Source organism: Papaver somniferum, unplaced genomic scaffold, assembly GCF_003573695.1.
Source record: "Papaver somniferum cultivar HN1 unplaced genomic scaffold, ASM357369v1 unplaced-scaffold_150, whole genome shotgun sequence".
Taxonomy (NCBI): domain Eukaryota; kingdom Viridiplantae; phylum Streptophyta; class Magnoliopsida; order Ranunculales; family Papaveraceae; genus Papaver; species Papaver somniferum.
In genome coordinates, this window is record NW_020624377.1 from 1,701,636 (window position 1) to 1,773,724 (window position 72,089).

General features: G+C 36.7%; 3 protein-coding genes and 1 long non-coding RNA gene across 4 annotated transcripts; 2 read left to right on the forward strand and 2 right to left on the reverse strand.

Moving 5' to 3' along the window:
* Positions 1-21,622: 21,622 nt before the first annotated feature.
* On the forward strand, positions 21,623-22,357 carry LOC113335896. The gene has a single exon (XM_026581915.1). The coding sequence runs from the start codon at positions 21,623-21,625 to the stop codon at positions 22,355-22,357; it is 735 nt and encodes a 244-aa protein (XP_026437700.1).
* Positions 22,358-31,250: 8,893 nt separating this feature from the next.
* LOC113335897 (Werner syndrome ATP-dependent helicase-like) lies at positions 31,251-32,006 on the forward strand. The gene has a single exon (XM_026581916.1). The coding sequence runs from the start codon at positions 31,251-31,253 to the stop codon at positions 32,004-32,006; it is 756 nt and encodes a 251-aa protein (XP_026437701.1).
* Positions 32,007-42,402: 10,396 nt separating this feature from the next.
* Positions 42,403-44,007, reverse strand: LOC113335898 (alkane hydroxylase MAH1-like). Its single transcript, XM_026581917.1, has one exon. The coding sequence runs from the start codon at positions 44,005-44,007 to the stop codon at positions 42,403-42,405; it is 1,605 nt and encodes a 534-aa protein (XP_026437702.1).
* Positions 44,008-53,767: 9,760 nt separating this feature from the next.
* LOC113336117 lies at positions 53,768-55,454 on the reverse strand. The gene is made up of 3 exons (XR_003353624.1): positions 55,388-55,454; positions 54,819-54,920; positions 53,768-53,876 (listed from the first exon to the last, which is right to left on the reverse strand). It is a non-coding gene; the product is annotated as an uncharacterized LOC113336117 (long non-coding RNA).
* Between the last annotated feature and the right edge of the window lie 16,635 nt (positions 55,455-72,089).

Genomic DNA, 72,089 nt, shown 5'->3' on the forward strand with positions numbered 1-72,089 from the left:
TCATGCATGTTTTGTTAGATTACATTGCCAAAGCACAAAATCTCGTTCAGCCAAAACATATTGGTAGGTATGTTGTTCTTTACAACATCAAAGTAAATAGTTGCCAAAGAGTTCATGGAATGAGTGGCAGAATTACTAATGCAAATAGGAGAAACAATCCCGCACGGAGAATTAAAGGATTCCAAAGCTTGTAGAAGAGAGATACTACTACCATCTGTACCCGAGTGTCCGAGAATTGTGGATTGCAGATCTAGGGTCTGTAAACAAGAAGAAATAAAACAAAAGTGCTTAGTGTCCTGCATTGTGTACACACCCAAACCTCCATGCTTGAAAGAAAATATACACAATCTCTGCTGAAGAAGTCCGTAGCCAGGATCCAATTAATGGATTAAATTTGAATCAAATTAAAGAAGATGAATAATTTAAAAATAAGTAATATGGTTTTTAAATACCTAATGGGTACCCGAATCCAATGGATATTCGAGCTTTTTACCGAGTTCGGTTCCGGTTAACCAATTTAGGAATCAGATTCAGAACTGTTAGGACCAACCACGACTCTTATAAACGTTTGGATTCCAAGTCCAGTGATACCTGGAAGAAACCTGATTTATTGAAAATCTTGATAAAATGACCTAAGTTAGAAACGCGTGAACATCATATTCGTTAAGGAGTAATAAAGAATCCAAAAAAAGATGAAAAATAATAATTATTTGATGACCTAAAAAATCCAAAAATAATTAAAAAATAATAATGAGTAATTGATTACCTGGAACTTCCTTGTGGCCATTGAGTCAAACCAATAAAAGGAATTATGAGATAACTGGGACAAGTGAGTCAAATTAAAACGAGTAATGCCACTTGACACCCAGAGGACAACTGAACTACTATCCCTTAGAGCAACCACAGTCATGAGACGGACCAAATACCAAAAGCCATACTAAAAGCCAAAAAGATTTGGTATTCTGGGTGTTCAAGCGCAATGGGGGACGACCAAAATTTGGTGAAGCGTGACTTATACGAACGCTTGGTGCAGACGGAACTTATACTCACGTTTCTTGACCGAGCGTTCTTTAAAATATGCGTCTGAATGAAAAAGAGTTATTATGTGCGCCTGATTGAGGCGTAGGTATAGTTCACGCCTAACATGGGACGGCGATGGGAAGTGCGTCTACTGGGACGGAGAAGTTATGTGCGTCTAAGACATACGGAGATAGAAAGTGCGTATGACTCGGGCGGACATAGAAGGTGCGTCTGGGTAGGGCGGATATGGAAGGTGCGTCTGTGTTGGGCGGACATAGAAAGTGCGTCTAGTTCAGGCGTAGATGGATTGTGCGTCTGTGTCGGGCGTTTATTGAAAATCCGTCTGAGTGGGGCGCTTCTAGAAGCAGCGTCTGAGTAGGGCGTTTATAGAAGCAGCGTCTGAGTGGAGCGTGCATAGAATATCCGTCTGAGTGGGGTGTTTTTAGAAAGACCGTCTGGATATATACGTTATTATCTCTTCTCCTTCTCTTTTTACATAACCTATGTTTACAGAAGAAAAAAAAACGACGACGAAACCTAAGTAAAAATCTAGGGCAAATTTTCTTCCTAAATCTCATGTGATGGCCATTAATCTATGTTCTTGTGAAAGAAACGAGTAATCTAATGGATGCAGAAATAAGTTAGTACTATCAAATGCTATATATAGATATACGAAAGAGTCGTTGCAATGTATCAAACGGTCGGAAAATCAGAAAATCAGTTCCAAAATATAACCGTTGGCGCACGTCTGGGTGTACGCCTGGTAACAGACGCTCGTAATACATGCGCCCAAAGCAGGCGTAAATTAAAGTTTTGCCTGCTGACAAACGCTCACAATACGTGCGCCCATTCCAGACGCTCATAATACATGCGCATCACACAGACGCTCATAATACATCCGCCTCACACATGCGCACGTAATACATGCGCCCAAACCAGGCGTTTTTAATAACTGCGCCCCATTGGGACGTACATTCTAATTACGCCTGCTATGGGGCGTATGTTTTATCTCCGTATGGCACGGCGGTGTTTATAAATACGCCTAATTCAAACGCTCTGTATACATCCGCCCCAATATCATACGTTCTTTATACATACGCCCGGTGTGAAGCGCCTACTATACTTCCGTCTCGATTCATACGCTCGTAATAACCCCGTCCCACTATTGATCATTTTAGTCTGGGTTGGCGACCACATTTGGTCACAAACCCTAATTCTTTGGACTAAATATGACTTTACTCCTCACCACTGCGGCACTTTCTGGGACCAAATTTGGGTTTAGTAGCCAAATTTGGTCGTGACTGTGGTTGCTGTTAAGATACATGCCAGACGCAACCAAATGTAAACTTCTGAGTGAGATCAATCCATATAAAAATGACCTCAAAATTAAGATTTGTGTACTTATCAACACAAACAATCCACATTTTGATGTGTTCATTGGCATTGCAGCGGTACTTGTCACACGTAATCCATGTATTATATTTTTGGCATACGAGAATAAATGATCCATCATGCAGAGAGAAACAAAATTGGAAAGTATATCCTCTGTGCTTAAATGTCGCACCACGGTTTATTTATTCACTAGAGAAGATTGAAGACATTAATACATCATCTTTAATATTAGAAAGTTATTCTATGTAAAATGTTGGAGGAAATTGAACCCTTAAAATCCTAGTTTAATTGGGGTCATAATTCTAATTCGGGGCCATGCAATTTTGTTTGCCCCCCAAATTTCTCAGGAGTGTAAAAATCAGAAGATGAATATACTATTTTATCCTTGATTTTTTTTCAAGTAACGACCCTCATTAACAACCCTTCAACGACATTAACGACAGTTTAGGGTCGTCATATACATCATGATCAAAACAATAACGACTCTAAACTGTCATACACTAACGACTCTTTTTAGAGATTAACGACAGTATATAACGACATTTCTAAAACATTAACGACTGTTTAAGTCGTCAAACGCATAACCAAAACAGTAACGACCCTTCCATAGGGTCGTCAGGAAATTGATCATTTTTATGACGACCCAAAACTGTCGTACATTTCCGCCATTAAGGAATCTTCGACAGTTTAGAGTCGTCACTTAAACAGTCTAAACATTAACGACTGTTGAGGATCGTCAATGAAATTTTTTAATACCTTGACGATTTTTCATACTATCTGGGCAAAAAAAAAAGTAAGACTAAAAATTGCAGACAAAAAATCTGGGAAAAAAAAATTAAACTCTAATTAATTAAGATTATCACTAATTAATTAAATTTTAACACTAATCATTTAGGGGTATTTTAGCCATTTAAAAAATATTTTTATAAGGAGTAATCCAAATTAGGTTCTGATGACCTTTTTTGTCCTCTAATATATGGCCCCCAATTAATTCCGATGGCCCCAATTAAACCGGGCTTAAAATATTTAATCTTGGAACCTCTCACAAACACCTGATATTTTTGTACTTATTATAGTAGCGGAATATGATTTGAAGACTAAATATGAACTGAGGACATGAATTTAATTATTTAAGACATTTATTCCTCCGCTTTAGTTTCCAACCTAGTAGATTCTTTTATTTTTCTAATTCCATACTCATTGATTCTTTTTCTTTGTTTAATATGAATGTCAGAGGTATGGTTTTGGTTTTTCAGCATTGGTTAACCTATTAAAAGGATCTGGGACTGCAACTGAGCTTGATTTTTTATTATACTTATCCAAGGAATCAAAAATGTGATCGAGTCTGACTCCTAGTTAGTAAGTTCGCGAATGATTCGCAAATCATTCGCGAATTTTTCCGTATCACGAATTTTACCGTCTTATTCGCGTACGTTTGCAACTCCGAACCCAAGTCGCGTATTATGTGGCATTCCCGGATTATTCGCGAACCGTTCACGAATTTTACGTATTCCGAATGATACGTCCGCTTAATTCGCCATAAATTCTTTAACTTTTACTTTTCAAAGACTCCACTTTTTGGGCTTTACTTCCTTCCGAGCATACATGACCGAATATTAGACGTGTTGTAATTTTTATGAAACAAAAACGACTGAAGAGATTTGAAGGTGAAGGTGAGAGAGATCTCAAACTCACTAACCAAGCATCTAAACCACCATACGACGTCCTCTTGGATAACTAATGTTGTATATATTATTAATATCATCATATTAAGTTTATTTTTTCTTTAAATAACTCACACATATGCATAAAAATTGGTCTATGACCTTATAAATACAAATTATTTGTTATATATAGATACCGAATTTTCAGAACCGAACTCACATTTATAAATCGAATTATACACGTACGTATGCCGTTCCGAATTACTGACGAATCACGTCCCGTTGACCAAATTTTGGACCGAATCTGGATTTTACAAAACCGTATAATACTCGTACGTTTGCCGTTCCGTACGTTTGCCGAATCCCGAATTGCTTACTAGGGTCTGACTCAGTGCTCAAAATTCCGAAAAATAATCACAGAACACTCTCTCAACTTACGACTAACACCAACATTAAAACTAAACGTCGTAGATTAATTTTATATTTAGTACTACTAAATTGGAAAATAATTAAATCATGCAATTGGTAATCTACTTATTAGTTAACCTATTCTCGGTGTCTTCAACAACATTAGTAGCATCAACTTGCATCTTAGCAGTCCGAAGAACTACTCACATGATTCTTTCTCATGTTTCCTACAAAAAAAAAAAAAAAAAAACACTTTCACATGTCCAAAACCTTCCTGCATAGAAGCTGTGAATGACACAATCCATCTTTTATTTCAGACATCCAGGATTTAGCAATGACAGTTAGTTGCTCCTTATATTGTTCTACTGTCGTCACTGATCAAATGGTGCACTGCTGGTTAGTTTTCCTTCAAACGTGAGCTAATCACATTTCTTATTACCTAGTGGTTTGCGCTTCATCAAGGAGCAAAAAAAGTTATAGAGTTGTTGGCTGGGAAGGGACTTAAACAAACGTGATATTCCGAGCACTTACCGTTCCGTGTCAAAATTTCCAAAAGCGACACTTTCGGCGTTTGGCAATGGTTTTATACCGATTAGCTCAGGTACCTGCTATGGATTTTTTCGCAACAGTTTTCTATGGACTTTTAGCAACTGTTTTGTTAAATTGGGTCCAGTTAACTCGTTATGACCAGTTGACTAAATCCATTTACAGTGCTATGATAATTGACCGAGTCCAGTTAACTTGATATGACCAGTTGACTGAGTCAAGTTAACGTGCCATTACCAGGTGACTGAGTCAAGTTAACGTGCTATGACCAGTTGATTGTCCAGAATAGGGTGCACACTTCTCCTGGACACACGAACAAAGTGTTGTTGAGTAGTCAGTATAAGTCCAATTGACGTGTTAATATTTGGATCACACTATTAGTTTATTGTAAAAATTGTTCTTACTGCATTGATCATGCAGTCATGTACTTCACATAGATTGTATTTTTTGGTCGTATTTAACCCTTTTGGTTATACTTCCCTGTTTTGAAATTTATGAGGATTTTGGGAAGAAAAAATTCGCCTCTTTTTAAGATCCTTTGCTGCAAAAATATACATCTAATATATGACAAACGTTAGTGTATACAAAGTGTAAAAAAAAAAAAAATCAGTACAACCTTGTTGAAAAGACTACAATACCGAGCAAAAACTGTATTTCAATCATGTGAAAATTTCTAATCCCCATAAACTTTTGTTACCTTGGAAACCTTCCTATTGCAGTCATGAAAAATAAACTATCGTAGCTTTTTATTGAACTTAATTAATTACCTCATATAATTCTTATTTTCGTTGTTGCACCCTTTTGCATGCACTAGGGCGCTGATAAAAATTGTAATGTGGGAGTATATACTGATCAAACATTTTACGACTTTTTCTTTTATGTGAATGCCTTTGCATGTCGCATATTAATTGTGGTTTGGAAATATAGAATAAATCTAAGACCTGAGATGTTCGAGGAACCTGAGTCGAAGATTGGTGGATTGTTTATCATGCAGTGACTGCTGATATGTTCATCTATTTTAGGTCCCAACTTTAAGGTTCCAATTAAACCATCGGGTTTGCTATCGTATAGATTTTCGTTATATATAACAACTATACGCCTCCAAATTATGTAGTGGTCTTTTCGGAAAGCTTTTGATTACAAACGAACAATGTGCCAATTAAATTGTTAATGTACTTTTCAGCATTTTCGTCCATACAAATTAGGGGATACTACGTAAAAGAAACGGAGACATTTCGAAGCAAAATAAATAACCCCTTATTCATGTGGTTTTTGTAATGCCAAAACTACTCTTAATTAATTGGAGGTTAATAAATTTGATTAGTATAGCTAATACGATTTTAGGACTTCAATTAATTTTTAAGATTAGAGTTAGTTTTCTGGAATTAAACAGATAAATTCGATTTTTTTTCACTTAGGAAACAATGACAAATCCTAAAAATTACCCAAAATCGACACGACATTCGAACATTCGTGCAGACACTCTGTGTAAGAATCATCAATTGGTCAGCACGGTCTTTCTATGCCGACGACATGGAATATTCGACGAAAGCCATGCCGATTAAGATCGTTATCTAAAATGAAGAGTAAAAACTGTCGACATGGCCTATATATATCCATCGAATTGTGCTGACGTTTGTATACTTTTTGACAGACTTGTGCAATAAACCATCACTGCTGGTGTAGTCAAATTATTTTTCCCATGCCGGGCTTGTTTGTTTTTTGCAGAGATTTTAAAGATGGCGACCGACTATTCATTGTAATCTTAATATAACAAGCAAGTTATTCATAAACTAATTAACAATTCAAACGTTCAAAGTCGTTTATAAACTAATAGACTGACATTTATACCCAGTGGCAGAACCAGGAAACTTTGGTCGGGGGATAACATATATACGGAGAAAAATATTATCACCACGCAAAATAGCGGTCGTAGACCGCCTGAAATTTTTAGGCTCATTACATGACTAAAATCACTGGATACATGTCCATAGTATCAGTACGACAACAAATCCTTTATTTTATTTATTTTTTTGTCATCAGATCTAAAATTCTAATCACATAACAACCCAACACTGCACCACATCTAGTCTGCACATTTATTTATCCAAAATACATATTAAGAGCACGACTATTTATGTAGGAATCAAGCAAATAATGGTGATTATATAAAATCTAGGTTGTAAATTATAACTAACCTCGATTTCAAAGATTTAAACATTTATTTGAGATCCTAAAGCATCATCCTATCCCCGCTGATTTTGTCTTTCCCTTTCCAAATGAGAACTCAGCTAACAAAAGGATATAACCTTAGGCTTTTCTTTAATTTTAGATTGACCACGGAGGACAAATCTCCAACTATCTCGAAACCTAAACTGTTATATTTAGTTTCTAAAAAATTAGGGAGGATATCTGTCTTCCCTAGTCCAAGCACAGCTCCGCCACTGTTTATACTTCACTCATTCATCCGTTCCTCCACTGCGAATTCCAGTATATCCTACATTAATTATATTTCCAATTATTTTTATGTGGCAGTTCAATTAAAAACCGCCTTGCAAGAATTAGTTATGAACAGTAGCGGAGCCAGACCTTTTCCTAAGAGTGGAAAATTCATATGGTAAAAGTATATACTGGCTGGTATGCGGTCGAAGGCCACCCCGACTTTTTTTTTTTGGCAATTTAATTGACTTTTTAGTATTAATTAAGTGAAAATCAAATCATAAAATATGTTAATTAAATTAGATATAATAATTTAGATCATTTTTTATTTTTACGTCATACATTTGATGACTTTTATAACTTTATCCTATTAAAAATAAAATTTCAATTTTATAAAATATATTTTCCCCCTCAAAATATGTAAATTACAAAAATCATAAGTCTATACTAGTGGGATTTCAAAATCAAGTGGGGTCGGTGGACCCCATTTATCCCTACGTCCCTGCTTATGAAGCACGAACTTCTATGAAACTGAACAAGTTTCACAACCAAGATGGAAATTCCTCAACTTTCTTCTTCAATCTGGTTTTCATTTCAAACTTTGTTTTCATTCTTTCTCTTTTCTAAAAATAGAGGGAATATTAATTTTGTGCTCTAATCTATGAAATCAAGTTGTAAGTCAAAATACAATAAAAAGCAGTGTTGATATCTTGTCTTTATTCATCAACAATTCTTTTTAATCTTTCAAATATTTGCTCAAACCATCTAAATCCTCAATTGGAATGGATATGGACTTAGGTTTTTATGTTTATGAAATTGATTCTGGTATTATGTTTATCTGAGAGGGGATGACAGAAATGTAACAGGTTAAAAAGAAGAAAGGATAACTTAGTGTTTGGAACATCTCTTAGCATACAACTCTAGATGGGTTTAAAATAAGCATCCCCCAATTGTGCATTTTTGTATATCTCACTAATCCTATGATGAATTTTTAGATTACATGTAGTGATAAAATCATTCAACATGTATTACAAAAATTGAAAGAGAAATAATGACCAAAATATGGTGTAGTGTGTCGTTTTTAATACCTAATGTGACGTGCTTTCCCATGTCACGTTTTGTATTCTGTCGTGCTTATCCGTGTCGTGTTCGTATCTGTGTTGTGTTTTGTTAATGTGTCGATTAATATAGTCCATCACAACACATTAAGCTAATGTGTTGGATTCTGCAAGCAAAGTCGCGTGTTGTTCAAATTTGGACGTGTTGTGTTACGATATAAACGTGCTGGAACAACCCTTGCTACACCTCTAAGTCTCGATATGGACATGTGAATAATATTATCCTAGAGATACATGCGAGATGCGACCGAATTTAGACTTAGGTACCGTCAAAACAAACAATCCCACAATTTGATGTGCCCATTGGCATTGAATCGGTAATTGTCACACACAACCCATGTACTCTATTTTTAATCGAGCATCGGAGCATAAATGATCTATCATGCATGGGAACGTTCAGTGTTTAAATGTGAGACAAGAAAATAGAAAATATCGCATGTACATTTTGTAGTTATTTGTCCCACTACAGTTTATTCCAAACAGGGAAGATTTAAGACATTGATCCGAATAATCTTCACATATTCATATCACCCCAAATATATTTATAATTTTTAATATTAGTTCGTATGTAAAATGTGGAGATTGAATCTTTTAAATATTTAAGTTCCAATCGGATGACCCGTTAATTCCTTGTAATAGGAGAAATACGATTTGAAGACCTGATAATGTTGCTTCATAAAATCCGGATAATGATTCGAAGACATGGATTCCTTTGCAACCATGCCACATTGGTACAAACATTTTACTCCTCATTTTTTAGTTTCCTACTGAGTATATTTTTACGATTTTCTTATTTCTTACTCGTACATTCACTACACCATTTCCATGATTTTGTCACAGGCTATACCTGTTACTAACCGAATTTGTAACGGTTATAAGCGTACTAATTATGCCGTTATTAATAACTGTGATTGTCTTTTGTAACGGTTTTATCTGTGACAAAACGCAGATAAAGCCACATCTGTTAAGCGTTACAATAACTAATAGCCACAATTGGCCTAATTTTATGATAGCGACACGTGTCTTATTTGTCACGGTTATCTTAACGGTTTTAACTGTTACTCTCTATTAACCACAATTCAAAGTATGACACGAGTCTTTAAAAGTCACATTTACAGCAACTCTTATAACTGTTACTGAATCTTTGTAACGATTGCTCTGGCGACACGTGTCCTTTTTTGCAACGCTTATGGTAACATATGTTATTGTTGCAATAATTTGTAACAGTTACTAAGAGGACACCTGTCTTCCTTTTGTCACGTCTTAAGATGACGCGTGTTGTTTTTTCTTCACAATTTGTGACACAATTATAACCGTGACAATTCTTTCTGTTACAATTAAAAGAAAAGGGTAGCCCAGAACATTTTTGTGGACCTGGATTCCAGTTTACAGGCCTGTAATGCAATTAAAACTGAACTTGGAACCCGTGCCTGCAATTTCTTATTTTGTATTCTGCAGTTCATGCATTTCTCAAAGAAGATTCATACATTCATTAGGAATACAAGTACAACAGAATTGTTCCATTCGTTATGAAATTTAACCCAAAACTATTCAAAGCTAACACACTGAGCTGCCATAAAGCTCCTCAAAGTAATGCAGCCCTTTAATGACGCGTAATTTGTCCAGCATGTGCCTCGCCATCAAGCCTTTAATATTTAAAAACCCAAGCTGATAAAAAAATGGTATTCAACAATCAATGACTGACATGATCACTATATGTTGATGCTTCTAGTCCCACCACTGTTTGCTCTACTTCAAGTGTTGTTGATGCTATGGGTAATCAAGAGACTACCGATGGAAAGACTCAATATGTGAACCTACTCAACAAAAAGAAGAAGGTAGCTCCTAAGGGTTACATTATGCAAGGACTGGAGGGAAGAATGTTTCATGGAGAACCCCTTGCAGCAGAAGAGAGGAGAGTGCAGATTGAAACCATCTTGGATGAGACTTGTGTTGTATATGATGCACCGCAGGGGGATGATTACATGACTTTGAAGGACTTTTTAGGTATATCTGGATGGTTAGTATGGCCTTTAAAACGGCTGGAATTTGTGGATGAATGAATATGTTGTGGGTGATGGTATCTTTTTGAGCAGTTTAAGTTACATGCGTAACGATGTGGAGCAAATCACTTTTGGTTTTAGTTCTTGGTTGTTTTGAGAACTTAGTGCAGCTTTCGTTACATGTGTAACTTTTTGGAGCAAGTTGCTTTTTGGTATAGTTTTTTGTTTTGTGAACTTAGTGCTGATGTGCAGCTTCTTTTGATAGTAAGTTCTAAAAATACTTGTATTCCTCTTATAATTACTAAGAAATATAATGTCTTTTTGTTTCTCAAACTGTTCTTCATGTCCTATTACCATCTAATCTTTGTTACGCTCTTATCATATCATTGCTTTTCTTTCATTTCCTTTTTTATGTCTTTCATTTCAGAGGTTGTATTAAAGAGAAAATGAGTCAAGCCAAGGCCAGACTTACAAGAGTTACAAGTATTGATGAGACTGCAGTAAACTTCACAACCAAAGACTGCAGAAAAAAGACTCCAAAACAACCCAAAAGTGAAAACAAAACATTGCCTACGAATTACAGACCAAGTAGGGATGGTGCAAAAGATTTGCAGACCTCAATACACTTGACAAACAAAGGCAAAAAGACATTTCAAAAAATGCAAGATACTACAGAGCAATACACAAATTTGAAAACTCATACATAGATTAGGCACTTGAGAACTCCTCCTGCAGAACACCAAAACTGCAGACAACAAAAAGCTGATTTTTTTTTATAGAAGTTTATGTAGTTTCTGTACATAGACAAGGCAGTTCACATACACCAAACAAAGTCTAATAAAAACTCATACATTTAAGCTCCTAAATTCATCAAAGGACGATTAAAGTATATTACAACGACTGCAAATTTTGAAAATTAGTCAAAGGACGTAACAAAGGGCGTAAATTAGGTTCATCTAACAATAGTTGTTGAAAACTGCCAACTTCGGGTTTCTCCAAATTATCAATTCCCCGCATCATCTTCTGGGGTGAATGGATAACAACCCACCAATCAGCATTTTTTGAATCTTTGGAGTAGAACACTCTACTTGCCTCTTCAGCGAGAATTGCAGGCTCGTCCCTCATATTATCGGAATCCCTCATTCTCTTCAGATTCACCAAAACCAAATCCGAGTCCGGAAAATTTTTGCTTCCACTTCCAGCTTTCACCCAGTCACAGTAAAACACAACTTCAGTAAATTGACCATAGTACAACTCTAAAATTTGATTAACAACCCCATACCACTTGGTCAATACAGTTTTGGGATTTTTATCGCCTTTCTTGCTCCTAAATGTGGTGTTTGCTGTCATGCAAACACCACTGTCTTGACAACCAACTATTTCTTCATGATACCTGGGAGAGAAAACAAACCCATTCACACGGTACATAACAAACTCTTTCGCATCAACAGGACCTCTTACATATCGCCACAACAATGTATCCTTTTTATTTTCTCTTAACAACTATGCAACCAAAAAGAGACACAAGTAGTAAATGTTTCATCAGTTCACCATAATAAACTAGCTAAATAGAAAGTTGTATGCAAAAAAAGTTAGTAGAACTGATGCTTTTAGCTAAATAGAAAGCTGTATGCAAGTCTAAACCAAAAGCTGTATAGTTTCATCAGTTCAAAGCTAACCATCAGTCCAAGCCTAACCATTAGTTCATCAGTACAAGTATATTACTTTTCTAATTACGTTCATTTCATCATAATAAACTAGCTAAATAGAAAGTTGTATGCAAAGAGAGCGCGGTAGCAAAAATATATCAAAAACGTATATTCAGGATTCATGATAGTTCCATGTACCATTAGTCAGTTTTTATGCATACCAGCCAAAAAAATGTATATTTTCAGGTCGAAGATGTAATTCAGTACCTTTTCATACAACCACTCGATGAACTCTGTTTGTTTTTCAACTTCGTCGTCCGGAACCTCCTTTCCAGCATCTCGTGAAATCAACAAAAGGTTTTCACAATAGTAGCTACATAAAGCAAAATCAGATTTGTAAGATAAGCAAAATCATCATTGCTTATGAGTGGGTTAAAATTCACCATGTGTATAATTGAAAGACTAAAGATATTTATACGAAAATACCAATAATAATCAGCAAGACCATCTGGATTTCATCGAAAAAGCACCCACCTCCGTATCTGTATAAATTGCATGGAAGAGAGCATTACTATCGTTCCTTTTTTACCCATAGGACCTACATCACTATACTCTGACTCTTCTCCGAGAAAGGCCTCCCAACTGGCTTGGTGATTGCCATCGCGTGGCTTTGACTTGTACTCCATGACATACGTGACTGCTTCATTTACGAGGTTGTTCTCCTTAATAGACCCTTCAATGTATCTTTTGTTATTGGGAATGTTTTTGAACTCCTTCATTGCCCTGTATCAGTTTGTACATTGCAATTTCATTACAAAATATAGGCCGAATCCAGAAAAACAACATCTTATAAGCAAAACATAAACTCACCTTTCAAAGTGGTACATCCACCGATATCTAACGGGTCCACAGACCAATGCTTCATCAGCCAAATGAACCATGAGGTGAACACTTATATCGAAAAATAAAGCTGGAAAATACTTTTCCAACACACACATTGCCTCGGCAACCATGAATTTAGCCTCTTGCAGTCCACTTTTTCTTAGGACTTTGAAGCAAAGCAATCTGAAATACAAACTGACCTGGTGAAGTGCGCGACGCAGTTCAGGGTGCTTTGGAAAAGCATGCTGAAGACAAACAGGTAGCAAATACTCCATAATGACGTGATAGTCATGGGATTTGAAGTTATTGAAACTTGAATTCTTTGTATTAACATTGTTGCTCAGGTTCGACGCAAAACCAGAAGGGAATTTGAGGTCTTTAAGAATCTTGCAAAATGATTCCTTCTCAACTTTGCTTAAGACAAATATTGGTTTTCCAGAAACTGCGCTCCCAGGTTTACTGGTAGTCCACTGTCCATAATGCAAGCCAAGCTTATTCAATTCATCCCTTGCATTCCACGATTTCATAGACTTATTACCAATATCAAAGATCGTCTCAAGTATATGCTCCATTACATTCTTCTCAGTGTGCATTACATCTACACAATAACGGAAATACAGGATACGATAGGTCTTCAGTTCCCAAAAGATGGACTCCTTATAGAATTCACCGGTAAGTTCTTCGTCAACACCATCGCCATAAGGATCATCATCGGCATCGGGATCATATCTCTTTCTTTTCGGCGCCTTGCTTCTTACTACCAATTTACCAGGTTTGTAAGTCACATTTGCTAGTTTCTCCAACGACTTCTTTCCTGACAGTCGCTTTGGAGCATTTTTAGTTTCATTAGTTTCTAATCCCAAGTTCTCTCCCTTCCTTAAAGGATGATTACCCCTGAGGTATATCCGATAATTAGGGTAAACATTCTTTCTTGCGTATAACAGATACGCACTTCGAGTCTTGTCTACACAATGTACACATGCGAAATAGCCGTGCGTGGTACATCCAGACATATTACCTTGTGCTGGCAAGTCATGAATACCAAATATTAAAGTATCCCTCAGCTGAAACGATTTTTCTTTGTGTGTATCAAAAGCTGATATCCCATTCTCAAACAGATCTTTCAGCTCATCTACTAGCACATGGAGACATACATCAATATCTTGCCCCGGTGCCTTAGGCCCAGGAATCAACATCATCATGATTTGAAACTCAGGGTTCATGCACAAGGAAGGAGGAAGATTGTACACAACCACTATCACAGGCCAACAACTATAATTCAGAGACTGCATACCATGAGGATTAAATCCATCAGTTGCAATTCCAAGCCAAACATTTCTTCCCTCATTTGCGAACTCAGGAAACTTCTTCTTCACTAAATCCCATTGAGATGAATCAACCGGATGACGCATATAATCTGTAGAAACTTATGTTCGATCGTGCCATGTCATTCCACGTGCTATCCAAGGTACCGTATATAATCTCTTGAGCCTTGGCCCAAGGGGAAAATATATCAATACCTTGGAAGGCTCGTTCGATGAAAGCTCTTCCCCAAATTTATCAACCTTAACCTTATATCTTGGTGCGAGGCATTCCGGGCAGCTTGTCAAATCTTCATTCTCTTTGTAATACAAAATACAATGATTCTCACACATATGAATAGACTTTTGTTTCATCCCCAGATCTTTGAGCATCGACTTCATCGCTGTGTATTTTACTGGCAAATTGTTTCCTTTCGGCAACCAACCCTTTATCACACCCAACAAACCATTTACACAGTTAGCTGAAATCTTATATGTTTTCTTCACATTGTGCAGCTCCACAATTGCATCTAGGATGCTAGTATTACAACCAGGATACAACTTGTCTTCAGACAACTGTTTGTACCTGTAATATCGCTTCCCCAAATCTGGTTCAGGAACAAATTCTTCAGTTTCAACTTCTTCATACCACTAACACCATCACCCCGATCAAAAACTCCATAAGCCGCATCGACAAAGGAACCCAAATCTTCTATTACACCTTCTCTAGCTTGCTCATCATTCATTTCAGTTGGTATAAAATTACCACTTGGACGTCTTATCGTACTATCACCCTCTTTTTCTCCATGAAAGAACCAAACAACATAACTCCTATCAATACCCTTCTCAGAAAGATGTTTCCTCACTTCCCACATTTCCAAACGTTTCCCATTTTGACACTTAGAGCATGGGCAAGAACATGTTGTGTCCGAATTACCATATGTAGCTGCATAATTCATAAAAAATTTAACCCCATCTCTATATGTTTTGCTAAATATGTCTGGTTCATTCATCCAAGCTTTATTCACAACAGCCGACATTCTAAAAATATGTCTTAAATCTCAAGCTTTTAAATAACTTCCTTCTTTTAATGAACAGGTCATGTATTCTTCAGTTTCATATAGCCTGACAAATTCAAAAAATATCGAAAGTTAATTGCCATGTTTCTAATTTAGTAATACTAAAAAGGGAAACAGACAACTCTGATTATGGTTTGGATCAGAACTCTCCAAGATGAATCAAACCCATGTCTCAAGCGATTGTTTGGCATTTTCTATACTTACTGAAAGTTCAAAACAAACAACTTTGGGATCAAACACTAAACCTACTGATATTAATGAAAATTGAAGGAAACAACTTTGGATTCTGTAACACAGTTCATCAAACACTTAACCTACTAAAAATTATACATCATCTTAGATTGAGTACGGGGATTCATATGAGCTTCCAACTAGGATAATGGAATACAAATACTAGATACGGTAGGATTAGGGATTACAAACAATGATTACTCTTTCACCCAATTTCATATTACAAAACAAATTATCAATTCATTCCTAAGAAATTTGGAACTCATAATCACTTACCTTGCCGAAGAAATGGAAGAATCAATGAAATTTATCTTCACCAGAATCAAATCTCAGCCATCTTCTTCATCTTCATCGTTCACAATTTAGGTTAAATCAATCGACATGAATACCAGAATATATAACCTAGCTAAAATTGATCGGGTTTAGATTAAAATTCAGATGTTTTTTTGGTGAACGACTAACTTTCATAAAATTTTACAGAGCTCGAGGTACAGCTTGGCCGTGCAAATGAAAAGCTTAAAGAGGCTCAATCTTCCTTAGTGTTTCAGCAGGGACAGACCAAGTACTATGAGGCGTTAGATGAATCCCAGGACGAAGCAGCAAAGGAGGCGCCAAGGAGGTGGGGCGGTTGAAGTCTTCGTTATCCCAATATGAGCTCAAGACCGCTGTTATTGCGCATAAGGCCCCCTGCCAGCTCGCTGAGGAGTTTATAAGACTTTAACCAAGATAGAGAAATCCCTCTTGAAGGAGCATGTCATCGTTAAGAAATACGTTCGTCGTCCTGTGCCCGAGCCATTCACCTACACTTCCGATCCCTCTTCGGGTGGAAGCGTACCTTCGTCTCAGGAGAAGAACGTAGCCGGTCCCGTCGAGCCTTCCCAGGGGAAGTAGGTTTCTAAGATTATCATAGAAATTTGATCTTTGTTGATTACTTGGCTTCGGGCCATTTTTTGTGTATCTTTTGTATTTTTTGTTTAACTCGCAAATCTTGTAATCAACATTCATGGAATGTATCATCGTTTGTTTTTGGTATCTGTAACTCTGATTTGTCTGCATTGTTAGTTAATATAAACTTTTAGATACCAAGCAAATCTAAATATTGAGAAATGAATAAGTAATACAAAGTGTTTGACAACAATAATGAAGGAAGGTACCTTTATCATTGGCTTTGGACCTGTCACCCCATCGGTTAACCCTGGGCCAGAGGATTACCGAACGGTGGGGGTTGATGCAGCGTTCTCGGATATGTGATGCGTTATTGAAATATTTACATGCATCCATTCCGCTGATCCGCTGCTTTATTAATTGGTTGGGTATCTCTTTCTACTGGAATCCTTCCCCATGGTCCTACACTCACAGACGCTGACAGGGGAGTCCCGGGAGATCGTATGTAATTACTTTCCCCAATAGAGTTTTTGTCAAAGATTTGCTTGATTGATACGACGAGGTCTGCTACTCCTCGACCAGAGATAGAAACATGTCAATCGGTTGTGCCATCTTCTTCTTCTTCTGGTACTCTTCATGCAGGTGCATAACTGCATTGCTTCATGGATAGAATGTCTTGAGGTATTCTGCGTTCCAAGGGTGCCTAAGGACTTCTCCTTTCAGATTACGCAGGTAGTGGGATCCGTTACCTGCAATGTCGTGTATTACAAATGGTCCTCCCCAAGTTGGTGCCAATTTACCCCACTTTTTTTCTCGTTGATATTGCGGTATAGTTCTTAGCACATACTGTCCTTCTATAAAATTTCTAAGCTTAACTTTCTTGTTGTACTCTCTTGCCAATCTTCGTTGGTAGTTCTCCATTCTTTGTAACGTTGTCTCCCTTCATTCTTCTAGGTCATCGAGCATTTCCAACATCATGTACGCTGTTAGATTCTTCTCCCATTCTTCAGTTTTTGTAGTTGGCATGATAATTTCTGTCGGAGTGACTTCTTCGGCCCCATAAGTGAGAAGGAACGGAGATTCACCGGTGGCGGACCTGCGCGTGGTTCTGTAAGCCCATAGCACATTGTGCAACTGTTCACACCATCGACCCTTATGTCCATCTAACGATTTCTTGAGGATAAGTGCCAGAGTTTTGTTCGTGGCTTCGGCCTGGCCGTTACTTTGGGGGTAGATGGGAGTCTATTTGTTCTTCCTGATCTTGAAGGTATCAAAGAGCATGTCTATATTCTTTCCTTGCTGCTGCTTACCATTGTCGAAGACGATTTCCGCGGGAATGCCAAATCTGCAAATAATTTTCTGAAAAATGAATGTGAATACGTCCACGCCTCTGATTCTGGCTAGGGATTTGGCCTCCACCCACTTGCTAAAGTAATCCGTGGCTTCGATCAAGAATCGTATTTTCCCTAATCCTTCGATCAGGGGTCCGACGATATCTACTCCTGATGAGGTGTTGGCTTCGTTGCCGGGGCATGGATTCTCTTATCAAAACGCTGACATTCTTCGCATATTCTAGACATCCTGGCTGCATCTTGTATCATTTGTGGCCAGTAATATCCTTGCATCTTAGCTCTGTCAGCTAGTGATCTCATTCCACTGTGGTTTCCTGCGTCTCCATAGTGGATGTCCTTCAGGATACGATGACCTTCTTCTATGTATAAGCATCGTAATAGAGGACCGAAGAAGGACTTTTTTGTAAAGAACTCCTTCATGAAGGTCATACCTCCTTGCTTCTGATTATATTTTTCGAGCTTGCTTCAGGTCTGCAGGCAGCGTTCCTTCTTCAAGGAACAGGTGCACCTCGGTTCTCCAATCTTCTTCGTTTTTGAAGTCTTCGTCCTCGTTTGCTCTTTATAAGATATCATCTTCGACGAAGTCATCGGAAATGTCTTCCCCCACATCATCGTCAACAATGTCCTCCCCTACATCGTCTTCACGATTTGTAGCGAACGCTTGTTGTGGGGGGTAATCGACGGCTCATACACTCTTGTTATCTTGATGTCCTTAGCGCTTTCATCCTTTAACATGGACGATATGTAAGCTAAGGCATCGGCGTGCCTGAGGTCCTTTCTACATAGGTGCCGGAATTTGATGTTGGGTACTTGGGATGCTAAGGTTTGGACCAGAGCCATATATGCTGTGAGGGTCTCGTCATAAACATTATACTCCAAATTTCGATTTGCCGAATAACCAGTTGCGAATCACTTGTTAGGCGTACATCAATTATTCCCATTTCTATTATTAAACGAAGGGTGTGTACTACGGCTTCGTATTCCACGATGTTGTTCGTATGCCCCTTGAATTCTAATCTTAATGCGTGCACGATCCTATCTCCGGTTGGGGTAGTGATCATGATGCCAATACCTGTACCTTCTATATTCCTTGATCCATCCACGAAGACTTCCCAACTTCTTTGGATTGAGGGTTCGAGTACATCAACTGGATCTTTTCCATCCTCTTCTGCTTCTGGTATGTCCTTCACTTCTTCGTCGTTATCCAGGGGTAAGTCCGCCAAAAAATCAGCCAAGAATTTTGACTTTTGGGAAGTTTGGATCTCGTGGATAGTGTTGAATTGATCAAGACGAGTATTCCATTTTTCTATCCTTCATACCTTCCCAGCGCTTTTGAGGACATCTTCCAACGGTGTTTTACATGGGACCCGAACATAATGAGTCAAGAAATAGGTTCTCAACTTTTGGGTTGCCCATACTAATGCTAGTATGAGTTGCTCAATTTTCGTGTAGTTTCTTTCCGCCGGGTTGAGAGTCTTGTTGACTTAGTAGATTGGTTGCTCAACCTTCGTATTGGTTTTGACCAGGACTGCGCTGACTGCATCTTCGGTCGCTGCTATGTACGGGGCCAACACCTCATCGGGATCAGGCTTCTGGAGGATCGGGATTGTGGCCAGGAACTCTTTAATATTCTGGAAGGATTCTTCGCATTCAGCGGTCCATGCAAACTTACTCCCCTTCTTGAGGATGTTGAAGAAGTGCTTGAACTTGTCCGACGATCTGGCAATGAATCTCCCTAGTGCCTCCAGGGATCCGTTAAGCTTTTGAACTTCTTTCAAGTTCTTTGGGGATGGCATTTCTACGATAGCTTGGATTTTAGCAGGATCGACTTCGATGCCCCTCTTCGTTACTAGATATCTGAGGAATTTCCCTGATGTGACGCCGAATGTACACTTTTCTTAATTTCCCTGTTTCTAGCGCCAAATTGTGAACGCAGAAGTAACGATGGTATCTTCGTGTCCACAAACAATATTCGCAATGTAACCAAAGCTTAGCAAATAGCAGAATATAAATAAAACTATGATAAGGGAGACTCAGAGCCTTTGGGCTCGTCCTCGTCATTCATTACAATGGAAACTACGATGAGCATAAATGGTGCATGACAGTTAAGTACGAAGAGTAAAGTGCATAAAGTAAATGAGACAATGATTTATGTGGTTCAGGACTAAGGCCTACGTCCACGGGGGTTGGTGTTTCACTATGCATTAAAGGTTACAAAGATAGTCGAACGACTTTGGGTGAAGAACGAAGCTAAGAGGGATACAATACTCGTACTTACCCTTACAATTTCTTTCTCTTCCAATCTCTTTCCCTCTCAATAAAAAATGGTCGACCCCTCTTCCTTCTTGGGTTGGGGTATTTATAGAATGCTCATGTGGGTCCCTTTCTTCGAGTACAGTTGTCCTTATCGTCTTGGTTACTGCGTCATCCCGATGTTATCTTTGTTCTGACCCAGCGTCTTCCAACGGCATTATGTAGGAACGAAGATGGACATTCTTCTTCTCCACAAAGCGTTTGACACGTACCTTATGTCTAGGGTATCTAATGCGGGTGGTTGGGGCATTCTGCATGCGTCAGACAACTGTCTATGTCTAGGGTATTTAATGCGGGTGGTTGGGGCAGTCCGCATGCGTCAGACAGCTGTCTGATGCCCCTGTCACATCCTTGTTGGCAGGACTCACCCCAATCCTTAATCTTGGATCTTTCTTGGGATGAAGTAAAGCAGGGCTCTTGATCTTCTATGGTGCTTCACTATGTCTTGCTCTTATGGTGCCCCTTGATTCTTCGTCGTTGGATTAATCTGATGATGGGTATATGCAGATGATAGATGCCTTTTGGGTGTTGAGACGTGACATCATATCTTGATGTATCAAGGTTATGTGTCTTCCACGTGTAGTTCCCTCAACACGTGGCAGATGATAAATTATGTGTATACACCGTTTTATCAGTACCTTTTCAATTTCCCCTGCTCCTCCACCCTCAATCCTCGAAAACTGCAAAGTGCAGCGCATCAGCAACGGCCGATTACGATGACCACATTATGCTAGCCCAGACTTATGCCCAATAGACCATATCGGACCTAAGCCAACCAGAATAAGGATCACTAATTTTCAAATTCGGATGAGCAATACCCAAATCTACGAATGTTGCCTGCTGAATATTTTGACAACTCAGTAAAAAGCACCCAATAAAATTTCCGGTACAACTCAGAGTTTTTTTCAAACTACAACATAAATCCAAACTCTACTGGTAGTAAATTTGACTAAAACATGTGAATTTTCACTTCTTGTTTGAGTTGTCGTGGCTCGTGATACAGAGGTAATGTACCTGGCTGTTAAGTCCAGTCAACAGATTTTCAAGTCAAGGTTAGGGTAACATCAATCAATCAAAAGAACACACCCATTTGGCCTAGAACCTGCTATACCGTAACATTTCATATGATCCAAGTAAAGTCGGATCAAATCAACTTTTACGGACGTAAATGTAACAATAAACTGTCCATTCTCTGATTGATTTATTTTTTATCTCAAATCCGTTCTTTATCTCTATAATACCAGACCCCAGCTGTATACCACCATTCCCCATTTGAGTCTCTTATTTCTTCTCTGCAACTCCACCCACAGCAGCAAAGAAAACAAAACCACTCATCCGCCATGACAATCCAGCGAGTTTCAATCCATACTCTTCCAAACTTCTATCCAGACACACAAGATGTTTACACTGTAATTGTCACTGGATTTGAGAGCTACACCCATGGTGCTGAGCAAATCAAAACGGTTGTAACCAAGGATGCTGAAACAGTTGATCACTGGATTGAACAGCTTTACAGTGATTACAAACAGACTATAGATCGTGCTGCCAAAACCGAAAAAGGTTCATGGGATTATCATCGTTTCGTCGTTGCTTTTGATGTGGAATGGAAACCTGCTGCTCATGATAATCAAGCTCCGATTGCAATACTAAAACTCTGTGTTGGTTCATGGTACTCCGCTAGATGTTTGATTTTTCAGATCTCACGTTGTTATCAACTCCCCAAATCTCTTCATAGGTTTCTTGAAGATGATAATCTGAGATTTGTTGGACTTGATATTGAATGTGTTGCTCGTAAACTTGAGAGGGAGTTTGATTTATCTGTTAAGAGAGCTGTTGATCTTAGAGATTTGGTTGCTGAGAACTATCCTCAGAAAAAGAAGGAAGTTAAGACACTTGATTTGATGGGATTGGCTAAAATTGTTCTGCGTTCTAAGGAAATTGAGAGACCTAGAGATGTTATTTTTAGCAATTGGAATCAGAAATACCTTACTCAGCCACAGATTATGTATGCAGTTCTGGATGCTTATGTTACTTTTAATATCGGTGATGAACTCGATTACCTTATTGATGATTGATTGATTGGATTGTTTTTGGGGGGGGGGGGGGGGGGGGTATCTACTCATGAAGAAGGTGTTCTTGGTTAGGGTTTTATTATGATTTTGCTTATTAGAATCTAGATTTTGCATTGGAATACTAGAGGAGAGATCAAAGTTAGGTTCATGATTACTGGTTTGATCTTTCTTTTACAGAGAGGGTCTTTTCTATTTTGTTGATCTTTCTTTTACTCCATTGTTATTAGTACTAGTCTAGTAGTTTTTGATTGAAATTCTGGAGACTAGTGAACAAAATTTCTCTTAGCATTTTAATTTTCTTATTTCTGTTTTGGATGAATTGTTGTTGCAAGTAAATGTTCAACTAATGCTCAAGCAAACAATTGCTGTGACCCTAAAGGGGGTTTTGGTTTTGGTTTCAAATATCGGCAATTTTGAAGATGTCAACAAAATTTACTCCCCTAAACCTAAAGGGGGTTTTGGTTTCAAATACCTCAAGAAAATGAATGAAGTCTTACTGGCTAAAGTACCATGGAGACTTGTCGTCGATCAACGGGCATCTTTAAGATATCGGGGATATAACCACCACAAGGTTCGATCATATGGGGCCGCATTCAAAATCGGTTTTTTTAAGATATCGTTCGGGGATGGGTTTGATACCTTCATTTGGAAAGATCTTTTGATAGCGCTCTTATGCCGGTAAAGCCTTGGGCCAAAGTTAACGAAGCTAACTTTACAAGGTCGACGGTTTCCACCTTTTAATAGAACCTACTGGATGATCCAGTGTATCAATAAGCAAGATAAAATGTGATGCAAAAGTAAAATGTATTTGATCGGCAACACTCCCAGTAACTGAACTATCTCATTTATGGTCTTTTCTTTCCTAGAAAAATGTTTACCATTGGTCTGGCCGATAAATTTTACACTCGACATCACTAATGTTATTACCGGCGTATAGTAGTCTGAAATAGCAGCATAAAAAAAAAGTAGTAGTCTGAAATAAAATACTTGGTCAAGCATTTAAAGGGCAGTATGACGACCTTCTCCTTTTTTTTTTTTTTTTTTACTTTAAGAAAGGCAATATATTAGAAGAAATCAATTCACCACTAAGACTGTGGTAAAATGATTAAGAAAAACAAATGAAAACTCAATTATAGTAGAGTTTTCGGAAAAAAATAAATTACTATTATGACTGCATCCCAATTATTCAAAACAGTGTCCAAAGAAAAACCCTGAAAAATATTTGTGCACACACACCAATTATATAAATAAATTTTTAGACTGTCAATGATAGAGTCCGGGTTTATGTATTTCCCCTTAAACAAACGTGCTTTCTCTCTATCCAAATAGTCCACCATATTGCAAAAGGGTAAATATCCCAAATTCTCTTCCTTATAGCAAGAATAATTTGTCTTCTTTTTCCTCCATTCCCAGATCGTGTTCCTAACCGAAGCTTGAAAAACCCAACTTAGACTATAAAAACTCAGAAAATAATGCCAAACTAACCTTGTAGTTTCACAATGTAAGAAAATGTGGGGATTTGATTCTGCATCCTTCCTGCACATCAAACATCCATTGACCATAATAGTGTTCTTTCATCTATTTGCACACCAATTACAAATAGTTTCTGCAAATGCTTTCATCTTCGGCTGAGGTAAATTTTGGACCCCTAATCTTCTTACTTTTAGTTAATTGATAATTAGATTGAGACATATTAAAAAAACTACACAATACGAGAGTCGATGAAAGAGTTGGATGATGAAAATTTTTTTAGATTTTGACAAATGTGAGAAGTGTGAAGAGTAGAGAAGAGAAGGTGTGAGATAAAATGGAGGTGGAATATGGTATTTATAGGGGGTGGGGGAGATTTATGGCCGTCAAATTAGATTTTGTTGAACGATGAAGACTAGACGACCGGCCGAATGTAAACCGTTGTTGGTTTAAAAAAGCCGGCCGGTGTAAGTCTCGACCGCTAAAAGCTTGACCTGACCTGACTAAGTGGCAAATTTTCCGCTTTACCATGCCCATTATGGGTGTAAAAGTGGTAAAATTGGGGCTTTGCCATGCCCATAAGAACGGGCCTTACAAGCTTAATTTTACTTCTTCACACCCCTAAACATTTTTTTGTACCCCAAATTAAATTTTTATACCCCAATCTAGAAATCTTGGCTCCACCGCTGGCAACACCCAAATCTACATCTACGATTGTTAGAGACTGCATAAAACAGGAATCTTCTTTTTGGATTGGCGAAACTCAATAGTGTTGTTCTTTTTTGTTGACCGCTAAGTATTGGATCTCGAGATTATCAGGGCCACTACAATTTGTGTGTGCGCGCGCTGACGAACATTTCTAATCCCTCTCATTCTCTGAACAAAACATAGTTTTACAATTATAACGGTGTGGCACTGCAATTCCACCACAAAAATTTCCCCAAGACTCCAACATCCCTCTTCCAATCTATTAAGGCTAAGTTCTATGGTTTTCTAATCTAACAGCTAGATTGGCAATCCACGTCAGCTAGGACAACTGTTGGGAAAATATTTTCAAAACATAAATTTATTTCCAATTAATATGTTTTTTATAACCTTTATTGAAAGAAATTATTTTTTGTTATAATTAATTTGACCGTTTCATATTTTTAGTTTTAATGATGTTAACTACACCATTATAACTTTGAGAGTTTCATTTTGTGGTTTTTAATGGTGTTAACTCAACCATAATAACATTTTTCATGAACATTTAATTGTTTTGAAACTCTTGATTATAAATCAGATTTTTGGTTGGAAACATAATAAGAGAGAGATTTTTCTTTTATGTTTTGGTATTAAAAAGAACTTGGAGTGTTGTTGAAATCTTTTTTTAGTGAGAGAGTTTTTTTTTTTATGACTTGAGTTTAGAAAAGAAATGAATTTTTGAGAAAGGAAAATAAGTGTGTGAACATCTCTTATTTTTCTAAATGAGTTTATGAGCAAGAATGAAGTGTAGAAGTTTCACATTCTCTCATCGTGCAAAAGTGATTGTGTAAGAGATTGATCTCAGCTGTTTTATCATGGGGACGACGCGCCATTGAAGAACTGCTTGCACAATCTAGGGCAGAGCCGCGAAACGTCTTAAAGAAAGCGACTTAGTCCGCGACTCAGCCATAACAATGTTTTGTTTGTTTTTTGTGATTGTTTGCAGGCATAATTCAGCAATTGTTCCAACAATTTTAAGACGATTTATTCTTCCTTGGATATAAAAAAAAACAATTGCTCAAACGCGATAAGTGTCATTGTTAAATTTGTTTTATAGAATTATAATCGGTATAATTTTTCTTTGACGATTGAAAATGATGCTTGAGATTTTAGGTAACCTGATACCTAGAATTAATTTTATGCTATGGACTAGGATTATAAAATGGTTGATGTCTTTTCATGAGTTTTTAGCATAGAAAAAATATTGCTGAAGATACACGATTTTTTTTTGGCGGGTTATAGAGGTTTATGCGCATCTCTTTGAAGAAAATGAATTTGGTCTAGAAATTTTATCTGGATATATTAGACATCACGTGGATAACCCACGTCAAATTTCAGAATTTTTGGAGTTCGAATACTATTTTTAAAACATTTTAGAAAACTGCATAACGTATCTGAAAAATTCTGACAGGCAGAAAATTTGTCCTGATTAAATCAACTTTTCCTTATCTTTGTGTAGAAAATTTGAATCCGTGTGTCACACGAAACTTGTAGGTAAGGAACTTATATTCAAATCCCATTTTGAAATTTCCTATTTAGATATTTAGTTTGATAGATTTGGTGATTTCAAAATCGTTATGTATGTTTGTCAAAAATAGTAAACGTGATACTTGAGATTAGAGATGTAAAAAATTACATTAAAAATCATGCTTTTGATTTTATACTTCATACTCTTTTTTTGGTAATGAGAAAATGAAGATTATTGTTAGCAATCAAACTAGTGCTCCACATATGTTTGATAAAATGACTCATAGAAAGTTATAACTATATGTATGATGTTATAAATATATAACTTTGAATATTTGTTTGAAACTTAAGAGAAACTTGAAGTGCTATGTTTCATTTTATTTTCAAGTAATTATGTAAGTGCATACCTTACTTATTTTTTGGTTTGAAATGCTCACGTGTACATGATTGTGACAGGTGAAAATTCACTTACTTGAGCAAGTTTTTATTTTCCAATGAAATAAAAATTACGGGAGATTAATCGATGTGAGGAGCAATGGGGTTGCTGATTTCTTTGTTGTTTGGCAAAGAATGGACAATGGTTTATAACCAATTGAGCTTTAAAAGCAATTGAGGTATGTTTGATGAACTATTTGTAGTTATTGTTGTGATCAAATAATGGCATTCTAAATTGAATAAATTGATTGTTCAATCTTAGAATAAACTTTAGGAAAACAAGATATTGAGAATTATTGTGTATGACAATAAACATGTGACTCATGTAAGTTTGGAACTTATGAGATGGAAATTTGATATGAAACCAAAACCGAAATAATTAGAAACCTAGTCAAAACAAATGTGAATATCAACTCTCACTAAGAAATGAACATAACATTGATTATGAGATTATTTGCTATTCCTGCACGGCATTGCAAGGATATCAAATGTTATTAACAACGCTTTTCAAGCTTAGTTAATGTGAATTGTGGATACAGTGAGAGATTGGTATATATTGGTGTTTTAAACCATGTTTGTTTTGATAGGTTATGGTTCAAAATTTGAACGGAATTTTTGAAAGAAATTGGTGTTGAGATATACTTACATCTCTAGGATTTTAGGTATTGGTATGATCTCAAAGTTTACTTCGGGAAGTACAATTTTATTAAAAATGTTCATACTTCCGAAATGAGAAAGAATCTAGTTTCCCCATATCTTGTTAGTTACAAGATTGAGATTAGAAATTTGTTGAATTTGATCAATGCAATACTACAAATGATATGTTATGGATAAAATGTTTGAGCATAATATTGCAATTTTATCATAACATAAATTGAATTTTGAATATTTGAAATATGATATTTTATCATGCTTTTTAAGAAATCAGTGAGTTAGTAATGAATATGAGCATGTTATATTTTCTTATAAACTTGGTAATTTTTTGAGTAACATGTATGTAATCTTACCCAACTCATAAAAGCATGTACATTTTCAAATCTTACGCAACTTGCAATGATATTGGATGAAATAAAATATTTTAGAATTTTATAAAGATGCTTCGAGTAACTTGTCCTGATATCAAATATGATTTTTGAGTAGTGAATGTTAAGCAATGTTGCTTTCAAGAGAATTGTTTGAATTTTTCTATATATCGTGCAAAACGTTTTGGGTTTAGATCATTGGTTTATTAGTTTTTCACAATTTTTGGGATCTTTGGATATTGTTTTGAAATTCTTGTTTTAGTCAAAAAATAGTGGGGGTTTCATATCCTATGCTTTAACACATTTGATTTAAATTACATGAACTAGAAAAAATGAAGGTGACGAGTAATTCACTAAGAATGAACCTAGAAAAACATATATAGTGAGACCAAATTTTAGTCATGAATACTTTGTTGCTTATAGTTTGAAATATAACTTCTTATAGAGAGTAACTTTGTTCTTCAAACTATTAACTCTTTGGAAAAAAGTTTTTATGAGCCTATTGTTTTTAGACAAGCAAACAGAAAATTGTTGACTCTTACATTCATGTCACTAAATAACTTACATGCTTGCTTTGTTGATATTGTTTCTACAATGTATGATTTGTTATAGTCATAAGTAGAAATATATACTTTTGTGTAAATTAAGGATATGAGTCTATGTAAACCAAGCATGGAAAAATGTGTAGTTTCTACAATAAAAGAAATCATATAAGTTAGATAAGTTATCCTTTATATTATGAAAAACAGTTAAAACAATTTATAAAATAAAAATTGTTTACTTGATTCATTCGAATGGTTTCAGAATTGATGAAAGTGAAATGCACAATACTCTTTGTTTTGTATGCATAAGTGATTTTTTGAATTTTTATTTTAACTTATAGGATGAAAATGAAATTAAGAACGTGCTTAGTTTGCTATTTGACATGAAAGACATGAGTGAAGATGGTGTATATTTTTGAAATGAATTTTTTCTTTCTTTGGATCAATTTTCATTTCAATGAAAATAAAATCTTAAATAGAGATAAATATATATAGCCTGACTGTAAATAAGTTTTTACTCATTTGGTTTAGTGCTAATGCTTTTGAGATTGTGTTTGATAACACTAGACATGAGTATGGTATCTCCATATGTTTCTTTGTTACGTGATTGACTATATATAAGTATTTTTTGTGTAGTGGGAGTTTAATATATTACTTCTGTACTGGGGGTTTTATATTCGGATTTACCAATCCTAGTATGGAAAATTGGTAAAATTTTGAGAAAGTTATGAGGTGTTTCAAACACACCTTATAACTAAAAATACCCTATCTAAATGGTTACCGAAATCCTTTAAGGATATTGCGAAGCTGATTGGACATCCTTTCAGTTGAATCCTTTAAGGGATGAAGCGATTCGATCCTCTAAAACATAGGGGAATATACATATTAATCCAATGTGATAGTACGCGGCTATTGCAAGAATTGAGAATGCATGCAACGACAATTATAATAGTTGATATTATGAGAATGGATTATATAATGTCTGAAAATAGTTTCCATTAGTCCTTTGACGAAAGGATTGATAAAAAGATGTGAATACATCTTAGGGATGAGGTTTATGCCCATTGAGATTGAGTCATTTATGATGGATACCCAACCTAGAAATAGGTTCAAAGGGACTAGACGAAGTCATGGATGATATGGAGATGCGAGAATCATGCTTTTGATGAATTCATCCCACGGCATGACATCCTGAAACGAGTAAAGGTTGAGTTTAATTTTTAATTTTAAAATTTTAAACTCTGAATGATGTTTATATATCTATTTAGAGTGGGGTACATCCAGGAGTACTATTGATAGACTTACCTATATGAATGTGAAGTGTGGCCGCTTTCTATGAGAATATGGGCGGTTCTCTAGATCATTCATTAAACTGGGATACAAGCACAGGGCCGTAATGTGCTGGCTTTAGACTTTACACTAGTATAGTCGTGTGTGTTGAGTAATCTTTTTATCTCCTAGAGTTCAAGACTTATGTTCACTCTATGGTCAGATTTTAAGAGAGCCTATTAACACTACGTAAAGGTTCAAGTCGCGAGACACCTTTGCTTATGCACAACTCTGTACGTTCTTGCTCAATGTTTTAAAAATATAAGTGGGGGATTGTTGGGAACATATTTTCAAAACATAAATTTATTCCCAATCAATATGTTTTTATAGCCTTTATTGAAAGAAATTAATTTTTGTTATAATTAATTTGACCGTTTCATATTTTTAGTTTTAATGGTGTTAACTATACCATTATAACTTTGAGAGTTTCATTTTGTGGTTTTTAATGGTGTTAACTCAACCATAATAACATTTTTCATGAACACTTAATTGTTTTGAAACTCTTGACTATAAATCAGATTTTTGGTTGGAAAAATAATAAGAGAGAGAGATTTTTCTTTTATGTTTTGGTGTTAAAAAGAACTTGGAGAGTTGTTGAAATCTTTTTTTAGTGAGATAGTTTTTCTTTTTTTTATGACTTGAGTTTACAAAAGAAATGAATTTTTGAGAAAGGAAAATAAGTGTGTGAACATCTCTTATTTTTCTAAATGAGTTTCTGAGCAAGAATGAAGTGTAGAAGTTTCACATCCTCTCACCGTGCAAGAGTGATTCTCTAAGAGATTAATCTCGGCTGCTTTATCCTGGGGACGATGCGCCATTGAAGAACTACTTGCACAATCTTGGGCAGAGCCGCGAAATGTCTTAAAGAAAGAGACCTAGTCCGCGACTCATCCATAACAATGTTTTGTTTGTTTTTTGTGATTTTTTGCAGGCATAATTCAGCAATTGTTCCAACAGCAACCTCCCAAGTCCTATGGGATGGCTAATCTAGCAGCTAGATTAGAAGACCACGTCATCTGGGACCACTATACAACGATGTTTGGTTCAGCGCTTTAAATCTCAGCCGTTAGATCAAAAATTTAATCTCCCAGCGCTGAACATTCAGCGTTTGTATCACTTTTTGAACGCTGAATCATTCAGCGTTTCAATCTCGCTGCTAGTTGAACTGCGATCAAATGTTAGGAGAAAGAAGTAGACATAAGTAGTGTTAACTTTTTTCCCCCACTTTTTTTTTGATTTGCAATACTTTTTAGCCATTCTAACAGTTCAATCTAGCCCATAGGGGTTAGCCTAAGTAGTGATTTTACGAGACAAATTCGGTACAATGTATCATTTGGAGATGGGAATGGATAATAGGAAATGACTATATATTATTGGGATTTTGAATGGTGTGATTGGTCTCACCACCCTCTCACACAGTAAAAAACACGGGATAAAAACTCTGGTTCACTAATCATTTTCCTTTGTTGTCTTTGCCCTCGGAAATTTTTTCAAACAACAACATAAATCCAAACACTACTGGCGGTGAATTTTCGTGACTCGTAATACAATCACACAAAGGTAATGTACCTGGCTATTAACCGTGGTCAAAGTCAAGGTTAGGGTAACAATTACCCATCAATCAATCTTTGGCCTGGAGCCTGATATACCTTAACATTCCATAGTCTTATGATCCAAGTAATGTCAGATTACTCAGCTTTTACGGACGTAAATGTAAATATAAACTGTCCTTTTTCTGTTTGATTTATTTTTAATCTGAAATCCGTTCTTGCCCACCACTAATACCAGACCAGCTGTATACCACCACCATTCCCCATTTTGGTTAAATTTCTTCTTCTTCTCTGCAACAAAGAAAAGAAAACCACTCTTCAAAACCACTCATCCGCCATGACAATCCAGCAAGTTTCAATCCGTGCTCTTCCAAACTTCTACCCAGACACACAAGATGTTTACACTGTAACTGTCACAGGATTTGAAAGATACTTCCGTGGTGCTACGAAAATCAAAACCGTTGTAACCAAGGATGCTGCAACAGTTGATCACTGGATTCAACAGATTTACAGTGATTACAAAGACTCTCTAGATTGTTGTGCCAAAAACGAAAATTCATGGGCTCGTCATCGTTTCATCGTTGCTCTTGATGTTGAATGGAAACCTGCTGCTCATGATAATCAAGCTCCGATTGCAATACTAAAACTCTGTGTTGGTTCTAGGTGGTACTCCGCTAGATGTTTGGTTTTTCAGATCTCGCGTTGTTATCAACTCCCCAAATCTCTTCATAGGTTTCTTGAAGATGATAATCTTGGATTTGTTGGACTTGATATTGAATCTGTTGCTCGTAAACTTGAGACAGAGTTTAATCTTGATGTTAAGAGAGCTGTTGATCTTAAAGATTTGGTTGCTGAGAACTATCCTCAGAAGAAGAAGGAAGTTAAGACACTTGATTTGATGGGATTGGCTAAAATGGTTTTCCGTTCTAAAGAAATTGAGAGACCTAGAGATGTTATTGTGAGCAATTGGAATCAGAAATACCTTACTCAACCACAGATTATGTATGCTGTTGTTGATGCTTATGTTACTTTCAAGATTGGTGATGAACTCAATTACACTCATCAATACAGTACTCCCAGTGTTTTGGATTGATTGATTGGATGGGATTGTTGTTGTTGGGGGTATTTACTATGATGAAGGTGTTGTTATTTAGGGTTTTATTATGATTTTGCTTATTAGTAGTCTAGTAGAAGAAGTTGAATCTGGATATGGTTATCAGAGATTTTGCATTGGAGTCCAAGAGAGGAGATCAAAGTTAGGTTCATGATTACTGGTTTGATTTTTGTCTCTGTATTCATTTAGTTGCAGAGGGTCGCTTTTGTTTTGTTGATCTTTCTTTTACTAGCTCCATTGTTATTAGTACTAGTAGTTCTGTCTTTGATTGAAACTATCTTGCATTTTCAGTATCTTTTAATTTTATTTCTTATATCTGTTGTGATTGAATGCAAGTAAAAGACTAAAGCAACAGCTGTGCAGTTGGAATTTGAGAAAGACCATGGATCTGTAATTTCATTGGATTTAGGAATATGTTTTTAGGATGAACCCAACCTTGATACCAATGGGTGCAGCTTCAATTAGAAATTGATTCAAATTATGGTAATCATGGATGACGTTTTTTTCTTTGGAGATAGTATTGCTTTCATGGAGACTGCCGTGTAGCAATTTCCTCTACTCCTCCCTTCACTGTAGTGTCCCCAGCAAATGCATACTGCCGGGTAGCAGCAACGGCCAATTACACCAAGTCACTGAGCCCAAGAGAAAATTCAGTGTAACTGTAGCTGGACGATGGAGCGGGCATTGTGTGCTATAAATAAATATAAGAGTGTTTATTCTCGAAATCCCTGGAGTGCGTGTAGGCTGTGACTTCATTGGTCTGAGGACACCTGACATATCCAACTTAAGTCTGCTGATTCTGCAAAATAAATGACAAGTTTAGGTGATGGTAATGGTAATGGTAATGGAGACAACATGGGCTTGATGCGTTATGAGAGTTTAGTGGACTACCCTGGGTATGGTGCAGCTCTCTATAGTCAGTTGAAGTCTGCGTCAGTCCATATTTCAGCAGCAAATAGTAGTTTTCTTCCATATTATGGATGGCCTGATGGATATCGGCAATTTAGAGGATGTAAGCTACTTGATTGATAGTCCTTTTCGCGATTGTACTAGCTTGTGGAATCACATGATGGATTTAAAACATTCAAACTTCATGTGCTGAGGCAATTGTCTTGGTTGTTAACTATCTGATATCTTGTTTCCCTAAGGCTAAGGGAGGCCTAGGTTTCAGAAACCTCAAGAAAATGAATGAAGCCTTACTGGCTAAATTTGCCTGGAGACTTGTAGTCAATCAAGGGGCATTTTTGAGCAAGAATCATATGTTCCAGATACTGTAGGCATAACCACCCTCTTAAGTTAGGAACTAAGAGTAGACACAGTTCGATCATATGGAGCGGCATTAGGAAAAATCTCAGCAACACCAAGATCGGGTTTTTTAGGATATCGGGGATGGGTTTGATAACTTCAATTGGGAAGATGGACGGTTTCCAGTTTTTGGGAGCGCTCTTACACCACCTTACGCCGCTATCCCCATACTCATTTGTGGATCAACTAATTGATTTTGCCAATTACTCTCGGAATGTGTTCCTAATATCCTTCCTGTTAGAGTGGTACTTAGTACGAGAATCCTTTTAGAGATTTCTACTTTATGTAATCAACAAGAAAAAACTATATTGCATCTACTAAAGAACTTCCCTTTTGCGAGGGCGGTTTTTGGGTTTGATACGTTCGGTGGCCACCAATCTTGACTGGGCCTATGATATAGTGTTGGTTTTAGTCGTGGTTGGAAAATTCAGTGAAATGTGCAGCATCTATGCTAGTGGTTGGTTGGGGGTCGTAATCCATTTCTCCAAATTTTAGGAAATGTGCCTAAAGATATGTACTATCACATGCACAATTGCAGATTTAGACCCACTGATAGTCAAGATATGGGGTGCCAGAATTATGAAGTTATATTATTGTGGAAAGGTAAATGCATCCTCCGCTTTAAAGATTTCAATGGGTACAATACAATTATATACGCATTTATGATCAATCGGATTGAGCTAATAGCCTTATGGATATGCTGTGAATCCAGTGATGCAAATTTTTGTTACATCTTCATGTCACACTGGATTTGTGCCCGTGCTACGCACCGGGCAATTTATTTCTTTTAATTTGGTTTGGGCTGGGCGAAGGAGACACATTTTTGATTCAGTGTGCACGGGGCTTCGCCCCACCGCATGGAGATGTATTTTTAGTTTGGTGGGTGCGGGCTTCGCCCCGCCCCATGTAGATGCATTTTTAATTTGGTATGTGCGGGTCTTCACCCCGCCCGGTGGGGATGCATTTTTAATTTCGTGTGCACAGGGCTTCGCCTCGCCCCGTGACGATGTATTTTTTATTTGGTGTGGCGGACAAACACATTAAATAGGTGGAGAATAAGTGTATATTCTATTTATTTTTTCATTTTATTTTCGCAGAAAATATGTGGATTTTTTCCCGCTTTATATATTAATTTGGAAAAAGGAATTCTTATACGGTAGATACTCGATTTCCAAATTGAATTTGGAATTCCATAAAATTCAAAACACGGTAGGTTAGTTTTTCCTTTTGAGTTTGTAATTTTTAAACTAATCATACGCTGCCGAGTATCCTCGTGAATTCCAAATTGAATCTTGTTTCTTTTTTTATCTTTTCCTATTATTTTCAAACCAATCACACGTTGTCAAGTGTCCTTACCAAAATGCTCGTTTTACAAAACTCAAAAAATGCCTATTTCGACCAATAGAAAGCGACAGCCTCCTCACCATTCAATCTGAAAACTTTATTTGTCTGGGACTTTAAGTCTTTAGATTCCGACCCTACCCTGGAAAATATGTGTAAATATATTATATTGTTACGTAAATTTGAGTTAGAGGGTGGCCCACCATTTTATCTTTAAGGATTACTCGAGTAGATTCGAGTACCTTCCCACCTCATTTGACAAGTCCAATGGATTAACATGTTTAAGTTACTTACTCTTTAAGGATTATCACTATTAATACACACGTATCCTATGACGTGTCTTTATGTAACATTCTTATTTCGGCTATATATAGTCCCTTTGTATCCCTGGACCCTCTTGGTACCGAGAAATAGAGACTTGAGAAATGAAAACTGAGAACTCTCCCTTACTTATTTCACTTGTCTATATGTTATCTATTTAGTTTTATAATTAATTAAGTTAAGTTGTTGTGAGCTAATATGAAATATAAATGAGTCGGGCGACACCGTTTCACAACACGTTATCAGCACGAAATGCTCTGTGCCGACGGCCGATTCGTTACGATCGGAGAGAAGCTGTCTGTTGGAGACAGGAGAAGGGATAATTATGCCAAACAGTCGATGATTCGATTATCAAAAAAAAAATCTTACTTTGCTCTGTGATTTAAAGTTTTAATTAATATACTGATACGTGGATAGTCTGAAACGAACTTTGTTGCTTTGAATGATCAGGACAACATATGATTTTGATCACAGCAAGACGTCAGTTTTCCACAAATTGATAAGTTCTAACACTACGATAAAAGGCTTGGAAGCCTTGGCTTATCCAAGGTTGGCCAATGGAGGTAATGTTTGGCAAGTGTATGGAAAAGTATAACAAGGTGAGTACATAAATGAGAATAAATATCTCAATATTAACTCGCACATACTTTGCGTTTTAATTTCTTACTTTTTACAATTTTATTTTGGTACTAATTGTTTAATACCGATGAAAGGAAAATTATTGCATCCCTCAAAAATGGTGTAGATTTAATTTTTCTTGCTCTAATAATTTCTAGAAATTTTAAAATAATTCCACCAGAAGTTGGAATATGTGCAGCATAATATGGATGCAAAAGTGCGTTCCGCTAGCTGGCTGGTCCCAGAAGTGACCCGTTACAAAGTGCTAGACGGTTTTTATCAGCGGTCCTGAAGCGACCTGCGACTAATATCGAGGCAATTTCTGCCACAAAGACTGTATCCATGTGCATACTTGGAAATTGATATTTCGTCGACCCCAAAGGTGGCGAAAATGGAGATTTGTTGTTTCTATTAGTACCATATATGTCTGTGTTTCCTTTATTTTTAAGTTCTGTTTATTTTACTTGTTATGTAAACAATGGAGAAGCAATCCATAAGATGTTGACGACTCCAGAAGCAGTCCAACACGTAATTTGTGGTTTCCTGTAGTAATTCGTATTAGATTCCAAAAGTGGTCTATGGGTTCCAGGAATAAGCTATAAAATTTTGGGTTCCCGAAGTAGCCCATAATTACCAAATGTTTTTGTTGATGGCTCTGCTATCTTTCTCTCGTCTACCTGTACTAACGTATATGGATTCCTGAAGTAATTTGTCCATATTTAATAGACGATGGAGATATTTGTCTCAAAGACAAGGGAACAACAAACACAAATTTTCGAGCTATTTTTGTAACCTTGTAGAGGTTTTGCGAAATGTAAAATATCATTTCAGGTTCGAATAGTATGAGAGACGTCTGCACAAGGCGTATATCATTTTATCTGGTGGTGTAGTATTTTCCTTATATTCTATCAGGCTCCAGAAGAATCCGTTGAGTCTTAGAATATTTGGTATTACCACCTTGAAACGATAAATGAGCATTTTTGTGGAGTATTTTGTTACTTCATTTGTTTTTTGTACCAGAAGCACGTTGTAAAGAAACGTAAGGCTCTCTATTATGGGGTGTGCCATAAGAGAATTCGAACAGTCGAATTCCACGTTGTCATTAGCCATAAGTTTAATGACCCTTGAATTATTCATGCTTGGGCATGTGTGATTTGGACACCCAAGTTCTACCAAAATGAGTAGAACGATACGAAATGCTCATAGAAATTCTCTATAAAACCAAAAGCTAAGGATGTAAATTGTGTTGTTTGTTCCTTGAGACATTTGGCTATTTAAGTGGCATTAACAGAATCATTATGGTAATTCGTTGAATCACCAACAATCCTGTATAGGATTTATGGTGGCATTTGTAGAACTTATTCACCCTACACTATGGACAAGTTTCAATACTTTGTGGTATTGAAAGACACATCCGTTGGATGGTATCTTGTTATATTAACACGTAATGTTATATTTTGCCAAACTGTTTGTGCAAATCTTGTGGTTGCGTATCCATTTTTGGACTTTCCAGTTAAGTCCATTTATTTTGGTGGTAAATTTATAGGCTTTTGATGCTTTGCCTTCAGTTGGTATTATATCGAGCTTATAACTAGCACATGTGCGCACTCGACATGGTTTAGTTGAGTTCCTTTGTTTAAGCATCTTTAGTTGATTGCTCGACCAACTATTTACCATCAATATTGTTTTGGGAAGCAACCTTACATCTTAAATTTACGTATTTGGTCCATAGTGTCACCTAACTATATATGTTGGTTTCGATTCATAAGACATTTAAAACCCTGAGCTGGTAATGTCTTATTGCAGATGAGACTATATTCCCGCCGTTAGGGGAGGAAGTAAGTCGTTAAAAGGAACGGCGTGAAATGTCTCATCTTCTGTCGAGCTTGCAGCTATTTTTGGGTACTTTTTTGCAGTTGAATTAAACCCCAAAAACTATCATGAGCAGATTTGCCTTCGAAAATCAGGCGATTCTGGAACCAGAAGTGTCCAGAAATGAGATAATAATATTTCCGCCATGATCAGGAAGACTAAGATGCCACCAGAAGTTGGCATGACAACCTGCCACTAGAAGTTGGCGTGAGTAAGGTTGATAACTTTTAAGGTTCTCCCGTTTTAATCAGGGGGGAAAATGTCACCACAAGAAGTTGGTGAGAATTATGTTGATAACTTAAAAAGGTTCTCGCGCCTTAACCATGGGGAGAAAGACTGCCGTCTGAAGATGGCACGTATTATGTCGACAAATTTAAAGGCTTCCCTTTGAAGTCATGGATATGACAGGCATCACCTAAAGGTTGTAGTAAGTTATGTCGACGATCAAATAGGTTATCTGATTAAGCTTTATCCTGATCAAAGAAAGTTTGGCTGCCACTAGAATTGGCGTGAAACATCTCATTTATTTCTCACACCAAGATATTGGATGTAATTGAGGTGTTGGAGATTACTCATGATTAAACAAATAACTGCAGTATCTCTGGGAAAATATTGTTGGTCACTTGCTTGAGGATGCAGACACGGGAAGTTTTCTCAGCAGGTTAAATCATGCATCTCGCAATGACCAAGTCGTGTGTTAAAACACGCTCGAGTCCTGAATAACTGCCTCATATATGCCTCTTAAAAGAGAGTCCAATCACTTTTCTAATATGTAGTGCTCTTGAAGAAAGACTACAGATAGTGCTCGTGGAGACTATTAGAATACGATCCACATTCTCTAATATTGAAACTTCTTATTGAAGATGAGGAGATGATAATGCCCCTGAAGTGGCACTGGTGCCAGTCTATGAAATTTTCATAAATGTGCATGCACTAGAGAATGTGTTAGATTGTATATGATTGTCGATTACTATTTACAATAGTGGTTATGTACCTCTCTGCAAAGGAACATCGACATTGTGATTGATAGACATATAATTTGATCCCCTCAAACTGAGGAAGAGGATGAAATCTCTCGAAAAAGCGCAATGTTAGGATCCGACTCACAATGCAAAATCATGAGGCCTGAATATTACATGTTGGTGTTTGAGATGAAGCGCGGAGAGAGTAATATAATCGCTCAAGGTGCGATTTACGGGTTTTCCTGCTGAACCCCCAGGATTGGTTCTGTAAAACTAAAGGTGTTCTCCTAATATAGATGCACTTTAGCGTGGTAGTCCATGAAGAACTCATATTGCATCTTGTTGGTGATTGTAATGAATCCCTGAAGGATTCGAGGTTCTGACTTAGGCAACCATCTGACTTTGTGAACTATGCCAGGCTTGAAATAAGTCATTATCACCGCATAGGAGAAATTCGTGAGAAATTCTTATATGTGTATTTTACGTTCTTGGTATGAGGTTAAAATCCGTATGAATTGATGATATCATCTCCGGCTTCTTAAAAAGCCTTTTACAGCGCTAAAATCCACGCTTGAATTAAATTTTGAGATCTCGCTGAAATTGAAATATTTGCTCGACCTGAAGTTCGAGGACATGCTAGCATGAAAAAACTTGTCTGTATATACCAGAGTATTTAGTTTTGATACTCTTAAAACTTATTGTGCTACTAAATTAGCACTATTACTGTGTAATTCCCAAAAATGGGAAGTGATCGATTTATCTGATACGTACGTAGAAATAATACTTTATGGTCCAGAAGTACCATGTACGAATATAATTCATGCATTATCTTGTTATGTTCTAACTTTTGTTTTGCAGGTTACACTTTTAGAGGCTGCAATTAATTCTACGATATTTATGAGTTTACAAAAGGCCTTTCATTGTTATGCCTGAAGTTAAAGCGGAAAACTAAATTCGGTGTGCAATAAGTGGAGGATCTAAATGCGAGATGTACATTGTTAGTGGTACACCCGGCGCAAGACCTGCAGTCAATCCTCCATAAACTGCAAATGGTAAAGCAGTTTTCTAAAGGTTATATAATATTTGCACCACCAACCGCTTTAAGATGTCATGCTTCAGGGGGAGTAAACTCGTAGAATCATTGGCTGGACTTAAACGCGTTGTACTCTTTTTCCTTCGCCAAGATTTTGTCCCGATGAGTTTTCCTTGTCAAGGTTTTAACGAGGCAGCATATGCGTGTCCAACACCATTATCGGGCGATGTCCGTTGTACTCTTTTCCTCTAGTCTGGTTTTGTCCCACGAGATTTTTCAGAAGAGGTTTTTAACGAGGCAACCTTTGCATTGACGTCAATATTATTATGAGTTTTTGGCGTTCAGGTTTTGTCCCAAGTGGTTTTCCTGACGCACGCATTTAGGTTTTGTCCCGAGTGGTTTTCCTAATGCAATTTTGACGAAGGAAGTATTTCATAACGGTAACCAACCTCATTATGAGCTCAGGTTTTGTCCCAAGTGGTTTTCCTGATGCAGTTTCAACAACGGGAGAAAATTCGTGAAGACCATCATCACTTTAAAACTCCAAGAGTTGTATTCTTTTTCAGTTTTTATCCTATTCGGATTTTTCTGACAAGGTTTTAACGAGGCAACAGATTTGCTCGGTTTTTATCCCATCGGATTTTACCGGCAAAGCTTTAACAAGACAATGTTTTTTGAATGGTGGTCCAAGGGGAAGTGTGACGTAAATTTGAGTTAGAGGGTGGCCCCAACATTTTATCTTTAAGGATTACTCGAGTAGATTCGAGCACCTTCCCACCTCATTTGACAAGTACAATGGATTAACATGTTTAAGTTACTTACTCTTTAAGAATTATCACTATTGATACACACGTATCCTATGACGTGTCTTTGTGTAACATTCTTATTTCGGCTATATATAGCCCCTTTGTATCCCTGGACCCTCTTGGTACCCAGAAATAGAGACTTGAGAAATGAAAACTGAGAACTCTCCCTTACTTATTTCACTTGTCTATATGTTATCTATTTAGTTTTGTAATTAATTAAGTTAAGTTGCTGTGATCTAATATGTAATGTAAATGAGTCGGGCGACACCGTTTCACAATATATATACTTATTGTCATCTAGCTAGCTTACACTTCATTTCTGTTGGTACCATGATTTTGTATCTTAAATGAAAGTTAATATACGAATCATAAACAACAGAGGAAGAACGCAAAACTTACCAAAAACAATTGATAAAAAAAAAACTTACCCAAAACCTAACCTTAAAAGGACCAAAAGGCATGGTAGGCTTACAGAGACAGCGCATGCTGACACAAATGATATAGCTCAAATAGCAGTATGTCAAAACAAATAAAACTATACACTAATGATAAGCAATACGAAAGAGAAGAGTGCTTAGAAGACTAGGGGTGTAAATTCGGGCAGGCCGGGCCGTCCGGCCAAAAAACTTAGACAGGCCGGGCAGATCATACTTAATATTTATGAGCCCGTAAACAATTTCAGGTCGGGCAGGACGGGTAAAAGTAGATAATTTGCTACCCAAAGACCGCCCAAAGCCCGCTTTTTATACGGGCAGGCCAGATCGGGCCGGACATGCCACTATTTTTTTTTTCAGTTTAAATTTTCAAATGAACGATATTAAATTTATTTACTTTTAATACGATATTCTTTCCTTTCTAACATTGCATACCGTAAGTGACAGTATTATTTTATATTTAAATTACAATGACAAATTTTAAATTTTAGCGTATAATAATTAATTAATTAGAGTACGGTAAATTTTCTATAATAAGAAAATATATTACCATTAATGTTTTGAAAAGGTTAATTATAAGTAAAAACAACTATATACTTTATTTTTCTTGACACAAAATTGACAATTATAAAATTGTAACGTTTAAGTCTTTTTAAGAGGATATTAAATGATTAATGGCACATAGAAGGCTTTCAGGCCGGGTACCAGGCCGGGTATCAGGCCGGGCATCATAATTAATTGCAAAGCCCGGAACCGCCCAATAAATTAATCCAGACCAGGCCGGGTGGTCCATGACGGGCCATAACAGGTTTTGGGCTACTTCGGGTACAGGCGGGTTCGGACGGGTACATGCAGGCTGAGTATTTTCGGGTATTACCACCTTTTTTTTTCAGGTACAGGCGGGCTCTAATAGAAGATGGAGTGCAGTGACGGCAATTTTACCACCTTTTTTTTTCCTTTCTTTGCAAGGTAACGGATTAATTTTGAAAACGTGTGCTTTTTTTTCTTTTTTTTTGCAAGGTAATTAATTTGGAAAAAAGAGTCCAGTAGGTACTCGATTTCCAAAATTCTATAAAATTTGAAATATGATAAGTTAGGTATTTTTTTGAGTTTGTAATTTTTAAACTAATTGTATATTGCCAAATGTCCCCACTTAAATATTGTCACACAATTTCAAATTGAATTTGATTTTTTTTTTGGTATTTTTTTTTTAAACCAATCACACGCTGCAAGTGTCTTCACCAAAACGCTCCTTTCATAAAACTCGAAAAAAACCTATTTCGACCAATAGGAAACGAGGATTTCCTTACCATTCAACGTGGGGGTTTTATTTGTCTAAACCTTTTAAGTCTTTAGATATGTAAAATGCCATCGATATGAAGCTCGACGTTTAAGTCTATAGCATTGTGGTGCATGGCTAAATTGTGGTGGTAAATATTTACGATCAAATTCGAAATTTTGAAAATTTATACGCTGTTATTTTAACAATTGATAGTTTCAAGCAAACAAGAATTTACTAAATAGCATTAACCACAAGCTAGGAAATCCAGAGATCCCATATTATTACACACACAAAAAAGCATAAGTATTGGTTTTACAAGCATGCAGACACGAAACATTATTCAAGTCGCATTTATTTTTATTCCGATCGAAATATATAAAGTGGTGACCTTCTTCCATAACCTATAGTAATGATGCCCTTTTTTTAATTCTTACCTTCATACCATTTTTAGTATGGAGAACCAAAGATGGTTTTGATTTCATAACTTGACCTTCGACCAACTCAACTTTAAAGTTGAACATCATTGATGCGACAACAGCTTTCATCTGTGTAAATGCCATTTCTTTACCAATACAATTTCTTATCCCTGCATTAAAAGTAAAGAGTTTAGTTAATGGTTCAGGACTTAACTTCCCGTTCTCATCGATCCATCTTTCTGGTTTAAACTCATGACAATCTTCACCCCAAACCCATTCCATCCTTGCCATTGCATAATATGATATTAAGATTTTTGTTCCTTGCTTTACAACAGTACCATTTGGGAGCACATCATCATTTACAGCTATTCTTTGATTCATAGGAAGTGGTGGATATAACCTCAGGGCTTCACATAATGCTGCATGCAGATAAACCAAATCTTTCAATTCTTCCGACTTAAAATCCTTTAGTGATGACTTCTGATCTTCAGTATCACCATTTGTATGTTTTGAAGTTAAAACTTCCTTGAGCTCTTGCAAGATCTTTTCTTCCACATGAGGGCTTTTCGATATCGACCAGAAAAACCAAGTGAGGGCGGTACCTGTTGAATCTCTTCCTGCAAAAAGAAATGTCAAAGCAGTATCTCTAAGAAACTTATCGTCAAATGTTAACGACAGCGACTTGGAGGTAATAGGATTTTTGTTAGACGTCATATACGCTGCTAACAGGTCATTTGCTTCAACACCTTTGCTCAATTCATTTCTCTTTGAAGAAATAATTTGATATAGATGTTTGTCGACGATTTTGGCGGCTTCATATAGTTTTTTCTCCTTTCCAAGTTTTAACCACCTTAATAATTTCCACCACTGGCTTGGCGTTACATTACGAAAGAACATTGCTTCTGTTCCATCATCGATAGCTTTCCCCAATTCGTTCTCCGGAAATTCTAAGGATAGATTACTACTGTTTCCTCCAAAGATCACTCTGAAGGTACTATCATAAGTATATCTTAAGAAAACGTCTTCTAAATCCACGACCCATTCATGCTTTGCAATATGTGATAATAATGGCAATAATGCATCTTGCACTATCGCATGGCTTACGCTGGCGACGGTGTTGCGAAATGTATTCGATGTAAACTTTGGATGTGCCATTTTTCTTTGTGCTAGCCATTCATCAAATCCAACATTGAAAATACCCTTTCCAATAAGACTAAAAGTTTCCAAGAACTCGGGACCTTTTTGGTAATTATTGAATTTAGTTTTCACCATGTGCTCAACGTTCTTCGGATCACATGTGAAAAGTACTTCCAAGCTCCCAAAAATTGGTCCTCGACCAACAATGGTGCCACCGACGACGGCTGAGAGCTCAGCAGACCAATCGTGGACACGATGAACATTTTGCAGGAGTGACGGCAGGACATCAACAATGGGCCAACGAATAAAAACTTGAATTTTTTGTTTCTTGAATATGGAGTAGCATCCTAGTGAGAAAAAGCTCAGTAATAGTACAAAACAAAGCTCATTCCATCTTAGAGAGATAAGAGATGTAGATATAAGAGAGCCAAGAAGTGAAAAGAAATGCTCCATGTTTACAACTACAGAAATATTCTTTAGGTTCTATATTATCGTTTGGATGTAGCTTCTTCTTAATATATAAGGCATCTCGAGTGCCGTATGGTTAAGGCAAATAAACAGTCCTTTTTGATCCAGCGGCCAGCAATGGCAGTTTAAAACTGCACTAATGACTGGGTCATTGGGTCTGAAACTTGCGAAGCATATCCAGGATGCATGATATGATTGACATCCATTATTTGGCTTGCAATTTGCTTTGATCATTCGTGGTGGTGGCTTCCTCATCTTTCTATTAAAATGGTTGTGAAAATTAATGACCCTTTTTTCTCCTCTTTCGCTTTCAATTTACATCCAAGAGAGCAGCCGTGGGCCAAAATTAAGGTTACAGCGGGAAACAATAAATAGATCATGAAGTAAGTTTAAAGGTGCAGAAGTGATAATTAAAATCATAAGTTTATACTTAAACAAGCTTTCAAGTCAATTGGCAGGTAAGCATAACTCACCTCTACTGTCCATGCACGGCTCCTCTCCATATCGCATGTACCATGGCTAAATAATTAGCTAGGATGCCTATACCGCACGTAGTCTACAGTATATCATGTCTTTTCCTATGAAGTGCACAGCATCTTGTATTCATCTATGGGTTGGGATTGTTCCAACTTCCAACATATCTTATTTGTGGGATTATTTTCTCTTTATAGTTTAGTGGTGTTTAGTAGGAAGATCAAACAACATGGATCACGTAAAATAAACCACAAAAATACTTACAAATTGTTTAATGGAGTAGCTAAACTGAAACCTTTTTTGGATAGCTAAAAAAGCAAGTATCGCATTTTCGATGGCTAGGTGTCTATCATGCACTTGTTGAACACTTCTTCCATTAGGATTCCCAAACTCTTGCCTATATTTGTTATGCACCTTTGTCCAAAAGGTTTCGGCATCTACCCTTACGGAAGACTGATTTTTGATTCGAGTTTCGGCGTACCATGCTTTGGTGATGGATAGATCCTCATTTGAATCAAATGAAGCCATTGTGGAGGTATGAAATGAGTAGTTGTGGAGTATATGAAGTGAGAGGGAATAAAATGAGCAATTTTGGGCCAAATGGGGTCCAAGGATAAGGTCTCTATATATAGAGAAAGTGCATAACGGCTATTTTTTTTTTGGAAAAAGTGAAATAATCGGTCTTCTCGAAGGTCTGTAAAATTTGATTGTGTTTTTGTGCCACCAGGAATCGGTCTTTCTTGTGACCAATATACACCGATTACAAACATGTACAAAATTTGAATTTTCACAGACACTAATCGGATTATTTAGATGCATATGTGATCCGATTGTGGCTTGAAAAACATATAGGAAAAACAACATTTCTAAGGCATGAAGAATCGGATTATATTTACCCCACACATAAACCGATTTTCTGATGGACCTCAACAATCGGATTATGTGGACTTATCGAGTAGACCTATTGTGGGCATGCATAAACTTGTTTGATACACATAATTATAAATAAAATTTTAAGTGCGTTAAGTTCAACACCATGATCGTCCAAAATGTAAACCTTAACCATCTGAAGTTTAACCAAAAACTTAAAAAACCAAGTCTTAATGAACTTAAACAACCAAAGTCTTAAAAACTTAAACTAAAATCATGGAGCACCAGCATCAGGAACAGCAACACCAGGAGCATTTTCAGCAGCAACATCAGCAGTAGCACCACCATCAGCAGGAGCAACAACACCAGCATCACCACTATCAAGAGCAGCATCTTCTGCTTCAGCCATGGCTTGAAATTGAGCCATTTATTCCCACAAACCTTCCATAAATCCATGGCGATCCCTCTCAGCTGAAATCATGTTTCTCCTCATCCTAGTGAACCTCATGACCTCATAAAGCTCCTTCAGTGCAAGCTTGTCAATCAATGCGAGGGCTTGTTCAAGACAGGTCTCACCCCCATAAGCAAACTTATAGAGGCTTCTTTCTGGCACTCGTTGTGGTTCCCTAAGAATATCCTCCAAGGTGAGCTCTTGAGTGTAAAACGCTAGGTGTCCGAAGTCCATATCTACATAAAAAAAAAATGAAGTTAACAATCAGTACATAACCAAACATATCTACTCCGATTCTCCTCAACAAAACACACATGAATGTCTAACACAAACAATCGGTTTATGTGATACATATATAAAAACCGATTGTGGAATGGAATCTGAAGAGACAATCTTAATCGGTAAATTAACAACCACATAAAACCCGATTATGGGATCACATAGTTAAAAAAAAAATTGTATCCAGGATTGGATTATTATAAAGCACTTATAAATCGATTCTGGTGATGTCTTTTGATATTTCGTTTCTAAACCTAGAATCGGTTGATGTTAATCATCGTATAATCCGATTACTCTGCATGCTCTTCATGGCCGAAGAACAAAATCCAGAATCGGTATATTCGATATGTCAATATATACCGATTTTGGGTGTAATCAGAGATTCTGATGGACGAAAATCGAGGATTTAAACATGTAAATCAATGAAGAAATGCGAATCATAGAATGGGTTGATGGAGATTTATCTTTTTCTTGGTTGGATCGAAGATCTTGGAGAAGAGGATGAAAAAAAATTGATTAGGGTTTTGAGAATTTGGAAAGATTATGATGAAAATAGAAAGTTTTTTAAGTTTTTTTATGTTTTTGGATTTACTGAAAATGGAAAGATTAGTATTTATATGAGATTTTTTTAGGAATTAATGTGGGGTAAATTAGGATTTTTGAGAAATTCGGTAACACACAACAATTTGGTAGAGTGGGAAGGGAAATTTGATATGCCCAAATTAAATGGAGAACGCCCAATTTAGCCAGGTAAAAAAAAGAACAATTATGGATACCATGTTTAATCGCAACTAAAATTACTTTATAACTTGGCAATCACCCAAATATATATACCACTAGTAAATTTCTTGCCACGTTACTGCTTGTACGTAACATTATTGGAGACCATAACAGCTAACGAACTATTTGTAATATGTCCTCCATTTTAGTCTTGTTGGAACGAGAAAAATGATTCTAAAATGCTAGCCCTACTCCTTAAAATTAATGCAGCAGACAAGCAGTAATGTCCTTCTCTTCTTTTTTTCCGGTGGGTGGGTAGGGCGGGGTAAATTAAAGGTCTCCACCATGCAAGTGGTTTGATGTATCGGCTTCATGTAAGGAGTATGTATCGGTTTCGAACATGAAATATCTGTTACAGAGATCAATCTCTTACGGTGTAAACCATAGTCATCTATATTCCAGTTCCGCGCCCTGTATTTGTACATGTAGCTGATGAACTTGAGGAAATAGATGTCTTTCTGCTCAAACATTAGGGCGCGGTAAATTAAAGGCCTCCACCATGCAAGTAGTTTGATGTATCGGCTTCATGTTAAGAGTATGTATCGGTTTCGAACATGAAATATCTGTTACAGAGATCATTCTCTTACGGTGTAAACCATAGTCATCTATATTCCATTTCCTCACCCTGTATTTGTACATGTACGTAGCTGATGAACTTGAGGAAATAGATGTCTTTCTACTCAAACCATCCTGTTAACTCTTTCCCACTCTTTTTTTTTTTTTTGAAAAAGATAAGATGGAATTAGAAAAGAAAGTGCCAAGACAGCACCCTCGAAAGATACACGAGAGAAAAGAGAACTTACAACTGACTATTCTCTAAACAAGATTTTCCAATCAAAAACAAAGTCATCTAACTTCATGTTTTTAAATGAGACCAACTAAGCAACAACAACTTTATATCTATAATAAGAGAGTTTAAGGTTTTCCTCCCTTGCTTCTTCGCTATAATAAGAGAGTTTAAGCAACAACAACTCTTTCCCACTCTCTCTATCGGGTGTAAGTTTCTCTCATTCAATCCCACCAAATAGAATTTGTATATAAAGCTTGATAATGGTTTCTTCCTCATTGGATAATTTAGTTTAATATAAATTAGAAACCAGTTCTTAATATGAAAAAAATTGACATATCGGGGAAAACTAAGTAACTCGATGATCTACTTCTGATTATGATGCTATAGGTTGCATCTCATTCGACTTTGTCAGTTTGATTTATTTCCTTGAATTTCTCGTGTCAATCTAGTTTCCTCTTACACATTGATCTCCTTGTAATTTATTTTTACACCTCTGTATTGCTTTGAAGAGTTATTACATATTAATCTTAGTTATTTTTTATAAACAATTAGTTGTTTAGTTTGTACGTATCCTTCTTTAATCTAACACCTACGTAATGATCATTCACACTCTTCACAGATTTTGTACTAAAGGTATACAAGCTTTAATGCGTATACGAAAGGATAATTTTCTCAGGGTATGAACGTGACTGAGACATTCTTTTCATCAATCGACTTAAACGAAGAGATAATTTTCACAGAGTATGAACGTGATGAACACACTTAAACGACTCAGAATAGTGGTTGATTAGATCTAACAAAAAAAAAAAAAAGAAAAACCAAAACCAAAGCTCTTGTCCAGTAGCAAGTACCAGGTCGAGCAGAGATAGTATCGCGTAACGATAGGTCTCTCCATATATGTCACGAAGTTTTTACACCGGCTGCCAACACGCCGAGACGCAACCCACCCGAAGATAAGGCAAAATGAGTTTGGCACATGCCGTGCTGCAAAGGTTACGGAGCAGTGAGTTTGGTACACTACTCTAGTTGGATTTACGTATTCACGACCGTTAAAGTAGCATACCGTAATCCCTGCTTAGCCGATGGTGTAACAAATTCACATGCTGAAGATATAACCATCGAAAAAGTTGACCCTGGCCAGTGACCCGTACACATGGACGAGAACACATGCATACACTACAACGGGCCAGATGCTGATATATCGACGGCCTTAACGCTCAACATTGTTGGGTAAATCTGGCGTATCGTTCGCCGCTTAGTGCGGAGAGCCAACAAACACTTGATTACCCCTGACACCACTCATACGCCAACACGTATTATCCACCAGACAACGACAGTCTATAATAGAACTAGCAACTCGCGCCAATTAAGGGGAGAAGCACGGACACTAGAGCGCTGACGTTCTAGATGGACACGCTGAGCGTGCATAAGAAAACTGTCATAAAAATTTAGGAAGTGTATCAGCACATCATAAGAAAACTGTCACTTAATTCGGGACAAAATTGATAATAAAAAAGAAAGAATTACTTATTAAATATTAGGGACATTTGATAAATGCTCAATATTTCTTCCTTCCCTTTCAGTATAAATGCTCAATATTCCTCAAATTTGATAACCATGAAAACTCCCACCCTATATCGAAACTTGTATATCATCTAATTTCTTTCAAGGAAATGTTGGTTATGTATGAGGATATTTTTTAGTATTTTAGGCGAGTAAACTTTAATTGACAACTCTTTCTTTTTTGTGTGATGACTTTGCCTCCTGTGCTCTTGGAAAATTAGAAAGCCAGCTTCCTCTATTTTGCAATCTTAAATGTTTGAAGCTGCGGGCAAGCCTTTCAAAAGACTCCTTAGTTGCAGTAACGTATCTACTGGAGATTACTCCAAATATAGAATCTATTGACATAAAAATAATGCAGGTAACTAATACAGTCTTTGACTCCTAATCTCTTTACAAATGATCGGTATTCCGAAATTTATTCACAGCTATACGATTCTCGTAATGAAAACATCGCTAGCTTTGAGCATTTTTTTTTCCGAAAGAAAAGGTTATATTGAAAAAGCAAGAAGAATACAGAGATACACTAGAGCAAATACAACCCGGCCCAGGTCCCAAGACCGTGAATGCAAGATGCAGAGATTGCATAACATCTGCAAAAATATGTCAAGCTTCATCTGCAAGTAGAATGCAGCCAACTACCAGACTACAACTGATATTTTAACACCTCAGCCAATGCAGTGAGATTGGGAGGCGGAACAAGCGACTGCAAACATAATAACTGCAGAAATTCTCCCAAGCTACAGCTGCAATTGGAGCAGGATCATCATACTACTAAAAAACAGTTGATGCTTTAACACCCCAACCAATGCAGGAAGGTTTCTAGTCGATATAACTGACTGCAGACAAAGACAGGTAGCTTTGAGCATTCCCTTGCATATATGAGCGCAAGTCTTTCAAAAGCCCCATACTTTAGTGTAATAACAATATCTGAAGGATGGTAATTATATATAGCTTTTTGTTACCTATTTGAAAGTTGTCTTCATATTTTACCTCGAGTTTTTAGGGGCCACCCGAAAGGATTTAGGGGCCATCAATTTATACCCAGCCAAAGACTGGGTATAAATTAGGGTACCTTATATGATATTGAAGTTACATAAATGTCCTTCTGGTAAAACTGTATAAAAACCAAATCAAAAAAAATTCTACTCATTTCAACTCTTCTTCTTCCAGTTTCATATTATCTTCCGATTATGGAAGAAAAAAAAACTTTCCCTCGTTCTTGTGTTCAACCGAAACATCGCTCGAAATAAATTAAAAAGAACAAGGAAACAAGAAGAATTGAAGGTCTAACACTTACATAGTTTTATTATTACTCGATTCTTGAGTCATCATATGAGACTGATCTTATTTATCGGACTACATAGAGGTTGATCAAGATTACATAGACGCCGAACACATTACATTCGGACGCACACATTCTTTCATTTTGCTCAGTTGACACACACGTTCTTTGTAACAGTAAGTGCATAGGTGATTCATCCAGTGCAAGCCATTGGTCAATAGTAAAAAGCTTCTGAGCACAAGAAGCATTAGGACCTGTAACTATAACTTGTACGTAGTCAACATACCAACCACTTTTTGCCCGGGTTCCATCTGAAGTAAGCGTTATACCACAAACAGGCCCCGGTAAACATTTACCTAAAGCACTGGAAATATCAAGGTTACCATTTTCGAAATAGTCATGATCTGGACCCATTAACCCACTGTCCCTCAAATTTGTGATTTCAACATGATTACCATCTGAGTCGTAGAGTTCTAGTGATATGTTTGAATCTATTCCTGAATCGCTCTTTGTCCCAGTCTTTGTATATACAGTGTAAACACAATCATTCTGCACCAAAGAAAAAGATAAAGAACTCAGAATCAACAAAAATTGAATGAATAATAAACCAAAAGTTATGAAGAAAATGAGACAATAGACAAATAGTTGGTAAAATCATTGGTTGCTAATATTGTATGTATAAAAATCGATTAAAACTAAGAATAATAATAAGAGTAATATGGGCTCTTGTTGGGAATGGCCGTCTACAGAAGATTGAGTGACAGCCAGCTGAGCGTAAGATTGTTGTGTGAGAACAGCAAACGAGAATAGCAGAGACCCAAAGAAGACCAAAGAGAGACTATTCATTGCGAAGGCCATTTCTTACTGTCACAATGGAAATTAAGGAGTGTGTGTAGTGTGAGTGATGCGATGATTCTTGAACTGAAGTCTGGTTGATCACTTTTTAGAGACAAAATTAGGAGATAAAGTTTTGGTTGTTGAATATTTCATTTGGTATGAAACTTAGGTTGCAATGCTAGCTGCATGTTATCATCGCTTAAATTAATCCGGGAGTTAGTGATCACGCATGATGCATATGCGTCAGTTTCTAGATATCTTGTTAAAGAACATATATAGGTGTAAAGCCAATAGGATTTGAGGGGGACTAAAGAGTAGTTGCTCAAAAAAATGACCCCAATCACTTAAAAGGCGAACAAGCAGTAGATAGCCCGAAGAATCCATTTCAAGGTCGGTGTTTACTTAGAACGGTTTTTTGGGTACATCTTTTTTTGGGACCATTGTTTTATTTTGGATAAGACATTAGAAGTAATTCTAGGTCACCCCTTATTTAAATATTTATATTAATACCAAAATTATTCTCCTGATTATTTTTGTATAATGATTAGTTAGTGTGATAAATCATTGATTAAGGTTAAATTAATAGATTGTTTTTTTAAAGTAGAATTATTGAGTGACTAAAGTGATAGAAGAAGAAGAAGATGGAGAAAAAAATTATTTTGAGATGGGTGAATATGGAGAAAAAACATCCTCTGGGTACCGAAGTATGCTTTTAACTTAGTGAATGTTGTTATAAATGGTCTAAAATATCTTCAAAATCAAAATTATGACAACAAAATTTCAACCAGGTCAACAAAGTTCGGTTAGATTATATGAAGAACATGTAACCGAACTTTCTGCAAATGCAGTTCGGTTAATAAATCCAAAATCACATGCAACCGAACCAGAGCTTTAATGGAGTTTTTGTTTGTTCGGTTAGCTGATGAAAAATCAAATGTAACCGAACTACTATGCTTGAGTTTACAAAGTTTGTTCGGTTCAGTAGACTCGACCACGTTGTAACCGAACTTTAAACAACAGAGTTCGGTAAGTTCGCAAAAAAAGAAATTTTTGCGATTAAAGCGAACTCAACATTTGGCTATACAGAGAAGAGTTCGGTTTTGAAATTATTTTTGCGAGTTAACCGAACTCATTATATAGGTTTTCTGAGTAAAGTTCGGTTAGGATTTTTTTTTTGCGATTAAACCGAACTCAACATTTGGCTATATAGAAAAGAGTTCGGTTTTGAAATTATTTTTGCGACTCAACCGAACTCAGGTGTTCGGTTAGGCAAAAAAAAATCTTAGCCGAAGTGTTCTTCGTGTTCTTCATTTTTAAAAGTTCGGTTGTAAAACTAGGGTTTTTTTCAAAATTATCCTAACCGAACTTACTACTGTAACCTCCAAATTCAACATATTTTGATGACTACGGCTCAAAATTTCAATCAAAAATGAATTAGAAGTAATGGGTTTGTCGGAAAATATTTATGGATAGGTTTGTTTATAAAAGATTGATTAATCGACGATGAAAACTCAATGAATCGATGATGATGAAAATTTGATGATTTTGATTAGATTTGTATACGATCAGGTTTAGATGATCATATATTGATGAAGAAGAGAAGAAGAAAAATTGTAAAATAGAGAAAGAAGAAGTTGTAGATTAGTTATAATTTTAATTAGGTAAAAGGGTAAACAAGTCATCTCCACCTTTTAGGACACCCCTTATAATTATAGGAAAGGTGGCCTAATCAAATCATGGTCCATCAAAAAACCCATGGTCCCCAAAAAACGGTTTAATACGGTTTTCAGTTTACCCTTCCCGCCCATGTCCCCAGCAAAGTGTATATTACCATGCATGCATTTAACAGCAAGTCATCTTCGGCCGATTATACGGTATGTTGTCAGGCCCGGGCCCAGGAAAAAGACCAAATTTAGCTTAGATCACGTAAGACGGTAAGAGTGGCTTGTGTTTTATTTTACTTTAAAGCCTTTGAAAGTTTTTTCTAAAGTAGACTAGATTTTGTGTCCGTGCTACGCACCAGGCGGCCCCGAAAACCGCTTTGCCTCACTCCGTCCTGGTGTATGCTCAGGATTTTTAATCTGATGTAGCTCGGTTTCGGTTCGCCCCGTCCCGATACATGTTTAGAATTTTTTATTTTGTGTGGCTCCGCTTCGCCTCGCCCTGTCGCTTAGGATTTTAATTTATGCATGTGTTGCGCATCGTGTTGCCCCGTGACAGTCTTTATTTTTTTCTTGTGCGTCGTAAAATCAGTAGCAGTTCAAACAGTTCCAGTTTCTTCTCAATACTTTAATCACCAAACCAACAGCACCAAATGCCCTTATTCCCTGTACTTCTCAACACCATTTAGTGGTACTTCTCACATGAAGCCATTCAAAGGCTAGAAAAACTACATTTCACAATTAACGCATCCGCACAACGGTCAATGTCGCTCGCCCGACATAAGGCAGTACACCCAAGGACTTCACAGTGCCAGCAATTAGTGGAGCCGCACCAATGCCCCTTCACCCATTCCAGCATGCAGTAAGCTGATTAAGAAAGGAAATAAAAACAAACATGAGAAAGCTTGGAACAACACAACGATTGCCTCTATAACAACAATCCCGGTTTCAGTTTGGGACAGACATCAACAACACAACATTGAAGCTAAGAATATTAAACATTCATGAGGATACCATTTTCCCTATAGTTACACAGCAGGAGATTTGCTTAGAATTTTTGCATTTTTAAATAGACTTAGTTATTGACAGAAAGTCTCAACTTGTTTGGGAGTTGAGGTTCTGAAGAAGAAGAAGATTTGACAGAATGACAGTTGAACCCTATTCTTAAGTGTTTTAGTGTAGCGCACTAAGTGACAATGATAGAATTTCAGCCAATGAAATCAAATTAAAGTTTAAGAATACCCGTTCAACTTTCAGTAACGAAAACCGATGAACGATCGTTATAAAACTAAATAACCACAAATAATTTCTAAAATGGAAATCTCCACAGAATGTAAATTCTTTCAGTAATTTTAACATTTTCTGAAGCTTATCGGAAAAAAAGGGAAAGAGTGACGTGTGATGCGAACTTTGACCACAAAAATAGCTATCCCTGGTAACTCCAGGTGCAAGTATATAGATCTTGCAAAGTTATGGAGATAAAGCTTTGAAGTACCCGTGAAACAATACAGCACAAAACCGGGAAGTTATGTTTACAAACATTGTAAGCACGTGTAGGTCGTACCTAAAAAAAGTCGCTTAGAACCAAAACAAAGTTCTTAATCTTTCACATAAAGCCAATTTCTCATCAGCCACCACCCATTGTTTCATATCGACCAAGCTTAATTTTCTTACTAAAAATTAATGGACCACTATAATTTAATGCCCACAGTGTGGGGATTAATCTCATTGTGCCTAGCGTGGACTTGCGAGAAATTAACACTAAAATTAGTATTTCCAGTGGTAATAACATGAGCAGGAAAACCTTACCTCCTCCGGTATACATTTACTCCATCAAAATTATGAAATCCCATGCTTTTGTTGTATAAAGTTTTTTATAATGATTGAACACCGAAACAATACCCGTTGCACCTACACGAAGAAAACTCAATAGATGTTAGAACCTAAAGTAAAGACATATTAAATGCAAAGCACAATTAAAGATTTATCTATCAAAAATAACATAATTAAATAGTTACTAATGAAGAACAAAGAAATGGGGATTCAGTACTAAAAAATCAATTGATGTACCTATTCAAATCATACGAATTAGATAGATTAGGGAGACATAAAAATTAAGGTTTTCACAATAAACAAAAAACCCAAACTGAAAATAACTTTAAAATGCAATTCCACCAGACTCCCCATTCTTTAGAATGCAACAAACATAAGCAAAAGAAATAATTTCACCATTAAATCTTAGATTAATCCTATTTATCCACAAAAATGAATTATCCACTTCTATTTTTAGAATTAAAAGAATTATCCACATTTGATGATAGTTTAATTGGGATTAATGGACTTGGTATTAAGATGGATTTTGATGATAGTTTACTCACTGCTGGTTCAGGAATTATTATAAGCACTTGATATTCATTCTCTGAGCTGGTGATGGAGATAACTCCGTCACTCATGTTTCCTGCTCAAATTCCCTGCAAAAATCATATAATGGATCATATTACTCAGTCAATCTCAGAAAACCCTTCTCAAACATTTAATTGTTAAACCCACCTAAATAATTTGTAGAAGGGTTTTGTTTTGACAATTACAGAAATAAAAACAAGTTCTAAACCTTTGTTAACACAATTAAAAGAATAATACCTGGTAGAATTGATTTGTTGTTGTTAACCATAAGAGTCTTACCGGCTCAAAACTCTCAACGGATTCAGGATGAATACCGTACGAAAAGGAAAGACTGGGTACTATCAGATAAGTCATAGGGTTTTTCAGTTAGCATTAAAATAGCATCCATTGCTTTTGAATAGGCTAAACTGTTGTAACAACTTCTCTGAGTTCTTGTATAAATAACATGTCGACTCCACAGTTTAAGTGTGGAAGTTATTCACCAAAATCCATTTTCTAACTTGGTATCAGCCTTGATCCAAGCTACGCTTCCAAACACTTCAAAACAAACAGTAAATCACCAAATATGTCGACAACAACTCAGCTAAGAAACATCCAGATTCATCATCTGGTAACTCTCAAGCTCACCGAAACCAACTACCCACTGTGGAAGACACAGTTTAAACCAATTCTGAATGGCCATGCATTAACTGGCTTTATTGATGGTACAAAAATCATACCTCCCAGAATACTACCAGATTCTGATGCTGAAAATCCAGAGTTCAATGCATATGAAGAACAAGACTCTCTTTTGGTGGGTTGGCTGAACTCAACTCTTACCCCAGAATGTCTTGGGGTTGTAAGAGACCTTATTACATCTAAGGAGGTATGGGATGCATTAGAGGCAGAATATGCTCCAAAGACAAAGTTTCACCAGATGAATCTCAAAAAGCAGCTACACAACTTCAGCAAAGGTAACCAATCTTTAAGAGTCTTTTTAAATGAGGCTAAAGACCTATTTGCACAGCTTGCAGCATCTGGATATACAGTCAGTGATGATGAAAAGAAGCAATCCATTAGCAATGGGTTGAACCAGGCGTATGATTCGATTGTCTCCACCTTAAGCGCAATGGAGAACCTGAGCATGGATCTGTTTTACTCACATCTTCTCAACTTTGATATGCGCATCACACGTCAGCTTGATGAAATCCAACAACCCATTGCACATGTTGCAACTTCATCTACATCGGGACGACGAATACCCCAACACAACTACAGCCATCAAAATCAACGACCTTTCCATTATCAACAAAATCAGCCTCAACGTCGTTTCCAGTCTCCTCAGCAAAGCAACAACACTGCTGAGAAGTGTCAAATCTGCAAGAAGAAAGGTCACCTTGGTGATAGATGTTGGTTTCGTTATAAACCAAGCAACAATCAACCAAAATCACAGGCTGCGTACATTGCATTTCCTGAAGCATCATATGGGAACCAATAGGTAACTGATTATGGTGCTACCAATCATCTAACAGCTGATATGAACAACTTAACAATCCCTCATGAATATACAGGCACAGAACAAATGTATGTGGGTAATGGTAATTCACTAAACATTACTCATACTGGTAATGCATCTTTCACACATAACTCAAGATTATTCTATTTGAATAACATTTTTCATGTACCCAGCATCAAGACAAACTTGTTATCGGTTTCCCAATTTTGCAAAGATAATGGTGTTTTCTTTGAGTTTCACACATCTCATTTCCTTGTAAAGGACAAGGCAATGGGAAAGCTGTTGTTGCGCTGACTGAATAGGAATAAACTGTACATTCTTGATGGCCTTACACAAATCAGCAAACCAGGGTCTCTTCAAGTTAATGTTGCATCTTCCATGACGACATGGCATCAACGTATGGGTCATCCTATGCTACGTACCGTGTCTAGCATTTGCCATAGGTTTTCGCTTCCAGTTTCAAATACAATGTTTAATTTCTGCAACTCTTTTCATGTTAGTAAAAGCAGAAAACTTCCCTTTTCTCTCAGCAGTACATCTTATGATAAACCATTGTCCTTGGTTGTTTCTGATATCTGGGTCTCCCCTACACTATCCAGGTCTGGTTTTCGATATTACATGCTAATAATGGATGTTTATTCTCATTTCACTTGGGTGTTTCCTTTAGTACAACGTTCTGATGCTCTGTCCATCTTTATAAATTTTCGTAAACAAGTTGAAAATCTTACAGATCATAGGATTAAGATTTTTCAATCTGACAATGCCTTAGAGTATAAAAAGTTTACAAAGTATTTGAATGAATTTGGTATTCAACACAGATTTTCTTGTCCTCATACATCACCACAAAATGGAATAGCAGAGAGACGTATTCCCCATGTCACTGAATCTGGTTTAGCACTTTTATTTCAGGCACATATGCCTTCATCATTTTGGGCTGATGCATTCGTCACTGCTTGTTACTTAATTAATCGTCTGCCTAAATCATCCAGAGAAGTCAAAACTCCACTAGAACTCCTTTTTCATAAAGAACCAGATTACAAGTTCTTAAAAGTTTTTGGTTGTCTAGTTTATCCTTGTTTCAGATCTTATAACTCGAACAAGCTAGAACCTAGATCTCTCCCATGTGACTTTACTGGATACAGTAGTTCTCATAAGGGTTATATTTGCTTACATCGAGAGACTGGTCGGATTTATATCACACGACATGTAAGGTTTGAAGATCATTCGTTTCCATTCAGCCCAAAGCAGCAGTGTGTTCCGGTGCACAGTCCAGGTAATGAGCCTTCTGATACTTCTTTTTTACACTCTCCTCCTTTTAGGCGTAGATAATATCTCTCTACGCAACAAAATATTGATGTTCCATCTCCAGAACTACCATCAAGTATGGGCACTGATATGGTCAGTTCGGAACACTCCCAGGCCTCTCCAACTACATCTACATCACATCGAAATACTCACACTATCTCTGCTGCTGATTAAGTCACAAGTATGCCACTTCAAGACCGCTCCGACGTAAATACTTCTCACGCAGTATCCTCTACTCACCCAATGCAAACAAGGGCAAAATCTGGAATCAACAAGCCTGTTCAAAAACTATGTTTGTCTGCAACTAAACACCCACTCAATGATTCTGAATTCATGGAACCAACATGTTACTCAGAAGCATGCAAACTTCCAGAATGGCGAGCGGCTATGGATAATCAAATAAATGCTCTCATCAAAAACGGAACATATTCTCTAGTTCCATTTCAACAAGGCATAAATGTTGTTGTTTCAAAGTGGGTTTATCGTGTAAAACAAAACCCTGATTGAACCATTGATAAGCGTAAGGCTCGACTGGTGGAAAAAGGTTTTAATCAACAGGAAGGGGTGGATTATGGTGAGACCTTTAGTCCAGTTATAAAACCATGTACTATACGGCTAGTTCTGACCATTGTTGTGATGAACAATTGGTCGTTGAAGCAACTGGATGTTGAAAACGCTTTCCTCCATGGAACTCTGGAAGAGGAAGTCTATATGAAACAGCCAGCAGGCTATGAATATACTAATAATCCAACTCATGTGTGTAAACTGCATAAGTCGTTATATGGGCTAAAGCAGGCTCCGCGTGCATGGTTTTCTCGGCTCAGTAACCATCTCATCAAACTTGGCTTCAAAGGTTCAGTTGCGGACACTTCCTTGTTTGTCTTGAAAACCAAACAATCAATTACATATGTGCTGGTTTATGTGGATGACATAATTGTTACATGGTCGAACTCTTCACTTGTAGCTCGACTAATTCAAGAACTGGGTGAAGAGTTTGCAATAAAAGACATGGGGGATCTACACTTCTTTCTGGGTGTTGAAGTTATAAGGCAACGTAGTGGTTTAATCCTCTCTCAGCGCAAGTATATAGCAGATCTTCTCAAAAGAACTAAACTAGATGGTGTAAAACCAGTTTCCAGTCCGTTGTCTTCATGCTTGAAGTTACGGCAGACGGGCAGTGATAAATTTACGGACTGTACCTTGTTTCGCAGCATCGTCGGTGCTCTACAATATCTACATCTCACGAGGCCAGATATTTCAGTAGCTGTTAATAAGGTGTGCCAGTATATGCACAATCCTTATGTTGAACATTGGGAACAAGTGAAACGTATTCTTCGATATCTAAAGAACACAATAGATTATGGCCTTCATATACAACCTTCACGTGATTTTCTTTGCATGGCTACTCAGATGCTGATTGGGTCGGCTGCCTAGATGATCGTAGATCCACTAGTGGTTATGGTATTTACTTTGGTGGGAATCTGATTTCGTGGAGCGCAAGAAAACAGAAGACAGTCAGCAAATCTATCACTGAGGTAGAATATCGAGGCATTTCTATTGCAACCTCTGAGCTAATTTGGATTGAGTCATTGCTTCTTGAACTTGGAATCAATATCTCTGCACCGGTGCTGTGGTGTGATAACTTGGGCGCCACGTATCTTACAGCTAATCCAGTTTTCCATGCTCTTACGAAACATATCGAGATAGATTACTATTTTTTAAGAGAAAGGGTGGCTAGCAATCACTTGAAGGTGCAGTTCATCAGTTCACGTGATCAAATAGCTGACATTTTTACCAAGGGTCTTCCAACACCAAGATTTCAGATCTTACGTAACAAGTTGCACATTCGTAAACTCGGTACAACTTGAGGGGTAATGTTAACCATAAGAGTCTTACCGGCTCAAAACTCTCAACGGATTCAGGATGAATACTGTACGAAAAGGAAAGACTGTGTACTATCAGATAAGTCATAGGGTTTTTCAGTTAGCATTAAAATAGCATCCATTGCTTTTGAATAGGCTAAACTGTTGTAACAACTTCTCTGAGTTCTTGTATAAATAACATGTCGACTCCACAATTTAAGTGTGGAAGTTATTCACCAAAATCCATTTTCTAACTATTGCAAAGATTGCAAAACAAACAAAACGGAAGAGTTAGTCAATTGGATAAGATAACCCAACTGCAGGGGAAGATTAGGGTTCCAGAAAGATAAAAGGAAGAAAAAAAGGAAAAGAAATAGGAAAGACTGGAAGAGAGATAGGGTTTGAGAGAGTTCATATTTAACCTGAACGGGGAGAGCAACAACGATCTTCTGTTAAACTTCTCGAAGAGGAAGGTGGTGGAGAAGAGAGAAACTCTTTTTGAGTAACCAAGAATGTTTGTTGAAACAGAGACATGTTCATCCCCTATCAGAGGATAGGGGATGTCGAGAAACTCTTTTTGAGTAACTCATCTGCAATAGAGGTTTCATAAAAGGAAAAGGTCGAGCAGAAGCTCATGCGAGCATATGCGAGAATCTTGTATCTTGTTGTATTTTAGATGGAAAAAGATTTAAGATCTTAACTGAATCTGGAAAACTTGTTGTAACTAGGCAGTGATTTTTTAAGCAAGAGTTATAGGACTTTGGGTCTATTTAAGCTTAACGGAAAAACTGATAATGTGAACATAGTTGATTCTTGTGCTTTCTTTGTGTGATTGATTTTTTACGTGGTAGACTTGGAACCGTAAAGTTATAAGTCAATGCTTAACTGGCTAGCATAGGCTGCGTACCCAAATTTAGTTTGGATTTTGAACACAAAAGTGAAATCTGTGAAGAATCAAAATATGCTATAAAACCTTTTAGCACAAATGTTCAGAGTAATTCTAAGACTTTAGAATTAATTCAGTTAAAACTAGTTGACATGAGTTCAACCCAAAACCACTGTGGTAAAAGATGGTTTATAACTTCCATAGATGATTGTACGAGATATTATCTTGTATACTTGCTTAGGGATAAGGATGATACCTTAGAAGCCTTAAGATGTATAAACTTGAAGTTGGAAACCAATTAGAAGCCTTGAACATAACAACTGTATCCTTAAGGAGATGATAATTGCCATGTTGATTAGTTCAGGTTTACCTGCGGCCTTGTGGGGGGAGGCAGTCCTCTTAACTAGTATATCCTGAATAAAGTACCCTTTTAAGGATAAGATGACACGAGCTTGGCAGCAACCTTGGAGATATCATCTGTGGTTGTTATCGCGAATTAAATATTCTGATTTTTTCTGACTTTGATGTGAATATTATTACGGAATGTAGGGATGCTGAGTTGTTTGAACATGTTTATTCTAAACCTATACCTCATTAGAGATGTGTTGTTGATCCCTTAGATTTATTTTCAAATAGTCAGAACTTATTTTAAAGGAAGATGAAGTTGATGTTGAGCCTAAGAAAAGTAAAACAATTAGACTTGAGACTTCTTATGAAACAGACTTCATAACATGCCTAGCTTAGTCTGAACCCCAGACTTGTAAAGAAGCCTTGATATCTACTGAAACCCCATTCTGGTAAGAAGCTTCATTTAGTGAAATGGAACCAGACTTGGGAGATTGCTAGTTTACCTCCAGGGAGTAAGACAATGGGATGTAAATGAGTCTTTAAGAGGAAACGATAGGTAGATGGAACTGCGGAAAAATATTAAGCTAAGTTGGTATCTAAAGGCTATAAACTAAAAGAAGGTGTAGATTTCCTTGATTCTTATTCACTTGTGACGAGAATTACTTCTGTTGAGATGCTAATTGATATTGTTTCCATAAACAACTTGTAGATACATCAGATGGATGTTAAGAACGGCTTTTCTAAGACCGTGAATTAGATAAAGAAATTTACATAGACCAACCTAAGGACTTTTTAGTGAAAGGTTATGAAGACAAAGTTTGTAAATTGAACGAATCTTTGTATGGTTTTCAAATAAGCACGTAAATAGTGATCGTGTGATAATGTGTAGTGGATTTAAGTTAGTGAATCTTACAAGTATATTTACAAGTAACTTGTTAAGGATGCATGTGTGATTGTATGCTTGTATGTTGATGATATGCTTATACTTGATACAAACATAGATGTGATTAATTCAACTAAAAACATGCACTGAATGAGAACGTTGACTAGAAATATTTAGGCCCTTTTGATGTAATCTTAGGGATGAAGATTAGAAGATAATCAAACATTTATAGTCTTAGTCATTCTCATTATGTTGAATTTGTGCTTATAAGATACAATCAGTCTGATTGAAAGCCTGCGTGTATTCCATACGATTCTTCTTGTAGACTCGAGAAAAATAAGGGTAATGGAGTATCTTAACTTGAATACTCAAGATTTATAGGATGTATGATGAATTTAATGGACTGTAAGAGTCCAGACATTGCCTATATTTTTAGTAAGTTAAGTATATATACTTGTAGTCCAGAACAAGAGCATTGGGATGCACTTAGTAGAGTATTATGGTACCTAAAATACTCTATTACCTTTTGTTCGATTTATGAAAGGTATCTTGTTGTACTTGAGGGACTTTGTGATGCAAACTGGATAGTTGACTCAGAGGAGTCTAAGTCTACGAGTGGATATTTTTCACTCTAGCAAGAGGGTTTGTTTTTGGAAGATTTTCAGCCAAACATATATTGCTGAATTCATTATAGAATCTGAGAGTATTGTGTTAGATAAAGCAGGAGAGGGAGCCGAGTGCCTAAGATGCTTTTTTAGAAGACAATCCTCTCTGGCATAGGCCTGTGCCAGCTATATCTATACATTGTGTTAGCCAAGACATAATAGCTAAAGCTAAAAATAACTAATCTCAATGGGAGTTATTTCCATTGGTTGGATAAAGTCCAAGGAGAATATCGCACAACCTTTGACAAAAATTTTATCCAAAGAGATAGTTAGAAATGCATCGAGGAGGATGGGGTTTAAGCTCATAAATTAAACTTTCCATGAAGGATACTCAACCTTGCTGACTGGAGATCCCAAGATCAAGGTTTCGAATGAGACAACTAATTTGTGGTGGGTAAAGGTAAACACTATCATAGAATTTCATTCTCTGTCCCTTCCCTATGGTGTAGACGTGATAGTGTGACTGCATGTGAAGGATGACTTTTAAGAAGTCTTAATGAGTTTTATAGTTTCAATTTAAGATTGAAGTGGGGTGTAGCAGTAACACTCTTTATGGAAACTCACCTATCTGAATGAGGAAGTGGGGCCGCTTTCTATGAGAATATGATCCTCTAGAGCATTCTGAGAAACAGGATATGTCCAGGACCAAATTGGAAAAAACGACACGAGCTTGGCAGCAACCTTGGAGATATCATCTGTGGTTGTTATCGCGAATTACATAAAACACTAGCAGTTCAAGACATAGTTCACTTTCTTTAGCAAGTAATTCCGGTAATATTTCAATAAGCAAAGGTTCAAGACCTAATGGACACCTCTGCCTAAAAATGATAATTCCTGCATTTTTTATGTGATTTTCGTTTTGATGGTTTTGGTATTACTGGAACTTAGGACCTAAGGGTCACTAAGGGTTCACAAGTTCATGCCTTTTCACTTCGGTGAAAGGAACCTTTAGTCTCACTTGTGAGGAAATAAAGATGAAATCTCTCTACACTATACATTTTTGCAATCCATAGTATGACCCTGGAGTCAACACACTGTTGTGTGAGGGAGATGACGTTGGAATGGCTAGTATGACTTCAACATGTACGGTCTGTCTGTTTGTTCAGTCAGTTTGGGTCGTGAGATTGGACTGTTAATTTACCAAGATCTATCTGTGTTTTCGTGTTTTATTGAGCTTTCATTCATGTGGGAGATTGTTGGAAAACGATTAATAAAATACGATTTTTAAAGTTTTAGTAAAAATTATAATTTATTGTTTTCTTTTATGAATGGAAAACTTATTAGTCCCACACCGTAGAGTTTCCACTTTTTAGTTGTTTTAAGAGACTATATAAGCTTTTAGTCCCACATCGGGGAGTTCATCTTTTTAAGTTGTATTATTCCATTATATAAACAAATTCACTACTCTTGTAAAATTTATGGGAAACTGGTTTCTCTATATTTTAGAAGGACCCCCAAGGAAAAATATTTTATATTGTTTTCTTATGCGTTCGCGATTTTCCTTAAGGGTTTTTTCGGAGTTTCCAAGCTCAAGTTGAGCATCTACTACATATGCTAGTAGATGGTGTAGTAGGTGTAGTAGGGTGTTTTATCCTGGAGATATCCATCCTGTGATGGATATAGCATCACTCTTGAGTGTATTCGGGGGCTAATGTCTTAAGGGAAACGTGTTGAACACGTGACTCACTCTTTTTTTCCAAAGTTTTGCCTTGTTGCTGTTGCGGAGATCTGTAGATCTCGTTCGTTTCATCAACTCGATTACTTCCATTATAAAGGAGCTAAGTATCAATAACTTTTACTTGTTTCTTACTCAAAAAGATTTCTCTCCTTTCCTTTACAACTGAACGACTACTTATAGGGAAGTACATAGTGGATGACAGCTAATCTGTCCTTTATTTTCGAATATGGATTGCGACATTCTCGCAACCTTACAAATGTTAATCTCGCAAACTCTCTAATTGTAGTTGCAGGAAATCCTACATTACACCCCTCATATGATTTCATTGTTAATCAACTCATTTTTAGGCTTACACTCTTAATTTTATTGATTATTATTTGAATGTTCTTACAAGAAAATATAAAGAAATCAAAAATGATCCCTGCTCTGAACTTTCTCTCTCCTATTTACTTGTTTCTTACTCAAAAGAGATCTCTCCTTTTCTTTACAACTCGAACGACTATTTATAAAGAAATACATAGTGGATGACAGCTAATCTGTCCTTTATTTTCGGGTATGGTTTGCGACATTCTCGCAACCTTACAAACATTAATTTCGCAAACTCTCTAATTTTCGCAGAACTATCATATCTTTCTCGTGATCTTTGCTGACGTCATTTATTTTATCATTTCTGAAATTGTTCTGCGACGCTGTTGTGCTGTGTCATTGATAATTTCACTGAAACATTTTCGTTGCGAGATTCTGATCCTACATATTGCCTCTTCTCATATCTTCTCTGCAAAGTAGAGAATGATGTGAGAAATGCCGCAATTGTTCATGTTTTCATATTCTGCATTTATCACACGTATTCTTTCTTCCATTTGTTTCTTGACATGTCTTTTATAACCGCTACTTTTCAACCGCTCACGTCTCTTCGTCTTAATGATGTTTATTTCTTCGAGTAAAAAAAATCTCCTTTATATACTCTTCTTACTCTTATTTCCATTTTTCTTTTTCCTTTCTCTTCTATTTTTATTCTCTCATCTCTGCAACTTTGTTATTCTTCTGCAAATTCTGCTGCTGTAATTTTTTCCTTCTTCAATCCTCTTACTTTTTATACATTCCCATACTCTATATTCAAACATGGCTCCAAGTGGTCATAGATATGAAAAGAATTTACAGGATGTCCAAAAAGATCTTGCTGATAAAGGTTTTACACTCTCTACCATTCCTGGTGAAAATGCCAAATCAATTCTTTCTGTCAAACTTTTCTCTGATCAGTATTGTGATGATCAATCAATCATAATTTCGCTAGGTCAGATTCTCGTAGGTCTCCCTATTCCTCTTTATAACCCAGATCTTCCTTTATTTTATGAAATTCTCGCTCACTCGGGATTTTCGCGAGCTATCTTCCAACTGAGTGGGGAATGCATCCGTCTGATGCTAAAGTTCGCTAATCATGGTGCTGGTAGAGGATCACTTTACTCCAAAGAACTTAGGGATCCTAAATTCGCAAACCTAGAAATAGTTGCTGAAAAATACACAGTAGCGAATTTCTTTGAGAACTATGAACTTATCTCCATGAAGAAAGAGAATACTCGCTGGGGTATTCGCTTAAAGAGGAAAGATAACATTGATGAAGCCAAAATTCTCATGCAAGATATTGATTGGCATTCTGGTAAAAACACAACTCCTCGCCAATCCAAAGATGATAAATGGTGTGTTTTTCCTTTAATGCTAAAAGGACCCTACATTGCTGGGTCAAATGTTCTTCATGCGATTCTCGCTGCTTATCAACCTTGGGTCTTATCTTGGCCCGAAAAGGATAAAGAGGTATGTTTCTTCCCATTTAACTCACTTTATATTTCTTTATTGATTTTTATTATTCTGTTCGCTAACTCTTGCGACATTCCGCAGATTCAAAAACTGAAAGATAGTTATAACAGGACTGGGAAGTCTAGTACTCTGTTAGCTCTTAGCTCATACACAGATGAGGTAAGAAATTTTCTCTTATAATTTTAAATAGTATATTGTTACTTCCATTTCTTATTTCTATCTGTGTGTGAAGATTATTGCTGAAGTATAAGAATCTGCCGATATTGCGAAGATTGGTGATAAAGGTAAAAGTGTTCTTCGCAGGGAAAAATCAACTGGTCCTCCTCCAAAGAAAAGGAAATTTAGTTCTTCTTCTCCTTCAAATATTCTTCCTCACGAAAATTCTGAAAGTGACAAGGGTGATGAGGACAACAATGATCTTGCTGCAAGTGAAGATTCTCCACCTGAATTTTCTATGGCTAAGCTCTCCGGCCTCTTTTCTGATTCTCTACAAGGAATGGGAGATATCCAATTCGCAAATACCTGCAAAGCTCTGGCTACCCTTTGCGATGTCCCTTTACTGGATGGTGATAGCTCTCTTCGTGGAGTTTCTAGATCAGTGACTCCCGACTTCTTGCATTCTCTCAATAGTCTGGTATGCTTTTATCCTTTTACTTATTCATTGTTATAACTCAAAATTTCTTTCTATATTAATATTTTTTATATCTTTTCGCAGGCTGGAAAAGCTTCTTTTGTTGTTGCCTCAGATCTAGAGAGAAGACGCGAAAATCTTGAAAGAAGAATCTTCAATTTCGCAAAAAGAATGAAGAATTGGAAGCTGAAGTTAAAGGTCTTCGCGAGAAAAATAGACAATTAGAAATTGATTCTTCTTCGTATAAGAACAAAATCTCTAGTCTTCAGCAAGATAATAATCAGCTTTACGGTATGTTACTTTTCTCTTTTCCCTTTATTCATTCATCCTATTGTTTTATCTTATTTAAATGATCCTTTTTGCAGACATTTATGGTCTTTCTGATGAAGCTACCCTTCTTTGTTCATTTACTAATGCCTTGGATAATGATACCCTTCTTGAGCGTCTTAACAATTCCTTAAATAACTTCTCAAATGATAGAATTCATCTCTTTCTCTAACTGAGCTTAGATCTAAATTTCTCCTCTTAGAAATTGATCATAGATCTAGTTTATGCTTAGCCAACCGATTTAAGCGTCTCCTTATTGATTCTAAAGAGAAAACCAATGAGTTAAGAACTAAAATTAGCGGTCTCATAGATAATAAGGATCGTATCTCTGATCAAGGTGCCAAGGATTTGGCTAAATTCCAAGAGGCTCTCCTTGAAGTTCAACATGAACGAGATGAAGCTAACCACAAGAATATCGAACTCTGCAAAAGTGAAAATCAAATTCGTTCTCGTCTTCTCATAAGTAGTGAAGATGAATTTGTTTGGGCTGCGAAAATTTTAGATGATGCTAGAAAAGATTTAGGTGTAAATGTTAGTCTCCAAGTTGAACATACAACCTTGATTAGAGATATGATTTCTCACAGAGAAGGTTGTTAACTGCTCTTCTTTACTAATCTTTTGCTTCTTATGAATTCTTATCAAGTTAATAATTGATTGTCTTTTGTTCGCAGATTCTGAAAATAAATATCGTGAAAAGATTGAAGAACTTGAAGTTGAAAAGGAGGAACTCGCAAAGAATATTTCTTCTCGCAACGACAAGTGTTCTAGATTAAATAATCAAATCAAGATCACTGTTGTGAATTTTAAGAATGATGCTATGCATTTTCGCAATCAAACTATCCAAATGGTTTGTGACGATCATAATATCCCACATTCTAATTATCCTTGTCTTTTAGAAGAGATCCCACAGAATACTCCCAGTTTGATTATCTCTGATAGCGAAGCTGACGATGAAGAATCTGGTAGTGATGGAAGTTCTGATGGTGATGAAGATTCTGACGCAGATAAAGAAAGAAACAAGTATGATGAAGATAATGAAGGATTAACTAAGAAATAGTCTTTACTTCTTTCTTTGATTCTTTGTAATACTTGTACATTTATTTCTTCTTTATGTATATTTGTGTTTCTTTCATTTTGACCTGCATTAATTAAAACAAATCATCTTTGCAATACAGTTAATCAATATAATCATTAATTCTTGAATCTTTGAGTAAATCTCTCATATGGAGACAAATAACATTTTCTAATTTCATACATTCCCATACTTGCCTCTGCTATTTGAATCCAAATGAGAGATTTCATAAAAAAATTCTTATTGTATAACTTCGCAATCTTATGCAAAGTGAATTTTGTTTCTTTTCAAAATCTCATTCCTGTGTGGTCATATTTTTCCTTCCTAATTAAAGGTCTTATTATGCCACCTCTTGTCATTGCGACAAAATCGCAGAACGTCCTTGCACTTTCATGCAAAAACCCATTGATCTTTCCTTAACTTTTTCTTTTGTATTATGGCCTCTTCAGGAATGTTGCGACAATATGACATGCCTAAATAATATTGCGAAAATGAAGCCCCATGACATTGCCGTCTTGTGACGAAATCGCAGGACGTCTTCGCACTTTCATGCGAAAACCCATTGATCTCGTATTATCATTTTCATTTGTATTATTGCCTCTTCAGGATTGTTGCACAAATATGACAAGCCTTAATGTCCTTGCGAATAAAAAGCCTCATGACATTTGCGTCTTAAGACACTTATCAGCTCCCTAATGGAGGGTGCCGCCCTTATCTCCCCCCTGGTTCCCCTTCAAGGAGGCGTACTTCTACCATACAAGGTTATCTCCTCCCATTCAGTCTTAACAACAACCATTTTTTTTCGCAGCATCTTATCCCTTTTACCTATAGGGTTTATGGTTATAAGACTGCACCCTAAGTGGGGTTTTCTTCAGGCCGAGTGCAGTATAAGCCAAGACTTGTCAATAATGGCAAAGTACGCTTCAAACGTCTCTGGCACTCTTGACTCAACCGTGTACCTCGGCGCCTTGATCAGATTTGCACTCCTTGGGAGAGTCCTTATTACCTAAGTCACCCAACCTAAGTCATATGCTTAAGTTGAGAATCCAAGGTGCCTCTCCCGGATGGGCTTCATTGACCCCAAATCTCCATGACTCAGGTTCCGGTGGTGGTGTAGCCTTTCCCTGAGTCATGCAATAGGTACCCCCTTATATGACGTACTTTAGGTCTTACATTTTCCTCTTGCGAAATTGTATTCGCGAACTAGGGTGTACGCCATAAAGGTTTGCCTTTTTCTCTTTTGTCATTTTTTTTTCTGATTACTTTATGTAAAATTCATTATCTCTGCGAGAGTCTCGAAAATCATCATACTGTATCTGAATTTCGCAATCTCAATTTTTCCATTCAATCAAATGTATTTTTGAGAATTTTGTTTATTGCGAGAATATCGCAACAACTTAATCATTCATACATTTCTTGTTTTTATTACCTTTGTCATCCTCTGCTTCTTTATTATTTTCTGCTACTGCTTCCTTAGTAGTGGTATGTTCATTATTTTTATTCTGAGCTAGCATTAATTTCGCAACATCTCTTCCCCTTTCCTTTCGATTGTATCCACCATCAACCTCTCACTTATTTGTGTATAGTTGATTTTGTGTCGCCAATTTTCCTTCTTGTTTGCTCTTCCTTCGCAAGATTCTATCTCAGTTTCGTAACACCTCTTTCCTTCAACCCAATCTCCCTTTATGATTCCTACACCACCGGGTGAGGGAATTTGATGCACTGTTGAAAAGTTGAAGCTACACCTAGAATCCCATGTAGCCAAGGTCGACCAATGAATGCATTGTAGGGTGATTCTACATCAACGACACAGAATAAGATTTCAGAAGATATTCCCTTCATGGAATTCGCATAGTAACCTCCCCTTTAGGCTTGTTAGCAGTACCATTAAAACCATATATCTTATATGTTGATGGTATAAGATCATCATCTCTTCCACCCATGGTTTTATAAGTATGATAAAATAAGATGTTCACAGAGCTTCTAGTATCAATTAGAATTCTATTGATTGCCCATGAATCTTCAGCTTCATCATCCTCATCTTCTTTCGGTTTTGGATTAATTTTTAATTTCACTACCAATGGATTGTCATGCCCCTCTTCTCCTTCGGGAATTTCTTCTGCGGTAAAAGAAATGATATGTTTCTGCCATTCCTCTAGTGGCGAGATTTTCGCAATATTCATAATTTCTCTTCCATCATTATCTCTTGCAAACACTCTACTCAAAACATTATCATGAAAATCTTCAATTGTCTTATATAAATGTACGATAGAGTGACAGAATAGATTTTTTGCTTTTGCACCAACTTCTATGAAGAATGTTTCTTTCTTTTTTATCGTATTCATTTTGTGATGTTCTGGTGGTGGTGGCAGTGGTTGAGATTGTGGATTCCCTACCAGAAAGTCGTTTAGTTTTCCTTGATCTATCATTCTCAAAATAATTCTTTTTACATTTCTGCAATCATTTGTGGTATGTCCATGAAAATGATGATAAGAACAAAACTCATGACTTCTGTGGTTTGGAGGTGGTTTCGTCCCATGTTCCAAGGTGTTGGTATATTCTCCATCAAGATTATAGCTTCCCATATCTTCTCCACACTTGCATTTAGAGGTGGCATCTTGATTTCTTCCCATACTACCTTGTGACCTCCTTGTCCTCTATTATAGTTTTGTCTTTGACCTCAATAAGTTTCTTGCGGTTGATCGAATCTTTGAATCTTGTTATTTCCTCCACGATTGTAGAAATTTCTTTCTCTTTCATACTCTTCTTAATCTCGACTTCCCATAGATACCAGTTTCTATTGATTGTTACTTGTCACCTTCTCTTGTTGTACTTGCGAAGTATTCGCCACTGTGTTTATTAGCTTTGGTAATAAGCTTGCATTCGCTGTTTGTGAGCTGGTGTTCGCAACTGGATATGATTCCATTTCATTTTGCCTTTCCTCTAGAGCAATGTATTCTTCTTGAAGTTCTCGCAATTCAGTCATTGTGATCGTAGTCTTGACTCTGAAAATTTGGACATACAATAGGTTTGTTGCAAACATAGCATTGATAAATGATAATATAAGATATCTCTCATCTACACGGCCAGCCATTTCGCTACACATAGTTCTCCATCTTTTAGTCAGGTATTTCAAACTTTCGCCAATCCTTTGTTTTAATCCAAACACATCTTCTATACCAGGTCGCAAGGAATTATTACTTATATACGCCCCCAAGAATGTAGTCTGCAAATGATTGAAGGAGGTTATTGTGTTCTTTGTTAGACCTTCAAACCATTTTAACGCATATCCTGTTAAGCTGGATCCAAATATTTGCACAATACGGCATCATGATTTTCCCATTGTAACATGCACCTCACGTAGGCTTTAATGTGTTGAATTGCACAAGTTGTTCCATCAAAAATGCTGGTTAATGCGGGCAAATTGCATTTCGGTGGTATTCCTCCTAATTGTACTTCCCTTGTAAATGGAGTTTTCGCAGCTTCTTCTATTGCTTCATCCAATTGTCTTCTACCTACTTCTCCTCTATTATTTAGCATTCCTCTCATTTCTTCTAATTCTTTCAAGATTTGTTTATTTATACCTGAATCTTGATCCATTGGTCTCTTTAATTTCGCCTCTCTTCTTTTGCGTTCATGTCTATCTTCTCTCGCGAAATTTTGCATTTCTTCTTCATTATCCTCATCTCGTCTTCTTCTGCGATTCTCTT

Excerpts from the sequence above, each read along its gene's own strand:
- LOC113335896 (XM_026581915.1), top strand. The coding sequence starts at position 21,623 with ATGACAATCCAGCGAGTTTCAATCCATACTCTTCCAAACTTCTATCCA.
- LOC113335897 (XM_026581916.1), top strand. The coding sequence starts at position 31,251 with ATGACAATCCAGCAAGTTTCAATCCGTGCTCTTCCAAACTTCTACCCA.
- LOC113335898 (XM_026581917.1), bottom strand. The coding sequence starts at position 44,007 with ATGGAGCATTTCTTTTCACTTCTTGGCTCTCTTATATCTACATCTCTT.